The 72,089-nt window shown below is 35.1% G+C and overlaps 1 protein-coding gene across 3 annotated transcripts; it reads right to left on the reverse strand.

Moving 5' to 3' along the window:
- Window positions 1-5,626: 5,626 nt before the first annotated feature.
- LOC122047440 (protein phosphatase 2C 70-like) lies at window positions 5,627-57,284 on the reverse strand. Of its 3 annotated transcripts, none has more exons than XM_042608747.1 (14): window positions 56,908-57,284; window positions 51,732-51,809; window positions 51,302-51,482; window positions 51,026-51,211; window positions 50,686-50,861; window positions 50,149-50,307; window positions 38,270-38,413; window positions 38,139-38,200; window positions 11,880-12,015; window positions 8,560-8,654; window positions 6,887-7,002; window positions 6,619-6,748; window positions 6,499-6,553; window positions 5,627-6,417 (listed from the first exon to the last, which is right to left on the reverse strand). In XM_042608747.1, exons 1-14 carry the CDS (start codon window positions 57,157-57,159, stop codon window positions 6,262-6,264), a joined length of 1,926 nt encoding a protein of 641 aa, XP_042464681.1. In that variant the 5' UTR covers window positions 57,160-57,284; the 3' UTR covers window positions 5,627-6,261. The 3 variants fall into 3 exon arrangements, with proteins under 3 accessions (XP_042464681.1, XP_042464680.1, XP_042464682.1); XM_042608746.1 differs by having other exon boundaries at window positions 51,026-51,214; XM_042608748.1 differs by lacking the exon at window positions 51,732-51,809 and having other exon boundaries at window positions 51,026-51,214.
- Between the last annotated feature and the right edge of the window lie 14,805 nt (window positions 57,285-72,089).

Raw genomic sequence — 72,089 nt, forward strand, 5'->3', positions numbered from 1 at the left:
ATTTTGGTTTAGTATTTTGTGTTGGGTGATGATTCATTTGGAATTTAATATGTCCACGTTGTGTGCGTGGACACAATGCGAAAAATTGTATAGAGGGCCCTCCATTGATTACTACTCCTCCATTAATAAAATTACCGAATTAGCTGAAATTTAAAAATATCCATATCACATATTTAAATTTTAAAATTATTAAATCATGCACTCCGTACCTATTTTACTATTATAGTAATCGATTAAGAATGATTATGTGACCTTAAACTCTAATTTTTAAAATCTAATTTAGTTTAAAAAATCACCGTTGTTAATATAGTAAGTTAAATTCATGTTCGATATGAAATCGACTGATAAATCTAAAGAACTCAGAATGACAAGAAATCAGATCTTATGTGTTGCTCTAGTTATCCTGATTATATCATGCCCTAAAATATCAATTTGACAAATTGTATTGAGAACAATGATTTTTTTAGCACGAATATATCTGAAAAATCTGATTCGTGTTTAAAAAATCACTAATCTCAAAATATTAGATCAAATTGATGTTGAGGGCATGGATATAATCGGGAGAACTAAACAAATACATATGACGTAGTTACATATCATTTCGAACTCGCTAGGTCCATCAGTCAGTTTTGATCGATTCAGATAAAATCGACTAATGGACCTAAAGAGCTTATAATGACATGAAATTAGATTCTATGTGTTCATCTAATTCTCTTGATTATAACATTGCCCTCAAATATTAATTTTACATACTGTATTGAGAACAATAATTTTTTTTAATATGAATTAGATTTTTTAAACATATTCATATTAAAAAAATTGATACTCTCAATATAGCGTATAGAAATAATGTTTGAGAGTATGAATATTATCAAAAAAAAAAAACTAGATGAATATATAAGATCTGGTTCCATGTCATTCCGAGCTCTCTAGATCCTTCAATCGATTTGGACTAAAATCGATTAATAGACTTAAAGAATTCGGAATGATATAGAACCAAGTTCTATGTGTTCGTCTAATTTTTATAATTATATACATACCCTTAAATATTAATTTGACACTATATTAAAAGTAATGATTTTTTTTAACATAAATTAAATTTTTTAATCGATTACTACATAGTAGTAATTGATTCAGGACCTAATATATTGATGAATAGTATCTCTAACTGTACCAATCCATTACTATATTGGGGGTATGGATTACGTGATTTGATAATTTTAAAAATTACTTATAAAATTTAGGTATTTCAAAATTTTAGCTACGTGGTTTAATTTACTGAATAAGATATGTAGACGAAGTGCAAAATAGATTTGAGTAGAATATATATCAAGCTTTACAGTGTATCTAGGAGATTAGTCAACTTAAAATGTTATCAATTGACAATTATTTATATGTTTTTAAATTTGTAGACGGTCAAATGTCAAAATTTTCAATTAGCAATCGACTGATTTGACCCTCTGCTAGAGAATGCGTGGGCGGTAGGAGCATTTGCGTCAAGCCTGAAGGATACAACTCGATTTTCTACTGAAGCATGTATTGATGGTGAATTTACTAGAACAACCTGTGCTGGGAGGCCCCGATCGAAATATTCACATGTGAAAAAAATTAAGAATTTGCCTCCGAGTGCGTGATTTGACGTTGGACGATTTTACCGAAACAACATGACTGAAGGGATTAGTCATTGATGTAATATTATTGCGTTATCTAACTATTAAATACAAAATTAATAATTAAAATATCCATATTAGTTATCTTATTTAAAAATTTTATTTTAAATTTTAAATAAGACAACTAAAAAATATTTACATCGGCTAATTTATCTATTTCTTAAATTTAGATTTGATAAATAATAATTTTTTAAATTTAGGAATGAATCTCTACCCTAAAAATAAAATAATATTTCTTTTTAATTTCTCTCCTTCCACTCATTCTTTTCAATCTCTTTCCTTTCACACATTTCATAAATATAATAATAATAAAATAGAAGAAAGAGATGAAAATAATAAAAAAAAGTAAGGATAATAAAAATTTTAGGATAGTTGATGTAGTGTGTAATAAAAAGTGATTGTTTAAATTTAATAAAATGAATTATTTATTTTAAATTTTTAGATATAGTGAAAAAAAAAATTATAGAAATACTCTTAGAGCTTACCTATCAACCCACTGACATAATATTTAACTAAAAATGTAATAACAATACGGCAATGAAAAAACTGAGTGATTATGGAAACTGAAGTCTTGAGGTTGAGACACTAGACCTTTGTGTTGGGCCAACTTGACTCAGAGCCCTAGATTAGCACATTGTTGAACTATGCTACAACGATTAAGGTTTATATAATTATGAAAACCAAAGTTTATTTTCCATAAAGACTAAAATCATTTGCAAAACGATTTTTTATTTTTTAAAACATTCAAAAATATTTGTAGATATTCAATGTTGATACAACAATAAATGTGGAACCGTCATATCAACATGCCCCCTAGAGTCGGTCCCACAGATATGGAGGGAGATAAATGCAAGTACACAGTTGAAAGTGCATGATAGAGATATTAACCCCAGGCCGTGATACCCTGAGGATCAAACCTTGGACCTCTCAACCACACGACCATGCACCCACAACTATGCTACGCCCTGGGGGTATCCACATCGCTTAATTAAAGCATTTATTAGTCATGTAAGTACATATTTGTACCATCTTAAACGTGTCTCTCAAAATTTTCTCTCAATAAATTCAACTCTGATTCTCTCTAATGCTCTCATTTTTTTATTTTATCCATCCTCCTCGTATGTCTACACATTCACTTTAACATCTTCATTTTTGCAACTCTCATTTTCTTCTTATATGCTCGAATCAAGCACAACATTCAGCTCATATAATATAACATGTCTAACTGCCATTTTATAGAACTTTTCTTTAAATTTTAGAGATACTTTACGATCACATAAAACATCTGATGCTCTCCTCCATTTTAACCATCTGCTTGTATTTTATATAAGACGTCTCTCTCAATCGCTCAATCATTTTATAAAAATGATCCTAAATACTTAAAGCTCTCAGTTTCAGACAACTCGTCATCTCCTATCTTAACAATTATCTCATTACTTCTAATATTATTAAACTTAAATTTTATATATTTTGTCTTTACTCTACTAAACTTAAAACCTTTCACTTTTAATGTTTCTCGTCAAGATTCTTATTTAACATTTACTCCTTCACATGTCTCATCTGTCAAAATAATATCATATGCAAACAACATGCACCACAATATTATGTCTTGAATGTGTTTAGTAAGTTTATCCATGATTAATATAAAAAGATAGATATTTAGAATTGATCATGATATAACCCTATTTTTATTAGAAATATGTCAATTAATCCACCTGAAGTCTTCACTCTAGTCGCTATATCCTCATACATCTTTTTTTTTTCTAGTCGTTACATTCTCATACATATCCTTAATTAATTCAATATATGTTACACTAACACCTCTCTTTTCTATAATTCTCTATATAATTTCTCTTAGAATTCTATGTTATGCTAACACCTCTCTTTTATAGAATTCTCCATATAATTTCTCTTAAAGTTATATTATAAATTTTTTCTAAGTCAATGAATATCATGTGTAGATCTTATTTTTACTTCCGATACTTTTTAATTAGTTGCCTTAAGAGATATACAACTTCTATTGTCGACCTTCCAAATAACAAATTAATTTTTTATCACTGTGGCCTCCTTCCTTAATCTTTTTTCTATTATTTTTTTTCTCAAAGTTTCATAGTATGACTCGTTAGTTTAATACCCTTCTAGTTTGAACATTTTATACGTCTCTCTTGTTCTTATATAAGGAAACTAGGGTACTTACCCTCCATTAATAAGATATTTTTCATTTTCAATATTATGTCAAATAATTTTGTAAGTCATTCAATATCTTATTTCCTAGACACTTCCATACCTCTATCGAAATATCATCTGGTCCAATGATTTTTTTATTGTATATCTCATTTAAAACTTGTTCTATTTCTGAAGTTTGAATTCTAAAATAAAAATTTAAATTTCTATACTCATTTAACCTACTTAAATTACCTAAGTTAAGTTGATCATCTAAACCTTCATTAAAATGTTGATGAAAATACATCTTCTATCGCTCTTTTATTTTTCCATCGTTTACTAGTACTCTATTGTATTTATCTTTAATATACTTTATTTAGATAAAATATCTTGTGTTCTTTTCTCTCATTTAGTTATTTTATAAATGTCTCTTTTCCCCTTTCTTTGCATCCAATTTTCAATATAATCATTCAAAAATTTTATTTTTTTACTTCATTCACTATTTTCTTAACCATTTCTGGTCAATTGTATGTTTTTTTTAAGTCTTCATCATTCTTACAAATGTATAATTTCTTATAAGTTATACATTTTCCTTCAATTTCTCATTCCACCATCAAGATTCCTTACTTAGTGGTGCATGCCCCTTTGACTCATCGAGTACACTCTTAGCGACTATTTTGAACTTTGATATCATCTTATCCCAAAATCGTATTAGAATCACTATATATTTCACCTAATGCTTATATTCCTACACTCTTCTTAAATATGTTTTCCATCATTTAACTTCCACGATTTAATTTTATAAGTCATATTTTTTTTTCTATTGACACTATCCTTAAAGTGTATATACAACACTAGTAATATATATTGAGTAATTAAGTTTTCTCCAAAGATAACCTTACAATCTTTACAAATCTTTCTATCCCTCTTTCTAACCCTAAGAAAGTTAATTTATAATTTATTATTTCTACTTTTAAACGTGAGTAAATATTTTTCTCTTTTCTTAAAAAAATATATTAGCTAATATAAAGTCATATGTTATCACAAAATCCAATATAATTTTTCTTTCTTCGTTTGTCATTCCAAACTCATAACCCTCATGCACCCTCTCATATTTCTCATTTTTCACTGTGACATGTTCCTTTAAATCACCTCCTATTAAAATCATTTTATTTAATAAAATATTTTATAATACTTCAATTAAATCGTTCCAAAACTTTAATTTAGTTGTTTCATCAAATTCTACTTAAGATGCATATATATCAATTATATTCACAATATCTTTTACCATTATTATTTTAAAAGTTATAATTTTATCTTATTTTTCAACTACTCCTGTAACTTAATCATTTAATGAACTATTTACACCAATATCCATATCATTTCTTATTTTATTCTTTCTTATGTATCATAACTTAAAACTCAAGTTCTCTATTATCTTTACTTTCTCACATACTTATGTTATCTCTTATACATATAAAATATTAATTTTTCTCATAATCATCATATTTATTACCTCTATTATTTTATCAATGAAGATTCTTTTATTCCATATTTTAAATCTTAAATTATTATTATTTTTATAATATTTATTTTTATCCAACTGGTTCAATTTGACAACCGGTGAACAAGGAGAACGAAAATTATTCTAAAACCATAAGCCCTCTGCTAAGCAGTTCACTGTGAAAAAAAAATACAATGGTTGCTTACATATTTAATATTTATTTTCTTAATAAAATGAATGCACATGAGTTTTATATAGTTGAATTTTGAGTACTAAAAATATAATGATATCAGGAAATTAAGCAGTTAATTAATTATGATTGATGTCTGCTAATAATAAAAGCATTGTACCTTTTAAAAATAGGGAAAAATAATAGAAATATGCATTTAAAGTGACAAATAAGAAATGTAATGCCCTCAAAAACTTATATATACAAATACTCCTCTACCCAGTTCTTGTTTAATGGCTTTAAGACTTTGAAACCTATATTAACTCCTAGCTTGGTTGGCTGTAAACTCATAGAATCTTGAACTGCCACTAGAAACCTTTGTGAATCAAAGTCCCTACATGTGCAATCCTTTTGAGAAGAGAAGCACCTTGGACTCTTTTGACCTGCATCTCCCTACTGCCTGTGCATATAAGTGCCCAAGGATACTCTTTTTCGTAAAAAATAACGAACGTTCATCATTGATTCTTGCGTCTGATATACTTCCATCATACACATCCAGAAGGATGCTTTCAATGTGGTCTGAACATGGCAATTTGTAGAGTAGCACACCAATTTAAAAACTGGAAAGCACCTTGTCTGGGGTAATTGTTGCCTAAAACTGACTTTGAAGCAGCTTAACTGATTATCAAAAGCCATGAAACTGTCAACTAGAAAAGAAATGCTGAAGAAATGCCGGAATTGGGGAACTTGTATGATCACACTTCAATGGTACAAGATCCTGTTCTCAAAACATCAAAATCTAAGTAGATGACAGTTGTGTTGTCCTCTGTTCTCAAGGTTCTAGCTTCATTCAACACATTGTTGGCGATTACATCTGCAGAGATTTGATCTTTGTTGACTTCCTGTTTTTCCTGTGGAATTCATATGAAAGTTGTAATGAAGGATCCAAAATGTGTAAAATCTACAGGAAATAAAATTTGAAGTTTACAAACCTGGAGCACAAACCGCGCTGCCTTCTTCATGGTGATTACATCCCATAGTCCATCACTATAGAAGCATACAAAAAAGTTAAATAAAGCTAAAATAGCACCAAGAGCAAGAAAAGTACCTACCTTCCCATCAATGCAAATGCAGTGGATGTTTTCCTAATTGGAACCACCTGGCTTATGTGTGGTTTTGAACTGAAACGGTCATCTTGTTCTTTCAAAAACTTGTCACCAAGCATTCGACAAATATTAAGTCCTGATGAAAACACAGATTATATAGAATGTAGATCTTCGCATTAGATGATTTCTTGGTATCTTTTAGACCCATAAACATCATGTTAACATATAAGAGAACTTTCAGAAATGATGAATCATGGAAGAATGCAAGAATTACCACAAAGCCGTGATTCACCATCTTTCAATGGTTTCCCTGCATTGAAAAAGCGAGCACGTTCAGACGGACTGGTAACTCTATGATCCTCTGTCATAGGAATCAGCTCTCCATCAGCACTGTAAAGAAGATGCCCTTTAGGTAAGAATCTAAGGAATTGTAAAATTGATTGGTCGGAAATTATGCAAGATTACTATAGATCAAAGTGACAGTTACTTTTCCTCTTTCATATTTTTAAGATTAATTGATTAATACAGCACAACCTTTACACTTTATCTCAAATCTAATATTTTAAGGTTAGTTAGTGCAACTCATGTTGCTCATACAATTTATCCAAATATATTTCAAGCATTTACATATATTCATACTAAGAATTCTACAAGAATTTTAACATCTCCATTCTTTGCTTTTGTTTCCAAGTTCATTTATGCTCAAGTAGGTTTTGCTAGATTTTCATGGATTTTTTTTACTAGATAGAGATATATAATTTATTTTATTATGACAACTCTTACACTAATAGTTACTAATTATTTATATCATTGTTACGTGTGTGCCAGAGATGTCTTCCACTTGAAAATTTGACCCTGGATTAAGCATAACATACAATCAATCATCTTGAAGTGGATTGCAAGAGAGTGCAAATGAGAAGATATATTGATTGTGGAAAGAAAAAAAAAATAACAATAGGTTGGGAGAGAAAGCCAAGAATCAAATTCACGACTTATTCCCTGACATTATTTGATAGGATAACACTTATCCAAAAGCTTAAGCCAAAAGTAGGAAAGACCTAAGCTATAGGACTGTGGTTTAACAAGAATATTGAATTATCCACCATCATAAGCAACTACTTATCCAAAACCTTTAGCCCCCGAGGCTATGGTATAGCGGCAGGGCATCCAGATTGTTACCCAGGCACCTACGGTTCGATCCCCGCTATGACGCATTTGTAGGATTTTTCCTCTAAATGGGGCGCGCAACCAAAGGATGTTGGGCTTTTGGCCACCCGCTGCAAGCATTTCCCGATTTACCCTAGTGGCCAATGGGAAAATTTCGTGGAGTTGGGCTGGTCAACTCCAGGGCTAGTCAATGAGGCTATCTGAGTTTATCATTTTTTTTTTTTTACTTATCCAAAACCTTTAGCTATAAGAAAGGCCTACCTATAGGGTTGTGGTTTAACAAGAATATTGAATCATCTGTCATCACAAGCAAGTACCAATAAGATGTTCCTTCTCTAAGTTTTAATCACTAGAAATACCATAGTTCATTCTTTTCATTTTAAAATAGCCTAGCTCTAAGTTACACACATTTGAATCATAGATTAAACAAAAGAAGAGTTTTCCTCACTTTCATTTTCATACATTGCATGAGCATCATTGTTATACAAGGATCAACATGTACACAAATTTCAACTATTTGAAATATACCAAAAAAGTGCATATCAATCGTTATATGCCATTGCCTATCATTGGCAACGGAAAAGCATTGTTTCGTGAAGCAAATGTATAAAGTGAAATCTGCTACAGATGCAAATGTATGTAGTGCTCTGACATAGCATGAACAATGATCATTCAGGCAGATACAATAGGATAATCATAATCATATTAGTGAAGACAAATGTATATATTCAAATTACTACAAACGAGAAACAAACAAAAATATCTGTTAAAAAAAGATACCATATAAGACATGCTGAATCTCCAACGTTAGCACACTGTGCAAAAAGTTCTTTATTATGGTCAAACCAAATCAAGAGAACTGTTGCTGTACAACCCTGAAAAGATTAGACTAGGAGGCTTGGTTACTTATAATAGAAGCATCCTAGCAAGTAATTGTAGATAGTACCTTGTTCAACTATGCATTGTTAAATTGCAAGAAAACAACAGTAGTCTATATTGTATATATAAGGCTAGGTTTGGCATTGCATTTGTGCATTATGTGAAAGTAGTTCTGTATTTGGTAACTTGCATCTAAAAATTGCTTTGTGAACCAAATCTGTAACTACCATGTGCGGTTTATGGAATCGAACTGAAAAGGAATGGTACAGAAAATTACTATAAAATGTAATAGATAAGGAATAGAATAGAAATAACTAGTATTTAGTTTGACTCGTCGAATGAAATGCGATAGAGAATTTGGTTTGTAGAATGTTATATGTAATCGATAGCAAAGAGCTGCAAAAAGACTAAAATATCCTATAACAACAAAGATTTATTAACCACAGGGTGCTGCAAACATTAGATGACATGAGTGAGATACATCAATTGAACTGAAGCATGAGTCATGAGTGCACATCTAAGTAAATGAGTACAATTGTTTTTGGAAATTCTTATTGGTTATTAGTAAGCTGTCAAATGCCTATAGAAAATAATTGAAAAAAATTGATGAAGCAATACAATGCAAACTCATGTACAAGTTTTAATGGGGATAATAAAGGCTCATATATTTATGAACCAAAACTACAGCTAAAAAGGAACCAAATTTTCCATATAATTTCAACAAACAAAAACCTGAAATGTTTTATGGAATTGGTGATTCTCTTAGAAAAAAATTCTGTTTTTGATAAGCAAAAAAATCTAAATAGGAAATAGTTTGATTGTAAAATTATTCATTTTTTACATCAAAAATAGTATCGACATTGAGAGAAATAATATTGGTAGACACAATATTAATATTAAGGACTGGGCAAAATGTTTGTATCAATGTCAAACTTGAAAGAAAAAAAGTCCGATAAAAAATCAAGTTGCAAGTCCATCATCTCTGATCACCCAAAATGCAATCCATCACAACTACACAATTATAACAAAAGGACACAAAGTTCAAATGTAAAATAAATAAATAAAAAGTGTGGAAATTTTCTTAACTCAAAGGCTTCAGTTACCATAGAATTGAAAAGTACACTGAAGCAAGCAACTAAAACCATTGAAGTGACTTCAATTCTAGCATCTATGTTTAGAAATGTCTAACGATGGAATGTAGTAAAAAAAACCACTAGAACAGTAATGGAATTGGGAGAGATTTGGATGCAAGGGCTTAGCCTAAGAGAGCAAGAATAGATAAAAACACCTACCAAGTACTGCAGGGGTCAACACCCAAGAGGAGCTAGTGCTGGAGAGGCATCAGAGGTAGTCGCTAAAGCAGATGGCACAAGAGCAAGAATTAACAAGAGCAGAACTCAACAATGGCAAATGAGTCGCAGGGAGGAGCAAGACAAGGTAGTGCTATAAGGAAGAGCAAGAAATGCCACTAAGAAGGATTGTGTAGGGTTTCAAGAGTCCAAGGAATACAAAGATTTAAAGGGTAATTTTGTCTCAAAGGAATTCTAACAACTTTGAATACTTAATTTGGGATTAGCACAAGGAATAGCTATACAGTAGTGAGGAGAACCAGGATGAATTGCAACATAATCCGTGTTCCTTATTCAATTTAGACCATTGTAATAGCTCTGCCATCATCATAATCCATTAGGAATAGAATAATTATTCACGTAAACAAAATATACTAGTGTTTGATAAAAGTGTACTCATGGTTTGAGATCTCATACCATACCGGGAGACACGGTCAAAACATATCGTTTAGATAAATTCGAAACTACTTGGCTTAGATAATTTATTGTGTATTGTTGTGTCAATCATGTTGATGACCATCGTGTCAGACTAACATTCAACACCCTTTAACATAAGCTGCATCAAAATGAATTAAAAGTGATGTTTGTTTTTTTTGTTTTTTTTGCTTTTGTTCATACAATACAATGTTAAAATTGTACAATTTTATATGAGTTAGGAATATAGATGTCTTCTTTTCTCATTCTTCTTTTTCATCTCCTTCCTCCTCAGTCAAAGTTTGAAACTCCGACACAACTCTAGTATGCAATATTAAAGTATATACTAACATCATTATTTTTACTTATAGTTAATATGCAATATAAAATAATATTTTATTATCACCATTTTAAATGTTAATATTTATTAAATTATATTTTTTAAACATTAATCAATATATAAAATATTTATATAAATTTTCAAAAATAATAATGTAATCATTAATTAAAAAAATAGCTCGGAGCATGAATCTCCCACCAACATGAGGTGAAGGGTCTATTGTACGCAGTCTTACCTTGCATTGCAAAAGGTTTTTATGCCACTTAAACCTGTGACCACCAAGTCATACGGCAACAACTTTACCGTTGCGCTAAGACTCCCCTTCTTAATCATTAATTTTAATGAACTAAAAAATAACTTTAATATTTCTCTATTATTTTAGTTTATTACTTGGTTTAACATATCTCATGTTGGTCGACCCGACACACAACACTTAGTATCTCTTCTACGAGGCTTCTATAATCACCGAGTCTTCTTTAGTAAGCCTTCTTGGTCTCATCTTTTTTTGTGAGTCTTCTACAAGATTCTTAGGTACCGGGAGGACAGAAAGGTCTCAATTTTCTTCCACGGAGACTCTATGAGTGAGAGATTTACTTTTTGAAATTCATAAGTCCCAAATATCCAAAGAAGTCCTCAACATTTGTTTCCAATATTTTACCAAACAAATACATGGACAGATGTTACTGGAAATAAAGGAAATTGCACAAGTTAATCATAAAGCTTAGAACCAAAACAAATTTCATTTTGCATGAAATTCATCTAACAATAGCTAAGAAATCTTTAGCAAACACGTGCATTTTTCTTATAAATAATAATGAAAATTTGGAAAACTGAGATCAGCAATGGGACCTTTGTTACTAGCTATTTAATTATTTGAACTATTAATAAACTTCTAAAGTTGGATTCTGCAAACTATCATTCCCTTTCCCACCAATGTTTTAGATCAACCATAGTTATAGGCTGAAGACAGGTAGGATAAAGCATGAAACGTGGTTAATAATTATTTGAAATTAAAATAGAACTTATCTCTTCCAAATTTTAGACCACACATGGAAATACTAAAAGTGAACAAAACACATTTAGTCATAAATATGAACTTAATAAGAGAGACAGAGAACCTCATACTGATGGTTCATAGCAGCTTCTGTCCATGTAAAAGCATCCTGTAGAATATCTGAAGCATCACAAAGAGATAGAACCTTTGCACTTCTTTTATGATTGGATAAAATGGAAGCCAGGTTCTCTGGCAGCATCCTGTAGGCAAGAAAATAGTTGGGTTACAAAAAAACTAAGATGTTTGCATAATACAGACATGAAGAGGTTGAAAACGTAAGAGTTATCCAATTATAAGTATGACAACACTGTAACACTACCCAAGAAAAGGATATTAGAAAGCATTGCCAAATGGCCATTGGAGGCGGGGAATAGAAGGGATGGCTGCCCCTTAAAATAAAAATAAAAATAAAAATCTATGCACGGTTTAAAATATTGCTCCATGCCAAATCCAAAATATATGGTTTCACTGATCAACCGGTAGACATAACAGACCATCACACAAGACTGGTCTTCAGCTTCCTCCGCGAGTTGTATCTTGCGCCCAAACCCTTTTCATGAATGCCCTCGTTACCCTAAGTCACATCCTCACAAGGAGGCAGAGGCAGAGATTATGAGTCCCTGCAGGCAACAATACACACCCAATGATAGCCTCAAGTTTCTTCTTGATTCCTCCCCTATGGAACAGGTTGTCAAGATATAACAAGGTGAAGACAGAGGTGGGTCACACAGACATTGAGACATGCTCTATAACAAGAAGTTGAAGTGAGTGGAGGATCTATGTGTGTCATGACAAAGGTGACATAATCTTCTTCTTATAACTCTATTGAGACATAAGGTGAACTCAATCTTCTTCCTTCGACTCCATCAAGATATAAGATGAACTTTACCATCAGCATGCGTTAACATGTCAACAAAGTGAAAAAGTTGATGCAAACAAGGAAAATGAGAATTTGAATTTTAAATTTGTAATTCATTTTGGTATTTGTCCTATTGCATAAGTTGAAGGTTGGAACCTCTTAATTTGGCAGATAGCTTTTGATTTTGTAGAAGAGTCTTTATTTGGTAAGAATGGGATTATTGTTCTTCCCAATTAGATATTTCTTTCTTAGTTTAGCTGGTACTGATTATATGGAAGTGTCATGTCTCTATGTAATAATCAACTTTCGATTAATAAAATTATCTTTCATTTCTCCTCTTTGAGGTCCTTTTTCCTTTTGAGTGAGATTACTTTGTTTCATCAATTGTCCCAAATTTCTATGTGATTTGAAGTTGAATTTTGGTATTGCATCAATGGGCATCAGAATTGAATTTGGTTCGATCCTCATATAAGTTCACTCTGCTATGTACTAATAAAACCAAAGCCCCCTCATCAAGAAACTTATCCAAATCCACCAAACAGTTCGACATGGGTCGGTTCTGCTGAGCAGGTTGCGGCAACGTTGGACTCATGGTTTGATCCAGAATTGCAGCGCGTAGCTGCTACATATGACTTCTTCAGGTCGCGGAGTAGCAGGAAGGCATGGGCAGCAATTGTATGAAACCTTACATCATGCCGAAGCACCAGTTCGTCATGTGACAGCTCGCAAACGGCAAAGTGCGCACCAAGGAGAGATTGCCGTATGTAGACTGCAAAAATTATCCGCTGTGCCAGCGGGCGGATAAGACAGCGGACCACCTTTTCTTCATGTGTTCCGTCATTAAACCTCTATGGGGCATGACTCAAAGATGACTACACATTGGGTATAACTTTGGGACAGTGGCAGCCTTGTCGGAGACGTTCCAACAACGATATCGTGAAGGGAGCATGCTCAACAAAGCTCGTCACTTGGGTGTATCAGGTATGATCTATTTGATTTGGCAAACCCATAATCAATGTCAATATGAAGAGGGTATGCCATACATTGAGAGGATATTTAGAAAGGTTCAAACACGCTTCTTTAGATTTTTTAGTGCTCCTCATGTAAGTCCTTGATCGACTTTAATACAATTTACCTTTATCAAAAAAAAAAAAAAACAAAGCCACTACTTTCCATCCCCATTCAGTTGTTCTCATTTACCACTCATTCATGTCTTCGCCTTCTTCTATCATGTATGACAATTTCCTTTGTCACCACCTTCTCTAGTCAATCTTCTCCACTAGACCTACGCATCTTGTGCAGTTTTAGAGTTCTGTCAGCCTATAGAATTCTGCTATTGTTAAACACAGTTATTCCACAAGGATGTGCACTACCCCACCTCAGTTAGCATCATGTGTTGCCCCTTGCCTAGCCCTAGTCCTATGTGGTCGTCTCTAACAACTTGTTGCGCTCATCCTCTAGCTTTCATCATTACTCACAAATTCATCACCATCCCTTGGTGCATCTACTCCTAGCAATTACAAGAAAGAGATAGTGCAAGGAGATCCTAAAATGAAGAAGAATAGTTGCTCTATTCCTGATAAGGTGTGACCCCAACAAAATTAAGAGCCTTAGCCCTGCACCAATGCCTCTCCTACTTCTCAACTCATGTCGCCCAAATCTCGCATGCACTATCACTTCAAAGCAACGTCGCCTCCATCGCATAAAGTGTCAGCAACTAACGGTCTAGAACATCATTACTAACACCAAGTCATGTTAGCCAAGGTTTCTTCCCTCCATGGTCAGTACATTGTGACTTGCTTGCAAATTCATTCCATGATTACCCTAGATCTCGCTGCCAACATAAGTGACTCTCATCTCTTACATTGTCGATTGGAGCTTGCAATGCCCTCGCTTGCCTCTCCCTATGTCATTATCTCTTCAACCGACATTCCTAGCCATGAGCTGGGCACCACCATTGTTGTCGGCGAGCCATCATCACTTTTGAATTGCCAACGACCATAGTGATCACAAGACTAAGTAGGTGACCATCTCTTGGATACCACCCCTCCCCACCATCAATACCTTTCTCCAACCGCATCGAATATGGTGTTCCATCACACAACAAACTGTGTTGCTTCCCATTCCCATGCAGCATCTGAAGCCCCTTTCTCTAGCAACACCCAACATTGCCATCTTCTTTCAGCCTGCATACACAACTTTCACCACCAACCTAACCTATCAAGCAGCCAACGAGAACACTACCTTTGACTTGTTGCATCTGCTATTGTCACCTCCAAGCCACAGTTTGCGAATGCACTAAAGTGACCATACTTTGGCCTCTCATCTAGCTGTGATAGAAGATGGCGAGCAAAGAATCCCACTCACGGACACTATAAAAACTAGGTCCGTAAATTTAGAAAATTCAATAACCTTCAGCTGCTCATTTAAAAAAAGAAAAGAACAATTCAAAGGAGAAAATGTTACTACTGATGAAAAAATATACTAAGTGGTGGGTTCCAACACTTGTAGAGATCTGGTCCAAATTTTGGATCTAATGTACATTCTGAGATCCCATACAACACCTAAAGGAAATGGTTGGCAGCAAAAGGTGATACCGTCACCCCGATGGCCCCTCCAGGGTGGTCCACACTTCCTGGAAGGGAGTAAATCACGGGGGTTAGCCTGACAACAGTAGCGGATGAAAGGAGGGGTGAGGCAACCCACGGAGCATTCCGCAGGAATCAACCTCAGGCCTATAACACCTAAAGCAAATAGTGAGTGCAACAAAAGAGGTTTCCGGGATCTAGTACAAGACACCTTGCAAGATCAAGTATCGTCCATTTATTAATCAAGTTCAAATCAGGTAACGAATTCAACATCAGAGAGGGAAAAATTCCCTTTGGTAGATAGCAACCACTCTCTTGAAAAATGCTTTTCTTTACCTAGTTGGTTAATTTAAATTTCCTATATTTAATTAATTTCTCACAAATTCTCAATATATCATCATTTGTTAATTAAAAAACACAAAGTATCATCTTATAATAGTCTCTTTGTTTACTCCTCGTCATCAAAAAGAAAAAGGGAGGAAAATATCTTCATTAGCATACTCCATTACATTTTAATTTATGTATCATCCATCCTATTTTCCTACATTTATCACATTGCTTTATTTTATATTATCATTACTTTACTTAGATATGCATCACGGATGGAAACACCACAACCACCATTGCATATATGAAAGATCATAGGCATAAACCTAACAACCATATAGAAGGCGATCATAAATTCATGAGAGTTGGAACAAACCATCTAAATAACTTCCTTTTTTACACATAAATCTTAGAATAACATGTGTGCTCATTTGTAATACACTATCCAGTGTTTAGAGAAAGCTCAACCTGGCTTGTTAAAAATAGAAATTGATATAGGCCTAAGCATCACACGATTATCTTGATCAGCAATCAAAACCTAATAGTTTTCTAGATTGAGAGATGACGCTAAAGACTCTTTTGACCAACATAACTTGAACTAAATTGAATCAGCATAATTTGTCAGTAATAAACTAATTGGTGTCGCTAGTAAATTTTGACAGTGTTCAAGACCACAGTACAAAATAATCATTGGTATGAAATGAAACGGAAGTTGCTGGAAAAATATGTTCCTAAGTGATGAAATAAAACAAGACGATCGCTTAATAAATTTTCAAAAGTAAAGTCACCATTCTCAAGTGAAGTGAATTTAAAGATATCCAAGGTCTTTTCCACTCGCGATTAATGAAGTTTTACTTAAAATAAAGGAGTTATGCTTAAACAAATCTTCTAATAACATAGCCATAAGAAAGTTTTTTGTTAACATTTTAGAAGAAACGCTTTGATAACATTTTAAAAGAGTCTTCCAATGACACTTTGAATGCACTCAATTTTAGAAGAACTCTTATTGGCTTAGTTCCTTTCCTTTAGAGAATAATCAACTAGATACTTAATAATGGCCGAAACTTAGGCTTATAGCTTATATTTCATTCATAATATCTAGTGAAAGCTTTTAGGTTTAGTAGAGTAAAGACAAAATATATGAAATTTAAGTTTAGCAATAGTAGACGTAATTAGACAATTATTAAAATAGAAGATGACGAGTTATCTGGAACAGAAAGTTTTTTTAAGTATTTAGGATCATTTTTTAAAATAATGAAGGGATTGAGAGATGTCTCACATAGAATATAAGCAGTATAGTTGAAATGGAAGAAAGAGTCGGATGTTTTATATGATCATAAAATATCTCTAAAACTTAAGGTGAAGTTCTACAAAACGGCGGTTAGACCAGCTATGTTATATGACGCGAAATATTAGGCTAGACTAGAGCACATGAGCAGAAGATGAGAGTCGCAGAGATGAGGATATTAAGGTGGATGTGTGGACATACGAGGATGGATAAAATAAGAAATGAGAACATTTGAGAGAAAATCGAAGTTGCATCTATTGAGGAAAAACTTCGAGAGACACGTTTAAGATGGTATGGACATGTACTTAAGGGGTCAATAAATGCTCTAGTCAGATGATGTGAAACTATGACAAATACGCACATTAAACGAGGAAGAGGAAGATAAAAAAGACTTGGTTAGTAATAATAAAACAAGATAAAATTTATTTAAATATAGATGATGATATAATAGGGAATAGACCTCAATGGCGTAAAAGGATACATATAGCCAACTCCGCCTAGTGGAATAAGGCTTAGTTGTTATTGTATCTAGAGAAGATAAAATAGGAAGTTGAACATAACAAATACATCAACTTAAAAAATAACAAATTAATAAAAACTTTTTAAACCTTTTAAAATAACTTATGATTTTAATGTTCATTAATCCAATGAATTAGTTCCATGTTTGCTTCTATCTACCCAGAGCTACAATTTGTATATAAGCATTATATGTGATCATGCTAAGAACAAAATTGCCCTAAGTGTAATTATTATAAAGTATCTAATTAACCAATATATTCACATATTTCATTTATAAACTCAATTTTTTCATGACATCTATTATAAAAGCATTTATATTTTGCATATCTAATTTATTATTTATATTGTGTGGAAAATTAATTTTAATAATTGCTTATTTAACATGTCAATTTTTTAAACACAAGTTTATTTTTTTAAATTGAAGGATATGCTAATTTGATAAAGAAATTGTCTCCGTCTTTGTATACTAATTTTATGACAATTATAATCTTATAAATTGATCGTCTTCATTGCCATCTCCATGCTCAATGACTACAATGAAATTATAGATGTCACCATTGCCCTATGACAAACTAAGATGTTTTCTCATTCATTGGTGAGTGGAACCAAAAAGGAAAGAAATAAAACCAAAGTTCAAAATAATAACTGTCAATTTTTTGCTCCCTAAAAGGGACATCCAAAGAAGAAAAATAATGGGGAAACAAAGTTGGTGAAGCAATTGTTTCTTGCATTCAGAAATTGAAAAATGAAACCCAAGAAAAAAATGCTCACAACTTGCATGGAGTTGAGTTCTCCTTAATAGGAGAGAATGATGAAAACAGAGAAAAAAAGATATTTAAATTTTAAATTTATAATTGGTTTTGGTAATTATCCTATTTTAGGTGGAAAAAGTTTGGAATTTTTTATTTATAATAAGTTTATTGAGTATTTTGATTTGACTGTAAAGTCTTTTATTTTGATAAGAATTTAATGAGATTATTATCTTTCCTAATTAGAGAAATTTCTTTATATTTAGCTAATATTGAGTTTTTAAATTATCATGTCCCTATGTAATGATTTTCTTTCAGTTAATAAAATTCTTTTCAATTCTCTATGTGAGATTTCTCCTCTATATTAGATTCTTTTCTCTGTGTGAGATAACTATCCCTTTATTCATTAAGTTCATCCTAAGTTTCTATATGATCAAGGGTTCAATTATAATATTGTATCAAAAAAATTCTATTTAAATGATGGGAAGTTAAACAGTGTTCTCCTATACGATCACAACACAAGTTTCTAAAATTTTAGTACATATTTTAAAAGAGATGAGTTATTAATGTTAAGATCTAAGATACATCAAGCTAAGCTTCAAAATATTGAGTTGTGCCGGAGTTTCAATCTTTTGATTAGAATGATATTATTTCAGTATTATACCAATGTTTTGATGTATAAAACCACTGAAAAATTGGTGAAAAGATGGAGATGAAAAAGAAAAGGGAAAAAAAAGACATCTATGTAGTTAACTTCTAACTTTATATTCTATCTAGGATGAAATAGTTTTGGTATTATCGTGTAGACACAAGCTTAAAAAATAAATAACATTATCTCAATCATCTTAACCTATATTGTACCATGCCAAGAGGTGTCGAGGCATGACATAATACCCATCGATATGATTGACATAATAGCACGGGAGGCATTGTCTGTGCCGAATAGCATTGAGTTTTAAAAATGATATATTTCAATTATGCCACCTAGCACAGTACAAGATTTCAAACCATGCATCAAAGTTTATGAAAGGTTAAGTAGAAGGAACATTAAATTCAACGATTTTCAAAACCTTGAGCAAGTAATAAAATATCACATTTGTTGGAATAGAGTAAAACTAAAGTCTTAAGTCACATTAATATAGGTTTCTTTTTCCATTTGTTAGTTATAGTTCAGTAGCTCAAAAATGAGGTTTTACTAATCATAGGTGCCAAGTAAATAGAGAGAACTTGTTAATTGAGAAAGTTCCCTTTACTTATATGTTATCTTATTATCATCTTACATTTACATTCATGTAATTTGTATATTTACAACAAATCATCATCTATTTATAATTAGGTCCCTAACAATGTTGAGATGGGTTAAAATAACAATGACTAAGCATATATCACGTACTAGTAAAGTCAGCACAACCTTTGTTAAACAATATAAGTAACATGCGAGCAAGAGCTAGTAAAGATAACAAAGAAAAAAGAAATTTACTATCACTAAATCACCAACTTCGAGAAAGAAGCTAGATACTTAGTTATAACATCTCTGCGGAGTAAAATCAGTATCCAAAAGTATAAAATCTTAGAGATTTAATTTTTTTTATTATAATACAATTTTTTTCTCGGTTATATAGAATATCAACAATAGTTCATATACGATGGTAGGTTGTGTTCTGAGAGTAGTAAATTTGAATTTAGTATTAACTATTAATAGAAAGTCAAGAAATGAGATTGTGTACCCCCAACAAATTGAGATCACATACACACATTTCTACCATCAACTCAATGCGAAAAAATTTAAGGATTTAAACCAAGATCCATCCAATATATGTGAATTGTCTATAGCATTGTTTGAAATTTCAAAACATACTTTCATAAATTACTTAATCTTGACTTGCAAGAGTAATCTCACCACTGTTGGTCGTGCCAATGAGTATCATATTATGTTGCCACTCGACACGCCTTAGCATGCTATTGCACACATGAAGGATTAATATTTGTTATTTTTTTGTACTTCACTTTCTAAAAATTTAATTCAATTAATTATTTGATTACTATTTATTTATTTTTATAAGTAAATAAGGTAAGCAAAAAAAATTATAAAAGGGTAGCCTAGTAAAGCTCCGGCCAATGTGGGATTCCGGAGAAGTGTCGGACCACATTGAGTCTATTGTACATCGTCTTACCCTGCATTACAAGATGTTGTTTTCGCGACTTGAATTCGTGACCACAAGGTTACACCACAGTAACTTTATCGTTGCATCAAGGCTTCCCTTAAGAAGATTATAAAAGTAAAAAAATTATATAAATTCATTTCAACGTGCATTCAACTAAAAAATAAATAAATTATTTTAAATTTAACCATTAAGTGATAGTCTTATTGAAATTGAAAATTTAAGTAGAAGTTAATTGAATTTAATATGAATATGATATCATATAATGAAATTTAATTATCTAATTAGTATTAATCTTATTTTTCTAAATAAATAAACTAAGTGAAAGTTACCAAAGAAAAAAAAAACATCTAAATTTGTTTTAGAATAGTTTGATATATGTCAAAAAGTTTTGAGCATTAGCACAATATAATTTTGAAATGGTACCATTTTAGCTAGGATTAACTAATACTTTTAACTACCCCCATAGGTATGTAGTTGCCATTTTTTTCTTTTTCTTTTTTTTTTTTCTTTTTTTTTTTGCTTCATCTCATTTATCCCTCCATCTCTAATTCACTATTAACCTTGTGTCATCACATTGGCATGGTACCATATTTACCTTTCCAATCAAAGGCCAAAATTCTAGCAGGAAACAGTTTAAGAATTCAAACCTGTCTATAGTGAAGCTTTTAACATTCTTCTTTCTTCTCCTTTAGTAAACAAGCATATAATTGTTTAGGACATCTAGAAGGTGTATGGGAAGATTTCATGGAAACCTTAAGATATGTAAACACCCAAAGGAGGTTGTTTGGAAAAAAAAGATTTTTTTTTTCAACTGGAAAGAATTATTGAGTTCTGAAATTGTATGGGCAGATATGTTTGTCTTCGAGAGTCTTTAATATTTTCAAGATCTATAGAATTTATATTGTTGGATCTATCCTTTTCAGATATCCTTATCTTTATAAAAGTATAATCTTGTATATGTTTTAGTTGGCATAAATTTGGATTACATTTACTTTGCTCTCAGCATTCCTTCTCTAATATCTCCCTTCTAGTTTTCCTCCTCTCCACTTCCACTTTCTTTCTCCTGTCTAATTTTCCTACTTATTTCCTCTACTAAGTTCAGCATATTCGAAATATGATTTGTCTGTGCAGCAAAAAGACAAAAGCTTTCAATCTTAACAAATGTGGTTCGTGTCATATGCAAGATAAAAGAGTTATTCAAACCATAAACCATCTAGATAAAAATGAAAGAGAAAAGGCAGTCTTGTTATCTTAATACAGCCAATTATTTAGCCAAACTGTACTAAGCTGAATTTTACCTAATAATTTAATATCCCATATGAGAGTAAAAAATCTATCTATATTGCTTGGTCTCTAACATGAGTATCCAACAGGTATAGAACTAGACATTCGGCAGGTGATTTATTAAAAACGAGGGATACAAGGACTCAGCAGAATAAAGGACCAAATCTTGGACATAGCTAAGGGGATAAAAGATTAGTATGAAAACATCAATATGGGAAGGTGAACCTTGAACCTTGGTACAATAGTGTTGCTAGTGTGTGATCTTGTGGTCACGGATTCGAGTCGCGGAACCTGTCTTTTACAATGCAGGATAAAACTGCATACAATAGATCTAAGTTAGGGGCTGACTTAGTGCTAATTAGACTTGATATGGGTCTAAATAGAGAACTTATGGACTCTCAATGTGGAGGATTCGGCTTGGTTGAAACTCAAGTAGTGCCCAACTTGGATCAAACGAGCCAAATCATGTGTTTGTTGGGTCAAGCAAAACCTGAACGAGCAATTTTCTCCAATAAACCAGTACAGTTAAGTGGGAAATAAGAGTCAGATTCATTGATAAAGTAGGGTTTCAAGCAATACACCTCTCATACTTTTGTGCCCTTCAACTATCCCCACCGACAACAACAACACACGCGGACACCACCCTCATTTCTCTCACTCTCTCTCACAACTTTCTGCTTTTCCTTTTCTGTTCACTTGTGAGCCAACCACCTCCAGCATCCTCACACTTGGAGCACCTACTCTCTCCTCTATCAATGAGCACGAGACCTCAAGTGCCTTACCCATCTTCCTTCGAGATGCAGCAATAGAGGTAAGTCTCCTCCACTCCATTTCTTCTTTTTTTTACTTCCTCTCTCTTTTCTTACTATTTTCTCCCCCTCCTGCTCATCTATTGTTCCGCTACTTGATTCATCTAAAGAAACAGACAAGTCAACCTTCTAGGACCCGTTATTCTTATTGTGTCCTATCTTTACACATATATGAGGAAATTTCATCTAGTTTGAGTCATATAATATTTTTTAACAAAGTAGTCAAAAGTGAGATCCCTTGGAACGAAATGAGGTTCATATGTTTCAGAGCATAAGATCATAAGATTCTACAATTTAAATAAAGTATTTTAAACTATATTTGGCATTTATAATTTATTATATGTATTAACTTTTGATATTATAGTATTAATTTTTAATGTTGTCATTTGAATATGATGAAGTGTAAACAAATATATATTCATCTTCACATAGCAAATAATGATAATAATTAAAATTGATTCTTATAATAAGAAGCTTAAAGTATATTATTTAGTTAGGGGTAGTTAGGATTGTTGGGATACAATATAGTTAAGGTTGATGGGATCGAGAGCCTACATAGGAACGGAGCAAGTCTAGGATCATATCATACGCTTGTAAGATTGATGCGGGTTTAACAGAGCAACCTTTCAGAGGTCATAACTTTTGACTTGGGACTCGGAATCAGGCTCTATTAGTGCTCACGCGTGTAGAATTTGAAGATCTACTCATAACCGCCAAGTTTCGGGCCCAAAAAGCATCGATTAAGTCCATTTCGAAGCCTCGAGTATATTTTTATTATTTTTAGTAATTTTTGTATTTTGAATATTTAGGTTATTTTTGGTATCTTTGTCTTGCAATTAGGGTATTTAGTCTATTTAAGCATCATATTTAATGTTTTGAGACAATTTTTTGTTTAATACTATTTTTAGCCGTCGTCTCCTTGAAACGATGAGTTTTCCTTTTTTATGGTACGTGCGCGAATCAACGGAGTCGATAGTTAAGTGCCCAACGGAGTTTTCCTTTTTTGTTTCGGCTTGGTTGAAACTCAAGTAGTGCCCAACTTGGATCAAACGAGCCAAATCATGTGTTTGTTGGGTCAAGCAAAACCTGAACGAGCAATTTTCTCCAATAAACCAGTACAGTTAAGTGGGAAATAAGAGTCAGATTCATTGATAAAGTAGGGTTTCAAGCAATACACCTCTCATACTTTTGTGCCCTTCAACTATCCCCACCGACAACAACAACACACGCGGACACCACCCTCATTTCTCTCACTCTCTCTCACAACTTTCTGCTTTTCCTTTTCTGTTCACTTGTGAGCCAACCACCTCCAGCATCCTCACACTTGGAGCACCTACTCTCTCCTCTATCAATGAGCACGAGACCTCAAGTGCCTTACCCATCTTCCTTCGAGATGCAGCAATAGAGGTAAGTCTCCTCCACTCCATTTCTTCTTTTTTTTACTTCCTCTCTCTTTTCTTACTATTTTCTCCCCCTCCTGCTCATCTATTGTTCCGCTACTTGATTCATCTAAAGAAACAGACAAGTCAACCTTCTAGGACCCGTTATTCTTATTGTGTCCTATCTTTACACATATATGAGGAAATTTCATCTAGTTTGAGTCATATAATATTTTTTAACAAAGTAGTCAAAAGTGAGATCCCTTGGAACGAAATGAGGTTCATATGTTTCAGAGCATAAGATCATAAGATTCTACAATTTAAATAAAGTATTTTAAACTATATTTGGCATTTATAATTTATTATATGTATTAACTTTTGATATTATAGTATTAATTTTTAATGTTGTCATTTGAATATGATGAAGTGTAAACAAATATATATTCATCTTCACATAGCAAATAATGATAATAATTAAAATTGATTCTTATAATAAGAAGCTTAAAGTATATTATTTAGTTAGGGGTAGTTAGGATTGTTGGGATACAATATAGTTAAGGTTGATGGGATCGAGAGCCTACATAGGAACGGAGCAAGTCTAGGATCATATCATACGCTTGTAAGATTGATGCGGGTTTAACAGAGCAACCTTTCAGAGGTCATAACTTTTGACTTGGGACTCGGAATCAGGCTCTATTAGTGCTCACGCGTGTAGAATTTGAAGATCTACTCATAACCGCCAAGTTTCGGGCCCAAAAAGCATCGATTAAGTCCATTTCGAAGCCTCGAGTATATTTTTATTATTTTTAGTAATTTTTGTATTTTGAATATTTAGGTTATTTTTGGTATCTTTGTCTTGCAATTAGGGTATTTAGTCTATTTAAGCATCATATTTAATGTTTTGAGACAATTTTTTGTTTAATACTATTTTTAGCCGTCGTCTCCTTGAAACGATGAGTTTTCCTTTTTTATGGTACGTGCGCGAATCAACGGAGTCGATAGTTAAGAGCCCAACGGAGTTTTCCTTTTTTGTTTCGGCTTGGTTGAAACTCAAGTAGTGCCCAACTTGGATCAAACGAGCCAAATCATGTGTTTGTTGGGTCAAGCAAAACCTGAACGAGCAATTTTCTCCAATAAACCAGTACAGTTAAGTGGGAAATAAGAGTCAGATTCATTGATAAAGTAGGGTTTCAAGCAATACACCTCTCATACTTTTGTGCCCTTCAACTATCCCCACCGACAACAACAACACACGCGGACACCACCCTCATTTCTCTCACTCTCTCTCACAACTTTCTGCTTTTCCTTTTCTGTTCACTTGTGAGCCAACCACCTCCAGCATCCTCACACTTGGAGCACCTACTCTCTCCTCTATCAATGAGCACGAGACCTCAAGTGCCTTACCCATCTTCCTTCGAGATGCAGCAATAGAGGTAAGTCTCCTCCACTCCATTTCTTCTTTTTTTTACTTCCTCTCTCTTTTCTTACTATTTTCTCCCCCTCCTGCTCATCTATTGTTCCGCTACTTGATTCATCTAAAGAAACAGACAAGTCAACCTTCTAGGACCCGTTATTCTTATTGTGTCCTATCTTTACACATATATGAGGAAATTTCATCTAGTTTGAGTCATATAATATTTTTTAACAAAGTAGTCAAAAGTGAGATCCCTTGGAACGAAATGAGGTTCATATGTTTCAGAGCATAAGATCATAAGATTCTACAATTTAAATAAAGTATTTTAAACTATATTTGGCATTTATAATTTATTATATGTATTAACTTTTGATATTATAGTATTAATTTTTAATGTTGTCATTTGAATATGATGAAGTGTAAACAAATATATATTCATCTTCACATAGCAAATAATGATAATAATTAAAATTGATTCTTATAATAAGAAGCTTAAAGTATATTATTTAGTTAGGGGTAGTTAGGATTGTTGGGATACAATATAGTTAAGGTTGATGGGATCGAGAGCCTACATAGGAACGGAGCAAGTCTAGGATCATATCATACGCTTGTAAGATTGATGCGGGTTTAACAGAGCAACCTTTCAGAGGTCATAACTTTTGACTTGGGACTCGGAATCAGGCTCTATTAGTGCTCACGCGTGTAGAATTTGAAGATCTACTCATAACCGCCAAGTTTCGGGCCCAAAAAGCATCGATTAAGTCCATTTCGAAGCCTCGAGTATATTTTTATTATTTTTAGTAATTTTTGTATTTTGAATATTTAGGTTATTTTTGGTATCTTTGTCTTGCAATTAGGGTATTTAGTCTATTTAAGCATCATATTTAATGTTTTGAGACAATTTTTTGTTTAATACTATTTTTAGCCGTCGTCTCCTTGAAACGATGAGTTTTCCTTTTTACGTGCGCGAATCAACAGAGTCGATAGTTATTCGCTGCATCAGTTGGTATCATAGCCGAAACTGATCTTGCGAAGTCATGCCGCCAAGGAGGCAACAACGTGTTCAGAACGTCAACAACATGTATCGATCGTGATATGGATCAACGGGTTCGAGTTATGGATGACCAAATGGAACGGATGGAAGGGGCTATGGAAAGGATGGCGGTAATGTTTGAAAATCTAAATAGAAGAAATCCGATCCAACGCCATCATCGGGTAAATTTGGACATGGAAGTGGGTGATGAGGATAAGGATGTTTCTGAAGAGGAGATTTCCTAGAGGCGACGCAAAGCAATAGTAGAGGACAATCGCAGGCTCTGGGAGGTGGGGATGAGAACGAAAATTCCTGAGTTTTATAGCAGCCTATAACCTGAGTTATTCCTGGATTGGCTAGCCTATGTGGAGGAAATCCTGGATTTTAAAGAAGTGCCTAAAGACAAGCATGTGTCCTTGATCGCAACCAGATTGCACGGAAGAGCGACAGTACAATGGCAACAACTAAAACTAACCCGAACCAAATTAAGGCAAAAATTATCAATCGGAAAAGATGAAACTCATGCGGGAGACGTTTTGTCATACAACTTCTAGCGACTAATGTATCAAAAGCTGCAGAATCTGAAGCAAGGCATCCAATCAGTGGATGAATATACCTCTGAATTTTTTTTTAATTTGCGAGGAATGAAATACACGAGACGGAAGATCAGTTGGTGGCACGATATATCAAGGGATGGAAATATCATATTCAAGACATGGTTAACATGTTTGACACTATTTTCGTATTTGCTGCACATCAGAGGGCATTTGTGGTAGAAAAACATGCACGTCGTAGTAGTGTTTTTTCCCTACAAACATTGCGAGCGGAGGGCCTAGTGGGGTGATGCTGGGGTTGGTAACAAGGGGCCGGACAAATTAATAGAGGAAGTGACGGCAGAATAAAGTGTTTTAACTATGGAGAGATTCAGCAAAGAAAACACTAGCTACAGACGAAGTGTTGTTGGAAGGAAATGTCGAGACAGTCTTAGTGGTTCAACATTCCTATTTGACGCCGAAATCAGTTGACGATGACCGTCCATGGAGTAATATTTTCCAATCGACATATATCATTCTGGGCAGAATGTGTCATTTTGTGATCGATGCTGGAAGTTGTGAAAAAATCATATCTGCATAGAAAATCATCTCAAACCATATAAATTAGAATGACTTAAGAAGGGAGGTGAAGTATCGATTTCACGAAGGGCTCTTATTTCTTTTTCTATTGATCTAAAATATAAAGATATTGTTTGGTTTGATGTAGTAGCGATGGATTCTTGTCACCTATTGTTAGGCAGAACTTGGCAGTATGATAGACAAGTGCATCATGATGGATGAGCTAATACTTATAGTTTTGTGTTTGAGGGAGCCAAAATTGTGCTACTACTGGGTCGACAGATGGTGGAGCAACCGAAGCCTGCAAGTGAAGTGTCGGCTTTATTATCCATGGCTCAGTTGGACAAGGAGTTGCAGAAAGCAAAAAGGGGGTTTATGTTGATGGGCAAGGAAGTGCCTAAACCTAGCACTATTCCAGATTTAGTGGCTCCATTAATTGCAAACTTTGGTGATATTTACCTCCTCAACAAGATATTCAGCATCATATTGATTTGGAGTGGAGGGCACCTCTACCTCACAAATCGTCAGTGTTCGAAAACACGGCCTAGGAGGCACCGCCTAGGCACTGTGCGGCAACAGACCTTGCCGGAAACCCCCCAGGCAAGTGGCCTAGGCGGCCCAACCGCCTAGGCGGCGCTCGGCGGCCCTCGGTGGCCCTCAACGGCTTTTGGCAGGCCTCGGCGCAGATATTTAAGTTTTATTTTGAACCTAATTTGCTCGTTTGCGTGCGTGCTTACGTCTTCGCCGTCTCTCATCACCGCTTTGTCTTCTCTCATCGTCGCTATAAGGCTTCGTCGCTCCGTGGCTTCGGTAAGTTTTTAGGTTTTTTTTCTTACTTTCTGTTTTCGAACACTGCTTGCTTTCTGTTAATTTTTTTGTTTTTCTCCTGTTGAGTTATCGTCACGGCACATCTCCGATGGTGTCGAACGCGTCCGCAGCCGCCGAAAACGTCCGCAACCGTCGAAAGCATCGCAGGATGCGTCCGACGCCATCTCATGATGCTTCCAACGGCACTGGAAGCCACCGGAAGCGACGCCAGACTTTCCCGGACATTACGGATGCGTCCGGCGAGGCTTTCGGCAGCGTCGGCGTGTTTACCGTACAAAATTTATTTTAGGATTTAATAAAATCAAATAACTCCTAACCGAGATAATTTCAATAATAGGATTTCATAAAGCCTAATTAAATTACTCCAATTATATATATTTAAAATTTAATTTGTTTAATAAATATTATTAATTTATATAAAACAGATTTAAATATATAAATAATTTAATTTAATTTTTTAAATAAATATTAAAAAATTAAATTTTAATAAATATTATTAATTTATATAAATCAGATTTAAAAATATATTTAAAATTTATTTTTTTATGAATAGCTAATAAATTTTATTAATTAAATTAAGATATATAAAAAAATATTCTAAGACTTGTTAATGCTATATTTTGTATCGTATAATTAAATTTTATAATGTTATATATAATTTTCAAGTTATCCGTTATTATAATGGCAAGCAATCATATTCGACAGCATCCGTCACTCAACCCGAATATAGAATTCTTAGAAGAAAGTCAAATGACATCGGATGGGAGTTTGGAATGTTGATTGATCCTAAGAACCTTGACAAAATTAAATGCAATTTATGTGGAAAAACAATGTTAGGGGGAGTTTATAGGATCAAGGAGCACATTGGAAATATACTTGGAAATGTATCTGGTTGTCGAAAAGCATCTCAAGAAGACAAAAATAAGTACAAACAGACTATTTTAGAAGGGAGGAACAGAAAGAAGAACAAAATAATAGAAGAGCAAAGTTATAAAGCAGAGGTGGCTATTTCTCTAGACGAAGAAGAAGGTCTTGAAATTGAAGGGATTGATGGAATTAAAAAACCTCTTCCACTTGGCCCCATGGATAGATATGCATTAATAATTGCTCCAGAAAATGTAAGTTCAAGTGGGAGTAAAGTGCTTCGTCAAAAAAATATAAATGAAGCTCTTTTCAAAGAGAGAACTCAACAAGTTCAACAATATGTTGGGAGATGGGTTTATGAAAATGGAATCTCATTCAATGTTGTTGATAATGATAGCTTCAAGCAACTAATGGAGGCAGCGGGTCAATTTGGACCAGGATTCAAGCCTCCAACTCAATATCAACTTAGGGAGTCACTGTTGAAAGCCGAAGTTAGAAGAACAAAACAATTGCTGAAGAAACATAAAGAAGAATGGGCAAAGAATGGGTGCTCAATCATGACAGATGCATGGAGTGATAGAAAAAGAAGAAGCATCTTAAATTTGTGTATTAATTGCAAGGAGGGTACTACATTTTTAGAGTCTAAGGAGTCTTCAGACGAGGCGCATACAACTGAACTTATTTTTGAGTATGTTGACAAGTGCATTGAACAAGTAGGAGCTCAGAATATTGTTCAGATTATAACAGATAATGCCACCAACAATATGGCTGTAGCTAAATTGATGAAAGAAAAATGACCTGAGATCTTTTGGAGTTTATGTGCAACTCACACCGTTAATCTCATACTTGAAAGTATTGGCAAACTTCCACAATATAAAAAGGTGATTGCGCAATCTAAGGCTTTTACCATTTTCATCTATGCTCACTATAAGACTTTATCATTGATGAGAAGTTTCACAAAGAAGAGAAGTCCGACCAGGAGTTACCAGGTTTGCATCAAATTTCCTCACATTGCAAAGTTTGATTGAAAAAAAAACAAGTTTAAGGGCCATGTTTACAAGTGATATGTGGGAGAAATGTAAATGGTCAAAAACAAACAAAGAAAAATTGGCTTACTCTACAGTGATGAGCATAAATTTTTGGAATGGTGTAACACTTTGTTTGAAAATATTTGCTCCTTTGGTAAGAGTTCTTCGATTGGTAGATGGAGATAGAAAGCCATCGATGGGGTTTCTACATAGGGAGCTTCTTCAAGCTAAAGAAGATATCAAGGTGGCTCTGAGAAACATGGAATCAAATTATCAACCTATCATAGTCATTATTGAGTCAAAAATGAAGGATAGACTTGATACATCATTGCATACCACTACTTTTTTGTTGAATCCTTATTTTTTACTATAAAGATAGTTCTATTGCTCTTTATGAGGAAGTCGCGACGGGGATTTTTGAATGCATGGAAACTTTGCATGCCAATGAGTTAGATCTACAAGATACAATTATAAACAAGAAATTTCCAAAATATAGAGATAAGACTAGGTTATTTGGAAAAACATTGGCAGCAAAAGCATGTGAAAAAATGGATGATACATTTGATCCATGTGCATGGTAGAGTACATACGGTGGTCACACACCTAACTTGCTAAGGGTGGTATTGAGGATACTTTCATTAACTACAAGTTCATCTGGGTGTGAAAGAAATTGGAGTTCATTTGAAGGAGTAAGTTTTAAACTTTCAGTCTTTAATTAAATTAGCTATAATTTTTAACATCTATACTCTATATTCAAGTACTAACTATAATATTTACTTTCTCTGTTTTTTTAGATTCATACAAAGGAAAGAAATAGGTTGGATATCAACAGGTTGAACAATCTAGTATTTGTCCAATTTAATGCTAGATTGTTGAATAAACAAAAAAGAGAAAAAGCAAGGAATGTCGATGCCCTTCTTGCAAAAGATGCTTCAAATGCACAAGGTTGGATTGTAGATGGTGGGGAAGATGATGAAATTGAACTAGGTTCCGGACTCACTTGGCAAATGGTTGATGAAGCAAGTGGAGCATATGAAAATCTACAACCCTGAAGAAGCTCTAGAGTGAGAGAACTTCATGAAGATGATTTTGCATCCGAAGAAGAAGAGGAGGATCACAATAATGATATTGAGTTTGTGTCCGATAAAGAACAAGTTATTGAAAATTATGGAGAAGAAGAAGTAGAATAAATATGAGTCTATGAGATATTATTAGTTGTGTAATTTTGAACTCATTTTGTTAAGACATGATTTATGTTATTCAACAATTATATTTTGCTTAGTGGTTACTGGTTCACAATGATGTAATCTTGAATTGAAGTATTGCTACTATTTTCTAATGTTTTCCACCACTAAAGTTGTTTTAGCTTATAGCAAGGTTTTAAAATTCGCATTGGATATATATTCTACTGTTTACTACATGATTATGATAACTAACTGCATGTTCTACTGTTCAACTGTTTCTTTTACTCGTATTTATTGAGTCTAGTATATTTCCTTTACACAAACTATTAGTTTTCTTTTATAATTTTTCATTTTTTGGTATTAGAAAGTATACATTTATTTCAGCATACATAGTTAGATCTCCATTGCTATGAAATTGTTTAAGACAACATTTAGATTTGCATATGACATTGTCCACAGTCCACAACTCCACACCAAAACAAGGGATACCGAGATATCTGCCTAGCGACGCCTAGTCCCCGCCTAGGCGGCCTAGGCGCTAGGCGCTGGTCTACCGCCCGACTAGCGCCTAGCGAATTTTAGAACCTTGCAAATCGCATTATCGGATGAGCCCTCTAGAGCATGAAGAATTGTGACGACAGGTTGAAGATTTACTAGTTAAGGATCATATAAGGGAAAGCATGAGTCCTTATGTTGTACCTGCTCTTTTGGTGCTTAAAAAATAATGGATCTTGGCATATGTGCATGGGCAGCAAGACCATCAATAAAATCACAATTAGGTACCGCTTTCCCATTCTCATCTAGATGATTTACTTGACCAGATTAGTGGACCAGTTGTGTTCACCAAATTGGATTTGAAGAGTGGATCTTATCAGATTCGCATTAGGCCGGGGGATGAGTGAAAACAACTTTTAAGACTAGGGAAGGGTTGTATGAATGGCTTGTGATGCCTTTTGGTTTATCCAATACCCCTAGTACTTTCATGTGTGTAATGAATTAGTTGTTGCGATCGTTCATTGGTAGATTTGTTATGGTGTATTTTGATATATAATGTGACTCCAGAGCAACATCTACAACACGTGAGGGAGGTTTTTAATGTGTTGCGTACGGAAAAGTTCTATGTTGTTATGAAGAAATGCGTGTTTTGGGTGGACTGAGGATGCAGAGTCAGCCTTTCGATTGATTCAAGAACGACTCACAATGGCGTCCATCTTAATACTTCCAAATTTTTCTCGGCCTTTTGAGTTACACACAGATGCTTCTAAAGTTGTTATTGGTGCGGTATTCAGTGAGAACGGCAAACCCGTGGCATTTTCCAGCAAAAACTTTCTAGAGCAAAACTTAATTACAATACTTATGACATTGGAGTTTTATGTCGTTGTGCAAGCAATGAGATATTAGTGTCACTATTTGTTTCCCAGATAATTTGTTCACCCTGCCATGCGAGATGAGTCGCTTATTTGGAGCAGTTCACTTATGTGGTTAAACATAAAGCAGGGATCGCTAATCATGTGGCAGATGTGTTGAGTCTCAGGAGCAACTTTCTAGTTACTATGTGGGTTGAGGTTTCAGGGTTTGACTCTCTTCGTGATTTGCTTGATACTAATCCTTATTTCTCAGTGATATTGCAAAATGTATTGGCTAGGAAGAAGACGGATTTTTTATTGCATGGGTTTCTATTTAGAGGTAATCAATTATGCATTCAGCTGGTAGTCACCGTTTGCAAATAATCAAGGAATTGCACGGTGAAGGTATTGGGACTGAAAATTGCCTTTGATTCAAGCTTCCTACTTTTGCCCTACATTGGATAAGTAGAGAAATATGTGCAAAGCTGCAAAATTTGTCAAATCTCTAAGGGGGCAGCCACTAATGCATGTTTATACATGCCTTTGTCGATCCATTCTCGACCTTGGGTTGATATTAGCATGGATTTTGTGCTAGGTTTGCCATGTACCCAATGGGGTAGTAACTCCATCTTTATTGTCGTTGATAGATTTCCTAAGATGGTTCACTTTATTCCTTGCAAGAAAACTATTGATGTTGTTAATGTGGCACAACTGTTCTTTCGAGATGAGTACCGTCTTCATGGCCTTCCGGTGTCCATTGTTTCAAGATCAGGACACTTGTTTCCTTAGTCATTTTTGGCGCAGCTTGTGGAAGATGGTCAATACACAGTTAAATTTCAGTAATACTTATCATCCTCAAAAGATTGTGATTCGAATCAATCACTTGACAATTTATTGTGTTGTTTAGTGGGAGATAAGTTGTCAGGCGGAATTTGCTCACAACTATGCTTTGAATCAAAGTACGAATTTCAGTTCATTCCATAAGGCAGGTGACTTCGTGAATTGTTTGCAGGAGATCCATAAAATGGTACACGATCGTTTATCCATCTCTAACTCAAAGTACAAATATACAACAAACCAAAAGCGTCGACACTTGGAGTTTGATGTGGGGGATTTTGCGTGGGCAGTCTTAACCAAAGATCGTTTTGCTATTGGGGATTACAACAAATTATCAGCCAAGAAGATTGGCCCGGTCGAGATCATTGAGAAGATAAACTCAATGCATAATGTCTGAAGTTGCCTACTCATATTCGTACTACCGATGTTTTTAATGTGAAGCATTTGATTCGCTTCATGGTGATTCTTCTGATGATTAAGTGGCCGGCAATTCGAGGACGAATTTTCTCCATCATAGGGAGAATGATGCGAGTTTGATAGAGTGCAGAACTTGAAGATCTACATTTATTACTAGAACCATAACCGCCAAGTTTCGGGCCAAAAAAAGCATCGTTTAGGCCGGAGCCTCCGAGTATATTTTTAGTAATTTCCATATTTTGGGTATTTAGGTTATTTTTGGTATCTTTGTCTTGCAATTAAGGTATTCGGTCTATTTAGGCATCATGTTTAATGTTTTGAGATCATTTTTGGTTTAATACTATTTTTAGCCACCGTCTCCTTCTTGGAAGGACGGGTTTTCCTCTTTTCTAGTATTATTCTTTGAATCAACAGGGATTAGAAGTATTGATTATGGTATTAATGCGCAAATCAACGGAGTTGATAGTTATCCGCTGCGTCAAAGATCCTACCCAATTTAGTTTGTGATCTAAATTGTTTTGGTCAATTTGGTGGATGACAAGATCCTAAGGCCCACAACACAACCCATTAGATTGAAATTGGATGGCAAGATCCTAAAATAACAAAGCAGTAACATTAATATGGTGGCCTTGACAACACGACCCTTTAGATTGAAATTGGATGACAAGATCCTAAAATAACAAAGCAGTAACATTAATATGGTGGCCTTGACAACACAACCCTTTAGATTGAAATTGGATGACAAGATCCTAAAATAACAAAGCAGTAACATTAATATGGTGGCCTTGACAACACAACCCTTTAGATTGAAATTGACGAGTTGATATGCTCTATTGTCATTTTCTTTTCACAGAATATACTGCTCTCCCTTTTAAAAAATGCCTTTTAGTCACATAGCTGGTCATCGACTCTAGATTTGGCTGACCTGAGTCACTTACGCATTCTTTTGGAATCTATTGAGCTTCTATATTTGGGCCTTATCTAGGCACTACAACTACTCGTTTTGGACGGCCTGTTAAACATGCACTTAGGTCTTTGTTAAATTCCTCGACTAGATGTAGCCTAGGTAGCAAATTTTGGAGTTGTGAAGAAGGAAACAGCCACTTGAGGCTACTGGCAAGTCAAGGTGAAACTACAATATCTTACCATTATTAGAGGACATTTACATCTCTAAAAAGGGCTAAAGTGACAAATCATGATAGGCTCTCAAGGAAGTTGAAAGGGATTAACTTCCGATATTGCTCAAGGATGACCCCATCAGTAGTAAAGGTTCGCAAGTTCACATAATCTTCGAATAGGGTGTCATCTGGAAAAGGGTCAAGAGAATCTAGTAACTCCAAGAAATGAGCAATCCTCGTCCAAATGTGGATATGGGAAGAGGTGGCTTGCTTCAAATTTTAATGAAAAAGCAAGTAATGCTCTAAAAGAGGCATGCTTAGTGTTGAAGATGTGTAGGATGTTGTTGATGGCAACGGATTGTAGCTGTTTGGGGACATAGATGAGGTGGTAGAAAAACATCATAACTAAAAGACAAGAAGATATAATTGAACATCTTTCATTCATCAGCATTAACTGGGTACAGCAGCAGCTTTCCCTATCCATAGAGATGGTGAGGGGGCAATAGAGAGATTAAGGAGCTATCTACGGAAAAGATAACTAGACGGTGATAAAAGAGGATCTTTTAAGGGAGAAGAGAGAAGAGAAGTAGGGAGGGGGAAAGGAATGTTGAAGGGAAGGGAGAGGTAAGTTGCTAACACGTAACCTAAAATAGAAACACAAAATTCACTCTCTAATACCAGATTGAATGTAATAGAGGAATGTAATTTTTTACCAAAAAGAGAAATTGCATGCCTATACATATAACAATCTAATAACTATGACGATGATGATAACGACGACAATTTAATACCGTATGAGAATAAATTTACATGTTTCAAAATTTGAAAATGCATAAATTCATACTAAAGTTGCAAAATAAAGAGAAACTATAATTGTTTATTCAATTTATTAGAAAAGTGTGATATAACATAGTGCACATACCCAAGGTTTAAAGTATCATTCCATACCGACACTTTAATCTCCAAGTAAAATGGAGTCATACCAATACATGTTGAGGTCAACTCAAATGAGTTTAATCCTAAATCATATTTCACTTAGCTTGTTTACCTTTTATGGTAATTAAATAGAATAGAATTATGTGACAAGTTACACAAATATAATAAGCATCTCAAGTAACAAATATCAAAATATTTACCAAAATGAATGTCTTTCATCAAATTAGTTCTTGTAGCATCCTAATAAAATCTGTGTCCATTTTCCAATATCCAAATTAAATTATACTCCTACGTCATCTAGTATTGGAACTAACCTCTCCATGTCTATAAATATATCTTAACTAAAAAACAATGGTAATATATCTCAATTAAACACACAACATAAAATTAAATTGAATTGAGACAATTAGAATTTAAATATACACAAGTATAAGATTAGGATATATTTTTGTTTCTCTAACTATGAATCACTCTTAATCATAGTTTAAAATTTCATACCATGTCAAGCCAACATTTGACACCCTTTGACATGTTACAACATAGGTCAAGACAAATTGAGATAGTACTGTTATTGTTCATGTTGGAAGAATCGGTGTGAGCCTAGGTTTTGATATTTGGACAAAGGTTTAAGTTAGGTTTATCGTTGAATTTGATATGCACTAATGAGTATGCAGGATGCAGGTACAACAAGGAAAGTCCAAGTGGGATTTTGGCAACGGCAAAGTCCAAGGGTGAGTCTTAGCGGTGTAAGTCCAAGTGTGTAGTCTTGGCAATGTAAGTCCAAGTATGGCTTGGCAAGGATGAAAATCGAGGTCGAAGGAAGCTCTTGAAAGCAAGTTGTGAAGGATGGGGAAGCATCCGAGGGACGCAAGGCTGATGGAAGATGACTAGAAGGTAAGGTCGAGGTTATGTGGGCGAGGACGAATGCATGAGAGATTGTACTCGGGGTAAAACCCTACGACTAGCATTTGGACCCATGACTAGGTTATGGCACAGAATGTTTTTGTGCCCGACAGTAGTGAAAACCAGTCTACTGGTATGTAGCCAGTCTACTGGTATGTAGCCAGTCTACTGGTACACTGTAGACTGATAAAGAGTCATTGGCAGAATCGCAGATTTTGTGGAGTGTCGTTGGCCAACACCAATCGACTCATGCAAGGACTAGTCGACTGGTAACGGTAAAATCAGCTTGCTAATTTCCCCAAGCTCTATATAATGGAGCTTGGGTGGTTGGCTTTGGTGACGAAATTAGACATTGTTAACCCTTAATTAGAGTCTCCCAAGCCCTTAAGTGCAATCCAAGTGTGATCAAGTTTGTGGCGAGATTTCTCCACTAAGAAGGAGAATTGTGCTAGTCGGAGTTTGACGGGGAATCATCCATCAACGAATACGGATCGTCCACCTTACGGACAGGCGTAGAGTAGGAGCATCATCTCCAAACCATGTTAAACGAAACGTGTCGTTAGGTTTTGTTCTTCTTGTTTATTGTCTTCTAGGGTTAGTTTTCATTTTATACTTGTTATTTTGTATTTTCGCTACGCTAACAAGTGCAAGAAGCAAACGTAAAGGGTGACCGTCTATTCACCCCCCGCCCCCCCTAGCCGGTGTCAAAGGTCCCAACAGTTTATAGTCTGAACATATAATTATCTTCTTTTTCTTCTTCATCTCCTTGCTCCTTCCATCCATAATTTACTACTAGCACCATATATTGAAACATAGCACTCTACCAAAACAATATTGTTCCAAACAGAAACTGAAACTCTTACACAGTCCTAGCGCGGCTTGAGTTTTTAACCCTGGTATTTACTACTATAGATTCTTTGGTTGGTGCTATTGGTGCTTCCCCTCTTTTCCACCCTCTTATTTTGTAATATTTCACCTTCTCCCCGTGACTCACAAATAGAATCAAAGGATAAGAGAATCAGCATATCCCAACCAATTTTGAACAATACAATTTGCCTCGATGGGTATCATCGAAATTGTGTCAGCATAGGTAGCATAGGTGGCACAATGACTTTTATCTATGTTGACACAATACCGATATTGGTTGACAGACGAAACAATTCAACCAATATGTTTCGACCATGCAGATAAGTACTGATGGAGAACTTAAAACCATGCACATATCGTAAATTAACTACAATCTAACAGGTTGCTAGATGTACATTGAGTATGGAACTAGGATCTTCAAATGCTTTAAGGTCTGTTCAACTACTGTTAATTAAGTTAGACAACATACTGGCTTGCAGTTATAGCAGCTCCAGCTCCACCATGTCCATCGAATATACCAAAGAGGCCAAACTGCAAATGAAATGATCAATTAAATTTTCTAGAGCAAATGCATGGTTTTCCATTTTGGTGCACAAGAACCTGCTCAACACCATTAAGTGGACAATGGCAGCAACACATGTCTTCCATAGGAAGCTTTTTACCACCTCGTCGTGCAAACATTGGATCACGTGCAATTCCCACACCATCTGGTTTATGATGTTCAACAAACTGGGAAATCTTGACCTGCCACAGATAAATTTGTAAGCACAGCACATTGCATAAGAATTTATAAGCAATCATTCCACTCAGTAACTAGTACATGATCAAGAGGACCCTCGTATAGCTTGCAAAAACAGTTGATATCTGATAAAGCACGGTTATAATTTTCACAAAGCTACCAACAGTTTGGATCAGTACATCATCATCTAAGAGAAAATAAATAATACTAATGTCAGAGAACAATCAGGTGAAGGTAAAATAAAGGGCAGTAATATCCAAGAACAATTAGGTGAAGACCAATTAGAATCAGATGATAAAATGAAAAAATAAATAAATAAATTGAGATTGTACAAACATATTCACAGGAAACTAATACACTATAGTTTATAATTAGAAGAATTGAATGGATTTATGGTAAAAATATGAGGGAGACTCAAAGAAAATATTAAGCAATGTAAGAAAAGAATAATTTAGTATTACTAATGATAGAGACTTACATAAAGTTCGATGGAAGGTAAACTAAATAGCTTGGGCATACACAGCTTGATAATGGTGGTGACAGAATCAAAAAGAGTTCAATGGCATGCCTACCTGGGCTACTCAGAAACACACTGACCTACCAAATAAATCGGCCAAACAACCTTGGGTATTTATAAGGCACAATTAAGATGAGGCTGTAAACAATGAGCACGTGACTGCATGGTTCGTTTCCATGTTCATCTTGGCCACTGAGTTTATGGTTTCCTACACAGGAAGGATTATTCCTTGCCTATTGGTGTTGAATTTCCCGACACAGTTTGCTTCATAGAATTTGAACGATCTAGAGGTGGAACGGAATCCACACACAATATCCCACCTCATATCTGAGAATGCAATCCCTCCCTCCAACTTCAGAATTGAGTCATTAAGTTGTTAGAGGTTACAGTCATTAGGATAGCACATTAGGTGTCTAATAGAGTATTATGTTGAGTCCTACATACATAATGGTTACCTCTTGAAATCAATCATACAAATTTCATTCCGCTCAATTTGATATCAAAGGGAAACTCTCCTAGGATTAGAAATTTCCTGTTCAATCATGTTAGGGAGAGGGGCACAAGTTTGATATGGCAGCTTGCCTCCCCCCCTACCAAAGTAAACTGTAATTTTCTTCCCTTTCTCTGCCATTCTAAAAGCCTTTTCTGCTCACAATTCACAACTCAACACCTGTTAAATACAATAGCCCAGCATTTTTCTGTTTCAACCTGCAGCTATCTGTGCAAAAAACAACTCAGGTTTCTCCAAGTTTTCTTATACAAGAAGAACAAAGAGGATTGCACGAGTTCTTCAAGTGAGGGACAACTTCTAGATACCCAGCTCCTCCAATCAGAAGAGGAAAAATGCTTCCTCTCTCAGGTGCATCAAGCGACCGCATCAAACAGTGCCTCGCCTCAAGAAGGCCAACTCGGTTGTCAATGAAGTTGCACATCCACTACCGCAGCCATGCTAAGCCATTTCCTTCTTGACTTCCTGTTGATTTGTTGTCCGCTTTTAACTCTTCTCCTCAGGGCAACATCAACAGAGCAGAAGACCTCACCAACCTCTCCTCCTGCTAGAAGACCTATTCTCACAATAACCACCAAAAATCCCTCACATTCTCCTCAACCCTCAATCTCATTGGCAAACCTCCTTCCATGCCACTTCTCCAAACATCTTTGATGATCTGCTAATCCAGCCCGTATTCTCCTTCACACCAACACATGCTTTGTCTCTTCATTATCACGCACCAAATTCTTCAAGACCTTGACTCCATGCCCCCACCTCCTCACTTCCTCACATGCAAGAAGTTGCACCTGCCCTCCTACATGGACTTTGTTGGTACAACAAAAAGCAACCTTCCCTTCAAGAGTGAAGTTCTCTTTTTCCCATCCCAGTTCCCTGGAAAAGATTCCAAGCTGATTTCTCCTTGTTGCCATTCTATGCAAGGGAGGCTAAGATTTGACAACTTGGTCTAGGGCGAAGAAAATAAAATGAAAAAGGCAGATTCAGTAAAAAGGAGGGGGGAGATGCAAAAAAATGTAATGAAAGGCAGTATCATATTTTTTTAAAAAAAACGAGGTCCATATAAATCGAAAGAAGTGGTTGCTAAAAAGAGTGTGGAAGAGAGAATTAGGTCTTTAAAAAATTATATAAAAAGATGGCAATGATTAATCAAAAGGGAGAAAAGCATTTTAAAATTAACAAGATCAAAGCATTTATTTTTCATATTATTCATCTTAAGTTTTTCATTTTTTTTCCTTCCCCCTCTTTGTTTCAAGAATTGTCACCAAATAATCTTTTACATTTTTGTGTGCATGATTTAACATGAGCTTAGCTATTGATAGTGACTTCCACACTACTCTTTTTTTTTTGCAATCAGTGTTAGATTTTAGTTGTCTGTCCTAACACCTCCCTCTCTTAGAGTTAAATGATCAAAACCAATCTCCAAATACTTCTCCCCTGTCAAAGCAAATGATTGAAATTATAATCTCACTTAGAATTGCAAAAATTATCAATCTCCTATTAAATGAGTTTTTATCGTATTTGAATTTTTGCATCTTAAGTTATTTATTTTAAAACTTTAAATGACGAAATAAGTTGAACTAAACCAACAAAACAGATTTGGGGCTTTGGGTGAAGTCGAATTGGTTATAGAAGGAACTCATCCGATTGCCATGATGACTAGGATCACGTGAGTTCAAATCATGATCAAATGGAAGGAACTCATCAGATAGCCTGGTTTAGTCATGCTAGAATGAATTAGTGAAATTTTTATTTTTAGAAGTTGGGCTACATAATCTCTTCTCTCTGTCCCACTCGTCCTCACACAACATACTACCAATTGACCTATCCTTCATGATCTTTCCTCTCCATCTTCATGAGATGCCACCACCAGATCTTCCTCACAATAGATGCCTAATGTTGGCCACCTCTTCTCCTTCGACAGTTCTCTCTCCTTCTTACTCTTCTCATTTTCCTCTCTCTTTCTTGTTTCCTTCTTTCTCACTCTACATATGTGTGGTGTATGATTGTCACCCCTCAAACTCAATTACCCATCACCGCTAAAGTTAAAAGAGGTTATTGTCAATTATCTCAGCCAACCTTTTGTCTCTCTCTCCTTGTCCTGCTCCCTAGGCCCATAGCCCACTACTGAGCCACACAAAGCCCTACAAAGAGGCACTAGACCACCATCTACCCTCTCCACTCTCTTTCTCCCGTGTCATGTGCCTGAAACCTCAACATCTAGCCGCTCAAAGCCAAGGCATGATCAAGAGGTAGGGCAAGTTGCTACCCCTGTGTCCTTGGGTAAAATCGCCCTTGTGGTGGTTGCATTGCATATAAGGCATCATTGTGACCAAGTCTCTCCTTGCACATTAGTTGTTAAATTGAAGGTAAGAATTCCATGACTAATATTTTACAGATATTGTGTAAGATTCCTATTTTGGATTAAAAATTACGTTTTGTTTCAAGTTCAATTGGCTTGATGTACCCACTTTGTTATGTAGTGAAAACTGTTTGGTAAACATTCGATTTTATTATATTTCTGTTATAGGTTGGTGTATTTGAATTAGAATGGAAAATAAATGATTGTTTGTTAATAATAAGTTGAATTTTTAACTTAAAGTTGTATCAAGTTGTTGGATTAAAATTGGATCCATCCAATTAATTTGTAAATTTGGTGTTACTATCAAAATTATCTCAAGTTTTTCTAAGTTATTTATATATTTGTATTTATAAATACTCATTCAAGGATAGCACTCATAATTTTTAGATCTTCAAATCCCTATTTGTTGTATATTTGAGGTGGTTAAATATATCCGTTCTCATTTACATATTCCTTATGCATAAATTAATGTATAAAAATAAATTATACATATCCTTCTATAACTATTTTGAAAAAAAAAATATTAACACAACATTAAATTAGTGAAATGAATTTTAAAAAAAAATCATTAGTGTTAAATAATTCTTATTCTTTTTTTCGTGTTATATATCTAGGAGGGTGATCATATGGAGATTAAATGGAAAGGCTAGTTTTCAAAAATTAAAAATTGATGCTCTAATTATTCCTTAATTTCAATTATTTTTCCAGTTACTTATTTATTTATGTATTAATACTTGTGTATTTTTTTTATTATACACCCTGCATTGATACAATATAATAATAAATAGTTAAATTATCGAATCCTTTATCAAAAAGGTGATTTAGGTTAGCACCTCAGACTTACAGATAAGATATAAACAAAAATAAAATAGTTAATGAAAAAAATAAATATTAAAAAGTGAAACTTTGAACCTAGAGAACCTAACCGCTCACACGCTCAGATGATGTTATACTAGTATTTATTTGTGTGATGCCGCTATATAATTATATATCACCACTGAGAGTTTTAGCGTATACATCATAACATGTTATTTACACTATGAGGACTTGGCTCTAGTGATTTATTTCTTAATGGATTTATTGAAGATAAATTTATTGATGATGACTAAAGATAATTAAAAGCATATTAAATTGTGATAAAAAGGATGATAAATAAAACAAATGGCTGGTGACTTTAATTAGTGACAAATAAATAAAACGAAAATATAAGCTAGACTATATATTAAAACTAAAGACCTCAAATAACAATTTTAAAAATGTAATGTAAATTGTGACTTATCTGGTTTGATCACTCAATAAAAATATTGATGCATATATTTTATTATTTACCCACTTAACAAATTGTACTCACTTTGTGTTTTGCTTAGCCTCTAGTTTTGTAGGCAAAGGTTAATTTTGGAGTTATAGTTGATTTCAACTAGCATATAAAGTTGCTCAAAAATCCTTGACATGTTGATTTCAAGTTTGACTTTATTCATTGTACTTTTTATTTTAGTCATATAAGTTATTGGTTCTACATGGTTTAACTATATTTACTTAAAAATAAATAAATAAATATATGTTATATCAAACACCTCTTGCTCATATTTAGTCATTTATCACTGAAATGGATTTTGGTTATTATTACATTGTCAACAAGTGAGCTACCTCCTTATAAGTGGAACTACATCTCAAACCATGACAACCCAGGGGATAAAATTCATTAGAATAGATGAGGATATAATAAGGAATCGAGTCCAATGGTGTAGGAGGATCTATATAATCGACCCCACTTACTAAGATAAAAACTTGGTTGTTGTTGTTTGTACTATAGTATTCAAATATACACATACAACAATCAAGCCTTATCCCACTAGGTAAGGTGGCTAGTATTCAAATATACACATCAAATATAATATTTTAAAATTTTATATTTTTTCATTTTGATCTTTTCTTATTTTTTATTTTTAAAATTTTTTAGATCAATTCTGATGGTCGCTATTTAACTCTATGGATTTTCAATAGTGATATCAATAATGTCACTCATGTTGCAACTCATGTAATCTAGGATCCTAACACTGATCTAGACCACCTCATTTCTTAAGAAAAGCATGCTCGCAAATAGACCACCTTATATCCTCTTTCGCTTTACATCTCTGATGCAGGAGAGGATCCAAAATTAGATTTTTTTTTAGTTATCTATTAATTAAGTTTAGTTTATTTTTTTTATATTTAATTTTGTCCTAAATCTTAGGAACCAAATTTTGATAGTTAATTTCTCCTAGCTCTTAGGGAATAAGTCTAATTAGTTATTTTTCTGTTTAGATTTTTTTGAAAGTTTTGAGAGCTATATAAACCTATGCTTAGATGATGTTTAGGGATAAGTTATTTTGATATTGAATCAATTGATTTCGCTTAAGCCACGTTACGGCTGCATCTCTTTTGTTCTTTATTTCCCGCTCTTATTTTCTCAAGAAGGTTTTTTTTTAAAACCTATCTTGAGCTACTTCTTATTTCGTTATTTCTCTCTTGTTTCTTCTTAATCCCTCTGTAACTTCACGCCCCAGAATAATCTATATTCTGCCCGGCGTCAATTGGTATCAGAGCTCATTAAGATCCAATGGAGGGTCATCGTGGACGTGGTCATGATCGTGAAAGGCAGGTTCCGGCTGAGGAAGCCTCACACCGTAGTCGTAGCACCCAAGACAAGATTCAGTATCTACAGAGATAAGTCACAAAGTTATCTCGACGTCTAGTGGCACGAGAACGTAAAGATCGTAAGTTCCTTTATTCCCCTTTTGAAAAATCTCTAATTTCCAATCAAGAAGAGTTGTCTAAGCACAAGTTTGGTTTCAAGAAATACGGGTTCAACCACCCCACCACCTACAACTTCGAGAGAACACCAACTCCCCAGCGCCTCTACGTTCCCCCTTCCTCTCACGGCAGCAAAGACAACCATGAGGATGTGGACTTCGACAACATCGATTACGACCAATCCTACTCTCTCAATCATCCAATCGGAGGAGGCACCGAAGGCGACAACAAGATCGAATTATTCGGTGATCTAATTTACGACGAAGACGAGATCGAAGGACTAGGTGAACCGATATTTGATGATGAAGTTAACGAGGTACTTTATGGTGATGACCATGAGATTTTGGTCTTATTTGAAGATGCAGCTCATGCCGTATCGGAAGACAATGCTAAGAAAATGGAGACTACGGATGTTGAAGACGTTATTTTGAACTCGAGGACGAGTTCTTTTCAACCTGGGGCGTCTGATACAGGAGCATCTAGTGACACAATCATCTCGTACCATCCAACATGGCTATATTCCCCTTGGAACTATTGGGAGAAGAAAATAAAGCTACCAACTTTCCTTTTGAATCTAGAAGGACGATCGAGGCTACTTACAAGGAAGATGATGAGTTTGTGGTCTCCTGACATGGTTGCACTCTATTCGGAGTCTGGACAGATGGAATCCCTTCAGATTTGGTAACCAATAACTCTACACTACTTTCTATGTCCAGATTTTTGAACAAAATGAAGCACGAAGACATGGTCTATACTTTGCTTCCTTACAAAAGCGATACAATAGACCTAGACTTGGATCTATTAGCTGAGGTGCAACAACTCCTATCCGACTTTGCTGATTTGATGGCTGAAGACCTTCCTCCGGGATTTTCCTCTAGGAGAGACATTCAACACCAGATTGACCTCGTTCCGAGGTCAAGCTTACCTAACCAGCCGGCATACCGTCTTAGCCCTAAGGATGTCCTACTTGTGCCAAAGAAAGACGGTTCGTGGTGCACGTTTATTGATAGCAGAGCCATTACCACAATCACGGTGAAGTACATATTTCCGATTCCTCGCTTAGAAGACATGTTGGATCAACTTTCCAGTTCAAAGATCTTCTCCAAGATTGATCTTAGGAGTGGATACCACCAGATTCAAATCGAGCTCGGAGATAAATGGAAGACCGCCTTCAAGACACAACATGGTTTGTACGAGTAGATGGTCATGCCTTTCGGACTATCCAATGCACCTAGGACGTTCATGAGATTCATGCATCAAGTCTTACGACCTTTCATGGGAAGATTCGTAGTTATATACTTTGATGACATCCTCATCTATAGCCCGACACGAGCTTTGCACCTTGATCACCTTTGCATTATTTTTGAGAAACTAAAGGCGGAACACTTGTTCATCAACACCAGGAAGTGTTCTTTCTTCACAATCTCAGTTTTGTTTCTTGGATTTATAGTGTCTACCGATGGTGTTCGTGTAGATCCATCAATGATAGATGCAGTTTTAGAGTGGTCGCAGCCAAAAACCATTCACGACATCCGAAATTTTCATGGATTAGCCTCTTTCTATCGTTGATTCATCCAGAATTTCAACACCTTAATTGCTCTTATTATTGAGTGACTCAAGGGGCATAAGTTCAAGTGGACTGAAGCGGCTACAACTAGTTTTCAACTGGTGAAGGAAAAGATGATCGAAGCACCCGTTCTAGCACTTCCAGAGTTCACCTTCACGCTGAAGCATCAATCCGGGAGTCTCAATCGTGTTGCAGATGCTCTAAGCTGTCATTCTTCCCTACTTACTACCATTAAGGTTATCGGCTTTGGATCTTTCTTAGATATACAGCACATTATCAATGAATTGCATAACGAAGGACACTTTGACCGAGATAAAACATTAGCCCTCATCTCTTCCGACTTCTATTGGACCAAGCTAACCAGTGACGTAGCTTATTTCGTGGATAGTTGCCTTGTTTGTCAGCAATCTAAGGGAACCCTCACCAATGCTGATTCTATTCTAGTTGTGGTGGACTCATTCTCCAAGATAGCTCACTTTGTGGCGTGCAGAAAAACCATGGATACTGTTCGAATTGCCACCCTCTTCTTCAAAGAGATTGTACGTTTACACGGCATTCCTCGAACTATTACTTCGGATCGTGATACTAAATTTGTCAGTCAATTTTGAAAGATTTTATGGGAAAAGCTAGGGACGAAGCTAAACTTCAGCAGCGCCTATCACCCTCAGACGAATAGTTAGACCGAAGTAGTGAATCGGAGCTTAGGAAATCTTTTAAGATGTCTCACATGAACCAAACCGAAGCAATGGGATCTGGTTTTACCACAAGCAGAATTCGCATACAACATATCAAAGAAACTCATCTGGGGTACTGGATTTAGTCCCTATTTCGCGTCCCAGACAAACTAACCCCAAGGTTGAGGAGATGGCCGAGCATCTTCGGGTTATTCATGAGCAGGTTAAGCAAGCTATTCAAGAAAGCAACACAAAATACAAGATCAGGGCAGATCGGCATCGACGTCAGGTTCTTTTTGACATTGGTGATATGGTTTGGGCTATATTAACTCGTGACCGTTTCCCTGTTGGTGAATATAACAAGCTCAAAGATCGAAAAATTAGACCTTGCGAGATACTAGAAAAGATTAATGACAATGCCTACAGGTTGCGACTTCCTAGTCATTTAAAAACTTCTGATGTTTTTAATGTAAAACACCTAAGTCATTGTGCTCTGGAGCCAGATACACCCACCCTAAACTCGAGGACAAGTTCTGTTCAACTCCAGGCAACTGATGCAGGAGAGGATCCAAAATTGGGTTTTTTAGTTATCCGTTAATTAAGTTTAGTTTATTATTTTATATTTAATTTTGTCCTAAATCTTAGGAACCAAGTCTTGATAGTTAATTTCTCCTAGCTCTTAGGGAATAAGTCTAATTAGTTATTTTTCTGTTTAGATTTTTTTTGAGAGTTTTGAGAGCTATATAAACCTATACTTAGATGATGTTTAGGGACAAGTTATTTTGATAGTGAATCAATTAGTTTCGCTTAAGCCACGTTACGGCTACATCTCTTTTGTTCTTTATTTCCCACTCTTATTTTCTCAAGAAGGTTTTTTTTTTAAAAAAAAACCTATCTTGAGCTACTTCGTATTTCGTTATTTCTCTCTTGTTTCTTCTTAATCCCTCTGTAACTTCACGCCCCAGAATAATCTATATTTTGCCCGGCGTCAATCTCGTACAATTCCTTATTGCCCCAATACACTGCCTTTAATTTATTCTTTTCCTTCACTTAGAAATTATAAAAACCATCTTAGGGGCATTCTAATGAAACAAAATATAGTAGATGAAATGGCAATTTTGCACTACAACAATATTTAAGTCTTAGTTCCTCTTCCTTATTATTAGCAAATTTATAGTTAATTGTCAGTGGGTATTCACTATTTGATATCTTTTTGACTAGGATTGCTTTAAATTGATTATTTCTTAGTTTACTAGAAATGTTCCTAGCCACTTTTATCGGCTAGATATTTCCTTCATTGTGATCTAATTAAAGAAGCATACAACAAGCAAATTCAACTGGTTTATACCAAGAGTTTGCCTTGTGTTTTAAGAAAGTGCAAAAGCAATTTCGTAAAATTTGGTAAATTTAGGTATGTTCTCCAATTTGAGATGGTCGGGGCCATATCACATCTCTCAAAGTATTATCTTTATCTAAGTCTATGAAATGTATCTTTCTTATTTTTTATGTATATGATATTACAATTAATGATACTATTGCTAGAATCATAAGCTTGAAGTATACCTCATCTTCAAAGTTCAAACTAATGATTCATGCAATCTTAACTACTCTCATGGCAAAGAGATTGCCTATTCAGACGGATACAGATATAGATATATCTCCCTCAAAGGGAAATGTGGTTTATATTCTTAAGAAAACTAATCCAGTAGGACCCAAGGTTTAAAATCTCATTTTGAGTCGAGATTTTGGAACAAAATGTACCAAGGGGGTGTCAAGTGTCGGTAAGTGTGCCAACCCTTTGAAAAGGAGAAGAGGGAAAGAGAAGTTCCACATGGAGGAGAGGCGTCGATTGTGGAAGCTTAGTTTTGCAAAGGGCAGATGCAACCTTGCAACCTCTGAGGAAGCTTTGAGCCTTCACGGAAGCTTCGCCATAGCTTTGTCAATCTCACAAAAGTTTTGCCATAGCTTTGTGGACCTCACAGAAGCTTCATCGTAGCTTTTTTGACGTCGCATAAGCTTCATTGAAGCTTCACCAATCTCATGAAAACTTTGTTGACCTCTGAGTAAGACTACATTTACATAAGTGTGATGTTCTATCTTAAAAAACTTATTGAACTGACAGATCTAAAACACCTTGCGACCTTGCAACCTCCTAGAACACCTCATGACCTCAACGAAAGCTTCACCGACCTTTGTGAAAGCTCTGATTGTGTTTCAGTTGTCTTGGGTTGTTCTATGTGTCAATCGCCGACAAAACAAGAAATTTTTTACCATGTTGATAGATCTGAAACAAGATTTTTTTAATCGCTTGTAGGACATGGATCCAACTGTAGATGTATATCAAGGCAATAAGAGTTATTATCTAATTCAAGTATTGGAGATTATTTGGTAAATTGAATTATCTATCATTAAGAGACCTACTATCTCATTTTCTAAGTGATATCAGTCATTTTCTTGAGTCCTCATTTCATGATGACTGGGTGATAGCTTTAAGGCTTCTTGAGTACTACAGGAAAGAGTCTTCTATACGATGGCTACAGCCATCTGCATATTATAGTGCAGTAGTGCACAAATGCAAACTGGGTTAGTTCTCCCACAGTCCTACTAATAAGTGAACCACATTAGGTCATTGTGTTCGTCTAAGAAGCAATCAAGGTTGTAAATACAAGGCAGTGAAAAGAAGAAAACAGACTATAGTGGCCAAGTTAAATGCAAAAGTAGAATACAAGGTTGTGAATCTCTCCACATGGGAGTTTAGTTAGCTCAAATAGTAGATAGTGAAGTTGGGTAGTCCTACTATTTAACTGATATCTATTGTGACAATCAAACTACCATGCTCATTGCTTTTAATTTAGTCTTTCATATCAGGGTAAACCATAAAGAGACAAATTGCCACTTTATAGGGGGAAAAATCCAATAAAAAAAGTTATGGCTTCATTGTTAGTTCAAATGATCAATTAGAAAATTTGCAAAGTCTTCAAGAGGTCCTAAAATCAACTATATTCATAACAAATTAAGGTATTTTATCTTTGAACTAGGTTGAGGTTGAGGTGGTTGCTAAGGACCTAACTGATATTTTGTAAATAGAAGGGTGTAAGTGTAAAATTGCAACCAGGCAACATGTGAAAAGATACAAGGGACTATCTAGTATCAAGGGTTGGATAACATAGAACAATTTCCAGATTAATATATATGTTTGGTAGAGTTAAGTTTCATCAAGGAAAACAATACATCTAGATCCATAAAGAAAAGACTATAAAAATAAGTTTTCTTTAACTCCTCAGGCAACAGAGATAACAAAAATAAGAGATATGGGGCTCACTGCAATTTTAGAAGAAGTGCCTAGAGTAATAACGTCTCCATCTGCAAGTTCAATAGGATCACTGAAGTTTCTTGATCCAGAATTTGAGTGGTGAATAGCTTGAGAATTCAAGAAAGTTCCGTTCAAGCTACCCTTGTCCACAAGCTCCCATCTTAGACTCTGTATCAAGAATTTAAGGAGTTAGACCTGAAAGAAGTAACATTTAGGACATATACCATAAACTATACCATAAACAATGGAGAGAACATGAGAAGGAACAATGAGAAATAAGTTAGTGAATATGAAATGCATGTGTTATTCATGTTGATCGTACAAAACTTCACAAGTTCAATAATTCTATAAAAAGTTTTATTAGAAAGACACCTAATAAAAGCAAAAATAGCAGAAACAATCATTGAATGGTGGGAGTTTAAAATAAGAAACATGATACCTAAAATGAGAACTTCAACTGTCCAATGCATGCACAGGGTTTAATGGAATAGCAACAAACAAACAAATTTATAGGGATAAATGGAAATTTTCATGTGAATGGTTTACTTTTGAGTTCCAACTTATATATGCATGCTTCCCTGAGACCTCAGAATCCTTCAGTAACAAATCATTTGGAGAAACCCTTCCAAGTGTCAGAGGAAGCATAGATGAGTCTACTGACTCCTTGGAACAGCAAAGACCACATGAAGGGCCAGCTATGACTTCCAAGGTCAGGCTGCTTCCTGCACTTTTAAATGAAATATATAATTTAGATTTCTAGAAAACTGTGATAGAAAGAAACTTGTACACCTACAACAACAACAACCAAGTCTTATCCCACTAGGTGGGATTGGCTAATAGAAACTTATACACCTAAGAATAGAAAATAGAGTAGGCAAAACTGTACGCAGAATTTTTGGATTTGTGAAAGCAGAAACTAGACTTCTGTGCTTCTCAGTATCATAGCTAAAATCTCCTTGGATCAGATTCCTCTCATCTAAAGAGCAACTTGGTATCACTGAATGCCTAAGTGTACTGCCAATTTGTTGAAAGTCTTGCAAAACTTCATCAGAAATGTCCAGTGACAAACTATCTGCTGTAGCAATTAAAAATGTGAAGGTATATTAAGCAAAAAAGAAGTTCATGTTAAAATAGTGACCATACATGAAAATAATGTAATTACCTTGATAAGTGTCAATTGGTTGAAACTGACTTCCTCTAACAAATCCATGAACTTTGGTGGAGGCCATGTCTCCATCAATTTGAATTCTTGACGCCTCAGGAAAACTTCCAGGCATATCATAGCTTTCTCCCAAGTGATGATCGACATTTTCATAGAGTAGTGGTCTTTCAAGATTATCAGTCTGAAAAGGGAAAACCAGTAACTAAGCTACAGTGTCTAGAAAACACAAACAGAAATCACAGAAATAGATAGATAACAGTAAGAGTCTTAAGAACAAAATGATTGCTTACTCAATTGGAAACTACTAAAATTCTCATAAATACTCAACGCAGTTTACAAGGAGGTTTGAAAAGTCTTCACAAACTCTTTGGATTTCAAAGCACTCCTAGGATAAAAAATAAGGTGATTGGAAAATGCAAGACTAATGTACCTTAGCCCAATGCACCAGCTTCTGTACCCATATTCCAAATTTCTTTAACCAGAAAAACCAACCCTTGAAATAGGATATCTAAAGATTTGGCAAAGTGTAAAGTTAAACAAAATTGAAGAAGATATTATCAAATAACATATAAGAACTAAAGAAAAAAGGGACCATGAGAAACAAACCACTTGGTATTGGCCAAAGGTGGAAATAGAAAGTGGAAATATGAACCTAACCAAGGACAAGTCATTGGTCTACCCTATGTAGGAACAGATAATTTAACATAAGATGCAGGCTTGCTGTTACAACTAGCCTCTTTGATCATATCAGAGTGTGTATAGTCAACATGCCTCTAACTTAATCGCCCACACATATCTGTCTTTTTTTGTGAAGAGCAAGGAGGTGACAATCAAGTATATTAATTATAAAATTTATGATAGTAGGGGCAATTCGGAGAGAGAATGAATATACCAAGCAAGAAATGCAACAACTGAGAAAAAAAAAAGAGAAAATTGAGCTGCCACTCAGTTCACAAAGACATCAATAAACCAAATGAAAGACCACATCAAATCACTCAATCTGCATTTGAATTGAATCGCCCATGTCTGTACAAGAATAAGCCCATGGATATGTTGGTTTGTCAACTATGTTGTAAATCAAACAGCGCCAATGGTATTCCTTGAAGATATTTTTCAAATTCTGCTACTGAAAAGTATGAAGAAGAGTATGATTTCAGGGTGAGAGCAGGAAGGTCAAGTATGCCGATGTGGCAATGATCTAGGTAGTTCTTGATGAGTGGATTATGGAGAATAACAAATTAATGAAATTTGATCCGACCATAGAACAAGTTCTTTCAAATCAGGTGTAAACTAGTGAACCCAAAGTCCATTTGTGATGATGTTGTAAGATGATTAGTTAGAGTGTGGTCATTTAGTGAGAGGTCTCATATGATGCATCATTGGAATTGATGAGATGAGAGTTTTAAAAGGATTTGTATAGGTAAGGGGCTTAGGACAAGTTGTTGCTGTCAAAATTTTAAGAGCCCCAGAAGTTTAATGGGGCAGTTATTCTAATTGTAAATATGAGGAGGATGAACATGTAGCATTTTGGTCTATCTTTAATCTGCTAAAACATTTAGCATGTTCTCCAATAAATCCAGATCAAAACATCTGCATACAGCAAAAATTAGCTGCATAAGACACATTGGCATAGACAGAAGTATTCAAGTGATATCACACAACCAATTTAGCTTGTTTTTCCTCTTATCTTGCTCAAGTGAGCTTGAACCATGGATTTGAAATGTTTCCAATATCAGTGATACATGCCAAGGTTCAAAATCTCAAACCGTTCTAGTGTTTCGACCTTTGACAGGAACGAGAAGTATGGTGCCGGTAGCAAATTGAAAGTACAAGGAGAAAAGGGATGACGAAGAAAAAGAAAAAGACAAGACAAGTCTATTGTTTGCTTTCCATCAAGAATACTGTGATTTTGACAATATCTTGTATGGAGACACAATACAAAAAAAATAATAATATTGTCACAATTTTAGCATGCCAATGGGTGTTGAGTGTTGACATGAAATGATACTCCTCGATATAATTGACATAACAACACAAGAGACAATGTTTTGGTATCGAGTAGATTGAGTAGAACGTCGAGTTTCAGTATTTATTGGAATGATACCTTTCGACCATTTCGTCCAGCACAGTACCAAATTTCAAATCATGATACATATTGACAAAGAATGGTGATAACAGATACTGCAGAACAGAGCAGTTAATCTGGTTCCAGGTTGTGCGGAAGTCACTTTTCCTTTTTGCTGGCAATTACTTCAAGAAGTGTTTGACCACAACTTTAACCCTTGGGTAGGAGGGTACTTTCCCATTCCACTTTTTGCTGGTGTGATGCTAAGAAGAATATGGATGCCTAGTTTTGCATTACATTAAACTATTTTGCCTAGCATCAAATCCTATCTTACCCAACAATAACAATCTGAAATCCTTGTTCCCTTGCTCATACTTATCATGTCTAAAAACGCAAGTTTAACTTACAATCAGAATGTGATACACAAAAGTTGCCATACTTAAACATATTTTTTTCCTTTTCTTTACATATTCGATTACAAGGTTTTTGTATAGCTTAGTGGTCTCTAGTACTACCGTGTCCATATGCCTTCCATCTATTTATTTTGTCATTTAATTTTCTAAAGAAATTAAAATAAAGTACGGTTATTTCATAATGCTGAATTGTAGCTCAAATATGCTAAACTAAAGTTCTTAAACACCCTTATTCAGGTCCTAGTTCATATATGTCAAGTCAGAAATCTGGAATCTAATAGTGTAAAATTAAATTCCATTCTCAACTAACACTAATCTATATGCTTATCCAAAAAAAGGTTGCAACATACAGTATAATTCCATAATAAATACACAAATTTATTGGCTAAAAGAAGAAAGTAAATGGTTTTATGTTATTTAGTGCATTGTCATCCCATAAGTTTTGACCTCAAGGAAGCCAAAAAAAAACCATACCATTCATCCCACTCATAGTATCAAGCTATTTATTTTGATTACCGCTCCATGTACCTGTCGCATCGTGTTTGACACAAATACATGTCAAATAGACACATGTCAATCAGTATTGGGAGGAGACCAAGAGGTTGAACCTTGACTCACCCTACAATGGGTTAAAATATAAAGTCGTGTTGATTGTCATAGCCAAGTTGTGTCGATTGACATGGCTGATATTTTTTGTTCAGGTCCCACACCAAGACATGGAACAACATCAATACATGTGATCCATCTTCTACAAGACTGATCACCTCACAATCTCCTCTACCTCATGATCCACCCTCCACCCAACTGATCTCCTTGATCTCCTATCCTCAACCTCGCAATTTGTCTCCACATTACCAATCTTGACTCCTCAACCATGCAACCTTCCTCCTAGCAACTCCACAAGTCCAAAGCTTGCTCACAAACACCTCAATCTCGTAGCCATCCTCCTTGCAGTTCCATGTGACTGAAGCCTATTCACTCCACAACAGAGAAACCTTGATTCCGCATCCATGTTGATGTTAGGCAAAAACCCCTTGACAATCAAAGGCCTCTAGGTAAGCTCCATTTCCTCATCTCCTCTTCTTCTTCCTTTCCCTCCTCTTTATCTTCTTTCTCCTCCTCTTCCTCATTAGAACAACTGCCACCTACTATCAAATGGCACAACACTATCCATTTCGGCTAGAGATCAAAATCTAGGCTCGGAATGAAATTTTAAACATTGCCCTACTGTAAAATTGTTTATCCCCATGTAAATGAAAAGATACTCTAAATAGATAAAATGCTCCATGAGTGCTCAATACTATGTGATTTTGTTAAATATACTATTGCTACTGACTTGAGTAATACCATTGACCTAGTAACTATAAGAAACTATAATTAAGGAGATAAAAAAAATCTTCCTGTTATGTGATATTATTCTTGTCATGGTTCTCCTATAAACATCACGTAATGAAATAAGGTTGGAGTAGAAAAGTTATTTAACAGCACTATCAGGCATATTTCTATTAGTACCATCTGGAATGGTTAGCTAGAGGATGTTATGATGTTGGAAGTCATAGTAAAGGATGTAGGATCCATTGTCTATTCAACCCAGGTCATGATCTGATTGAGAGTCAAACAGAAGCAAACCAAGTCAACATTATATGCTTCTATCCTCTATAAAAACACAGATATCAAGCATTCCTTATATATCTATCCTATTATAGCTCTATGTTTTTCCACTTTCGAATACTAGACAACAGTCACCAGCAATTATTGGTCATTTCTAGTCATCCGTGTTCTCCAATTGTGCGTCTACTTTCTCATATGTCCTTGTATTCTTCTTCCTCCTTTGTTGTACCACTTATCTCCACTTCTTATCACCCCCAATCTCCTTTCATTTAGAGAATTCCCTACCTTCATTTCTTTTCTCCCAGCATTTCACCTCTCTAGTATCTCTCCCTATCCCTTCTACCTCTTGTACTTCTTTATAAATCACTTATTTCCCCTCCCTAATTCTCCTCATCTCCTATTTTCCTTCCTATCTTTATAACTCACTTATTTCTCTCCCCTATTTTCCTTTCTTTTTTTCTTATTTCTCTTGTGTCTTTTCTCCTTTTTCATTCAATATTAAATTATTTTAATTTAATTGTTTTCAGATATTGAGTTTTGATGATGGTTTCATAATGTAGCATACTAATAGTACCTCTAGGAATTCGCCTCAATGATTGTTGATGAAATTATGGAAACAACAAATTTCATTGATTTCTTCATTTACATCATATTGTAAAACGAAGAGTTTAATTGATTTCTTGTAGTGTACTTACTAAATTAAGCTCACAAATAAGTTTAGGTTCTTTCTAATACAAAAGTTAGTAGCATGAACCAGAGCTGACTATCCTCCTTCCCAAGTTAAAAGCTTTACTTCCATTTATTTAAACAATTTACTTGAGTTTTAGCTACAATTTGCATGATTCATGCTGATTTCAGCTCCAAGGTTTTAATGGTTGTTGGAACTTCTACACCTCAGACTGGTAGTATTTCCCAAAATAACAATTGGAGGCTCCATCTCAGATTTGATGTAGAAATTTAGTCCAATCATCTAACTTAACCATTACTCAGTAGATAATGTGGGGGGCTGTCAGGAAGCAGAAGGATAAAACTTGCATATGTTGGCTACATGAAGTTCAATCTTGCTCACAAATTTCTGTCCTATTTCCTATTCCTAAGAAGAGAGACAATGTTGCCAAGAAAAACCGCTAAATGCATAACCATCTAACCTGCAAATACTCAATTTGTAATTATAAAAAGCCAAAAGCAAATCGATAAAAATATTCCTCCAAATGCAGATTTAGTTGTCGTGTCGAATCTGTTATCATTTATCAAATCCTTCAAAAGCTGACAAAGATGAATAAGAAATACATACAAAACAACTTTATTACACAATAAATCAGAACTTTTTTTCTAGCACGCATGACAATGCAACCAAGAAAGGGCAATCAGATCATCAGCAAGATCGGAGATCAGAGTTATTCGATCAATAAACACACGAAACTAAACGGCGAGGAATAAACTAGAGCACCAGAGAAGACCCTAAACCGAACTCCACAAGGGCAGGAAGAGCAAAGGAAGGACAAACGTAAACAAACCTTGACGGAGGAGGAAGAGGATGCGGCGAGGAAGAAGCGCCAAGGGCGGCAGGCCAAGAGGAAAATGAGGAGGAGGAGGAGGAGGAGGATAATCATAACAACGAAGACGCCCTTGAGGCTTGAGTGCATCTCCGATGAGGTGGTGGCGTTGGTGGTGGTGGTGGCGAACAGGGTCAGCGATTGCATTGACTCCTCATCGGCTCCCGAGAAGGAGGGAGATGGGGCGAGAAAGGCGCTTTGAAATGGTCGCATCGCTCCCTGTTCCGCCGTGTCGCTGCTCCGTGCCGCTCGGGTCGGGTTGCCCGTCGCCGTCCACCCCTCGATTTTAGTTCGGCCTTTTCTCTTTGTTCACGAGTCACGACTCTCCTTGGCCTTTGTTTGGTGTCGTTGCGCTCCTTCCACTGTCCGACTCATGCATCAATTCGTGCGAGTGCGCCGCACGTGCGCGCTCCTCTGCTTGCACCAGCGCACCTCCAAATCCAGAGGACGCAAAGTCGATAGCCAATTATTAAAAAAAAAACATTTTTTCAATTGACACATTTAGATTTAAAAATAAAAAATAAAGGACATTGTTCTAATCTAATACTAGACGAAGAGAGACTTGTAACCTTTATTTCTATCAAATACTCATATTTATAAGATAAGTAAAGTAATATAAAAATAAAAAAATATAATGACTCATCCACCAATAATTTATTATAACACTCTTTCTTAGATAATTAATGGAGAATTCAACATTATCTCATTAAAACCACGCCCTAAAATCAGTGGAAAAAAATTTGAACAAAAGAAAATAAAAAGTACAACTGTAGATATTTCCCCTAATTTTAATCATTGAAGATCTTTTAATTGATACATTCCTATCTTATGCATTAATTTTAATCATTGAAGATTTTTTAATTTATATATTCCTATCTTATGCACTAATTTCTTGAATATCGACATCGACAATACTTTTGTGAATAAATCAACTACATTATCACTAGAACGAATTTGTTAGACATCAATACCATCATTCTTCTGAAGTTCATGAGTGTAGAAGAATTTTTGTGAAATATGTTTTGTTCTATCCACTTTAATATAATCTCTCTTTAATTGTGCAATGCAAGTAACATTATCTTCAAATATATCGTCGGACTATCTTTAGCTGTTGTTAATCCACATGATTCTTAAATATGTAGTGTCATGGATCTCAACCATATATATTCTCGACTTGCTTCATGTATTACAATAATTTTAGAGTGATTTGACGATGTCACTGTTAAAATTTATTTTGTTGACTTCTATGATACAACAATACATCCTCATGTAAACACATAGCCTGTTTACGATCTAACTTTATGTGTATCTGAAAAATAACCTGCATCTACATATTCTACTAAAGATGAATTTATTCTTATCAAATAAAATAACCTCATGTATGTTGTACCACGGAAGTAATGAAATATGTGTTTTATACCATTTCAATGTCTTTGAGTTATAGATGAGTTATATCTTGCTACAAGGTTAACAAAAATGTAATATTTGATCATGTCCGAACGCTGAGTCGACGGACGCTGGGGACATGGTGCTCTCCTCTATCTCTGACCAGCTGAACGGATCTCTGGCGAACCTGCAAGGAAGTCGAGTCGGGAAGGGGTTCCCGGCGACAACCCTCCGACGCTCAAGTCAGGCAAGAGGAAAACGGCGAAGTGGCTCCAAGAATGAGAGATTGCGTACCTCCGGTGAAGTTTGTGGGCTCTTATATAGAGCTCTAGGGAGGCTTGTGCACACCTGTCGAGGCGTACACGTGTCCTTTACCATACCTCAGTATGGGCTTACCAGAGGAGCATGTCTGACACCCTACTGCTACAGTCCGAGTACCTCTCTGATGGGACAGCAGAACTTTCCATCGTATGATTCTGCGTATGGCTTGGTCGTCGAACATGCCTGTTGTCAGAAGATGTTCCCCAATGTCCCCTTGTCCTTGTCTCCTTTTTCCCCGAGCCGAGCGTCCATCCGCTCGGCAGGCATCGGTCCGACCGGGCGTAGGTATCGGTCCGACTGGGAAGATTTCACTCCATCGCGTGCTCGGCTGAGACTGTTTATTCACAGCATTGCTACTTTACGCCTCAGCCGAGCGGGCTACCCGCTCGGCCCGCCGACCCTGTTCGCCATGAGCGTCGGAAACCCGACTCCCCGTCGGGTTGTCTTTGATTCTGCCCGGACTCGTTCGGCCGATCGACCCAACCCTTCTCCACTCGGATGGACCTCATGTTGACCCTTTTGGCTTCTGACACGTAGGCTCCCCACAAAGGGGGTCCCCCGTCCTTACTGCCGGATCAATCTGGATGAGTGCAATTAGCGAGGTATGATAATCACTAATTGCACTAAGATATGGTACTTCTGGACCAAGAATGTTTTCACCATATTTAAGTGGACGAAAAGGATCTTTCTTAGTATCAACGGCTTTGGAATGAAGGTAGGATAAGTTTTTATCCACTTTTGGGGGCATGGATTTATCCGGGCGCACAGACCGTTGCTCACGTGGACTCGAGAGTGATCCACAGCAACGACTCTGTGACGAGGCGCCTGGCTGGCGCTGAGGTGGTCCAAGCGCCCGGACGATCACTGGCTTCTTCTTCAGTCGCTGATCCTCCGGCCTTCTAGAGTTGGGTGCACCCAAACCCAACTCTAGCCTTCTCCTTAATCAATCTTCCGCTCTGGCTTCTCGTCCTTTAGAAGCGTCGCGCCCATCCTTCTCGTTCTACCAGTGTACTCTTCTGTAACTTCTCGTCCCTCAGATGCATCGAGCCTGTCGACTAGATTCCCATGTCATTATTCTCATCCGCATTCCGCTTGACTTCTTGCATTCCTAAGTCCCCGCACACTTAAACACACAACATCAAATGCGCAGAGTCTAACTTAACATGGTTTACCACATTTAAACCAACACGGGATACTTATAATTTCTCCCTTTTTAATGTGAACTAATCCAAGTTAGGTTAGGATTTAACCAACACAGTAGACTAAATGAATATGCAATTTTAGTGTATTTAATTTGCAAATTAAAGTAATTGATACAAAAAAAAAATTGTATCTTTCCTAGACTTAATCTTATTTCTTATCATTTAATCACAATAAAAATAGGGCCAAACATTGAAAAAAATTGGAAGAAAAATCTTAAGGGTTACATAAATAGTGACTAATTTTTAGAAAAATTATGAAAATTATTTTCTAAAAATCTAAATTTTTACGATTTAAAACCTAATTTTTATACAAATAATTTTAAAATTATTTTATTTTAAAAAAAAAATCTTAAAAAAATTGTAATGGTTAAACACAATAATCAAAAATAGTATTAAATTTTTCATGATTAACCAAAATAAATATTAGCAATGATAAATTATTTTATACAGAGAGATATATTTTTTTAAAAAATAAAAAATATAATTTGATCTTAAAAAATTTTACAAATTTTTCAGAGTATGTAAATAGAATGTATATCTTTAAAAAAAATAGAAGATTGATTTTTTGAGAATTTCTAATATTCAAAATTTATATTTTAAAAAATATATAGAAAATTCATTAACAGGAAAAAAAATTTTAAAAAAAAATTATTCTAACAGAGGATTTATTCTCTTATCTCTGTAAAAATTTTGAACAAAAAATTATAATAGAAAGTTCACATGAAAAAATATTTTTCTAAATAAATCAATTCTAACCTAGCAAATTAATTAAATTTTAAAAAATAAACTATAAATGATTTTAGAACTCAATATAGGTTCCTACCTATTAAATTAACAAGATATTGTCTAAAAATGTATTTTTATGATATTTTTAAAATTTGACCCTTGTGAAATCTAAAATACCAATTTAGTTCTTAAAATTTTCTAAGTTTATGTGAACATGCATCACCCTTTTCTAATTGTTTTAATTTTTCTTTTAACTTGGCATTTTTCAATTTTTAATTTGTTAAAATCCTCTAATAAATAGGATTTTGCTAAGATTATTTTTATTTCTTTCCTTTTTCAATTGCTCATTTTTCATTTTAAGTTTATATAGTTACTTAGACATATATTTTATTCCTAAATATAATTGATCAAGAAGTAAGAGACATACCTCACTTATCATATCAGATCTGAAATTATATTCTCCCTCTTCATCATTGAATTCTTCTGATGTGGACATCAGTGACAGTCCAACATACGCTTCTATTTTGGATTCGAATGAAAAACTTTCATCTCAAGTGGCCTTGAGATTCTTGGTCCTGGATTGCATTGGTCCTTTATCTTTATTCTTCTTGAACTTTGGGCAACTATCTTTGATGTGTCCTTCTTCATGACAATCGTAGCATCAAACTTTTCTTTTACTCCTTGATTTTTTTCTTGGCCTACATCTCATTCAACTTGTTAGATTATTTTTTTTAAACTTTCTTACATTATATGCTTCTTGATCTTCGTTAAGGGATGAGTTTGACTCGAGTTCGTCCTTCTTGTTGGCTCTTAGTGCTAGGTTCTAACTTGACTTTTTTTTTGTACCTTCACATCTAGATTTATGTAATTCTAATGTTGAAAAGAGATCTTCTAGCGTACTTACCTCTAGATCCTTTGATATATAATACGCTTCTATAATCAAGGTCCGCTCTAGAGTTTTGGAAAAGACGTTAAGTGTGTAGTGGATTGAGTCCCAATTGGTTACTGTTTCATCGAGATTGATCAATCCGGTGATTAGCTCCTTGATCTTTGCATGTAGTTGAGCTATTGTCTAACCTTTTCCAAATGGAGGTTTGTTAGTTGACTTCGAACAAGCTTTACTTCAGACGTGCCTTCAAAGAGTTCCAAGAATTTCTCCCAAAGTTCTTTGGCTGAGGTGTAGCATCCGATACAGTTAACCTCTTGAGGTGGCAGAACACTGAGCAGGTGGAACTCTACTTTTCCATTGACCACGAATGTTGCATGTTCCTTCTTGGTCCAGTGATTTTCTTTTACATCGTTGTTGTTATCACGAGATTCCACAAAACTATACTTTATTGTTAGCAATATATCAAAGTCGGTTTTAAAAAATACCACCCTTTTTCTTTTCCACTGAGCGAAGTCCCCCTCGAACTTAGGTGGGTGAATGCAAGCTCCGATTATCTTCTTCTTTGCTTCAATCGGTGGTTAGTCTTTCTAAATCTCCCTCGCTACCACTTGTCGGTCCCTTAGCGACCGGCTAGAGGGGGTTATTAGCCCTGCAATCACAATCAAAATACCTTTCTCTTTCTTTCGGTGTTAACTTTGACAATAAAAATAAATGCAATAACTGAAAGAAATATGAGGCAAAAAGGTTACTTGGTTGGCAACTAGAGAAGTTGTTAATCAAATGCAAATGAAACTCTTTAAGTCGACTCCTTCGACACAAGTCAGAGGTAGAGAAACCTCGTACAAGACATTAGCAACTCAAACAATGAAGAACATAATAGAAAATTCGAGTATAGAGAAAGTGTTGTGCAAAATTAGGTGAACCAGGGCCCCATTTATAGTCCGTTGGTCAAATTTATCCGTTGCTGATGTGGAGGACTTTGGGCGCCTGGATGGTAGTTTGGGCGCCTCCGACGTGGCAAACTCTATCTCTACGCAATGGTGCTAGGATAAGTTTTTATCCGCTTTCGGGCGCTTGAACTTATTCGGCACCCGGACCGTTGCTCAAGTGGACTCAATAATGATCCACAGCAACGACTCTGTGACAAGGTTCCTAGCTGGTGCCAAGATGGTCCGAGCACCCAGATTAGATGGTTCGAGCGCTCGAATGGTCAAGGCGCTCGAACTAGTTGGTTGGTGCACCTAGACCAGTCAGCCAACTGTAGGATCGAAAAGAATTTAGATATCTCCACAATAGCATGATATTGTCCACTTTGGGCCTACACCCTCATGGTTTTGCTCTTGGGCTCTCCCCAAAAGGCCTCAAGCCAATGGAGATATCTTTTCTCTTATAAACCCATAATCTTTCCCATGTGTTTCCAATATGGGACTATGTTTGCAACCTTGCAAACCCAACAATCCCCCCCTCAAACAAAGGACCATAGGCTTCCCACGTCCGATCCTCGACCCACCAGGTCTTCCTGCCCCTCGGTCTACCCGACCTACTAGGACTTTCCTTGCCTAGCCGCAACTAGGACTTCCTGCCTGGTGTCTGGTCCTCTTGATCCGAACATAGGAGCCCCCACTTTCTTTGTTCGAGGTCAATATTGTACTCACATGGTTCAATCAGACCATAGCTCTTGTGCACAGTCGGTGGTTAAACCTTCTGGCAGTCCGGGCTCTGATACCAATTGTAGGATCGAAAAGAATTTAGATATCTCCACAATGACATGATATTGTCCACTTTGGGCCTAAGCCCTCATGGTTTTGCTCTTGGGCTCTACCCAAAAGGCCTCAAGCCAATGGAGATATCTTTTCTCTTATAAACCCATAATCTTTCCCATGTGTTTCCAATATGGGACTATGTTTGCAACCTTGCAAACCCAACACCAACTACTTACTAGTCCGGTGTTTTCTCCAGTCGTTGACTTCTTCTCCGATCGCTTAAGTAATCCTCCAACCTCCAAAGTTTAGCTCACTCGAACCCAACTCTGGCCTTCTCCCCAAGCAGTCTTCCACTCTGGTTTCTCGTCGCTCGGAAGTAGCACGCGCATTCTTCTCTCTCTGTCGGTGTACTTTTACATAACTTCTCATCACTCAGATGCACCGAATCCGTCGACTCAATTCCCATGCCATCCTTCTCGTCCATCACATATTCCACTCGACTTCTTGTGTTCCTAAGTCCTTGCATACTCAGACGCAATGCATCAAATATGTAGAGCCAAACTTAACTTGGTTGACCATATCAAAACCAATACGAGGTACTTATAGATGGTGAATCATATCCCACGTAAATCCCAAATCTATATCGTAGACCCATTTTAGTTCTTTATATAGGTGGGATAGAGTTCTCTGTATTGTACAACCAAATACTCAAAGGTGAGAAACATTAGGTTCTCAACCATAGTAAGTTGTAACAGTGAGTATTGGTGATAATTAGTTAGTCTTACACGAGACAATGATGTAGCGTGTATAATGAATGACATGACCCTAAATAGAAGATAGAAGTTTTATTTTCATGAATAGTGGTCTAACAATTAATTGCAACCATTTAATAAATGATTTTGCTAGTCCATTTTGTGTATGAACATGGGCAACTAAATGCTCAACTGACATTTCAATTGACATACAATAATCATCAAATGCTTGTGACTTAAAATCAGCAGCATTATCAAGACAAATTGCCTTGATTGAGTAATCAAGGAATTGAGCTCGTAGTTTAATAATTTGCCCAAGTAGTTTAGCAAAGGCTATATATCGAGATGAAAGCAAATTAACATGTGACCATCTAGTTGAAGCATTAACCAATACCATGAAATATCAAAATGATCCACATAATGGTGTATAGATTCATAAATATCCCCATGAATCTGTTAGAATTTGAGGGATGTCCTAAGAACCTTACATTTTTTCTATTTATTTAATAAGTATAGATTCACTAGTTGAGTATATATTATATGTTTGATTGTCTTAAACTCATTTACTGAATGTTTGTAATATAATTAATAGCATGAGAGAATTTGTGATTGGATCGCAACTGGTGGTTATCTCTATATGTGAAATTATGAATATATTAAAATTTTCCTAGTCGTCAAATTGTTGTATTCGGACATCATTAATTCTGTAAGACTAGCACAAGTTATACTCCTTGGTTCGGCCAAGCAACTGTTTTCTCACTGGTTGGAGACATTGGGATGTTGAGAGTTAAACGTGGATGCTGGTTATGGTAACTAGTTCATTGGAGTGACTCACTGTAAGACTTCATATGACTCTCTACATATATATAAATATGTCTGTGAAGTTCTTACTGTAGCACGAGTACAAGTTTCCTTCGAGTTGAGGTATACAAGTCATCTTAGTCATGGAGATTTATACTTTAACATTTTAAGCAAGCATCTCATTGAGATATGGACCCACGATGATTGGGTATAAATTGACGTGTCTGAAAGTGTTTGGATAGCTCACAGAGGATTCACCGCTCCTTGAGAGGAGACATATACCCTATGACCACGCGATAGAATTATTACTCAAAGTCTTTGGCCAAAACATCATATGTTAAGAGTGCGAGACTCTTGTACACATGTACGAGTAATTTGAATCCACAGAATGAGTAAGTATTACTTGGGCTAGGTGTGACGTAGTTAGCCTATTGGGGACAAGGCACATAGACCATGTCCTAAACTAAGTGGGTATAAGACAAGTGAAAGGAATTAGGCACGACTCACTATAGCTGCTGAAAGGTTTAGAATTAATTCTAAGATCAACTATGATTTTCTGGCTAATTATATATCACGATGTACTACTAAGTGTCACTCATGGTCGTTTTATAATTAAATAGTTAATTATGGATGACCAAAATAAACCGAAAACCTATTGGGTCACACGCACTAACGAGTCTCTAAAAGACGTAAAACAAATTAAAGAATAGGATTCTTAGATCAAGAGATAAATGTTTGGTTGGACCATACATAAGACAAATATGCAAATATTTGTCGCAATAGAAGCGTGGATGTGCCACATCTGTTATGGAAGAGTTGGATCATATTTGGTTTAATCATGAATTAGTCATGAACTAACTTGATTTAGTTGTGAATCAAATCAAGGGGTTAATGGACTAATTTTTTATTAAGGGATAATGGGTTGGGATTTAGGCTTTCTAATCCAACTCATTAATGAGGGTTATATATTGATATGGTTAAGAGAAAAATTATACACATGAGATTATTAATTGGCTTGTAAGGTTTTTGAAAAACTTTAAACCAATTTCTCTTCTCCTCTCCCTCTCCCCTCTCTCTTTACCGCCACCAACATTTCCCCTTGTTGTCGTGACCATAGAAGGGACAAAACTCTCCCTTGTGTGCTTCTCTTCATCTTCCTCTTGATCCTTCTTCTTCGCTCGTGACTAGTAACTTTCGAATGAGAGGCTTGTACTCAAGGAGTTGTCTTAAGGAGCTCGGCGTGGATACAAATAGAGACGTGATTTGACAATGTCGCTACAGTTGATGCCCTTCTCATTACAGGTCATCCGTAAGGTACACCTAGCATAAATTTACTTTCCGTAAAAATTTAATTATGTGATCATGTTTAACATGTTGTATCCTTGTATGCGTATAGTGTGTGTGATATAATAATTTAGGAATTATTATTATTTTATTTTCCGCTGCACATCTTTACGAAACGTGTTTAAGCATACACCGCATTGGCCATATCCCAACAGAATCCTCTCCAAAAAAGTTGGAGTTAAGCATCAACCTTAGTAGGGGAAGGTCTTATAATTAGTTTGTCTTGTGAACAAGCTACAAATGAAAAAATATTATGTAAAAGAATCTTCTAATTCTTTAATGGATGTCCACATAAATTATTTATTATTATTCGCATCATTGTTGCCTCATGATTACCTAGTTAGTCGTGCCCTAATATGAAACCATATTTGTCAATAAATTTCTAGTTTGTTATTATGTTTATTTCAACTGCTTTCATCGTTGTATAATACATTCTAAAAGGAAGTGCACACAATCTTTTTTTAAATTCTTTTAAAGCTCTTGTGGTTCTTTTATAGTGAGATACTCAACTTTAATCCATCACCAAGATGATGACGAAAGAAAATAAGTGCTTTTATTGTATCTCTTAAGCTCTTAGCGACAAAGTGAATCTCGGCATTCAAAATTCATGACAAATAATTTTTTTCCAATTAGGTGAAGCACTTCAAATTCAAGTTTTGTAATATTTGTTATAGCAACCAGCCAACCACTATATAAAAGTAAATTTTAAAAAATAATTAGAATAATATTATTTATATAACACAATATGTTACTATTTGAAACAATGAAATATTTATGTTCATACAAAAATATTATAGCAACAAAAATTAAAAATAAATAAATATTAAATAAGTGTGTCATACTAGGATCAAAATGTATTATGTTATCATAGTTGCGAAGCAATCAAATATTTATGTCCACACAAAAATATTATAGTAATAAAAATTAAAAGAAAACAAAAGTATGTTGTAATATGATCGAATTGAATATATATTTCAATATTATTTAGGAATATTGACAAATATTATATCTTTAATCAAAATTCTTCAAGAATATTGATATGTGTTGATTGTAAATAAATACTTTTTCGAGGAACATTGATAAAACTTATATGTTAGATTTAAAAATATTAATAAATCTTATATTTTTATATTTTAAATCGTAGATCTATCAATATATCAACATAAGTTCATATTATGTTACTTCAAGAGTATTAACATAGAATTAAAAGTTGCTATTCTTTAGCAGCATCAATATAAAATTAAAAATCATGCTTTTTCAAGAGTATCAATATAAATTTAGGATTTATTCTACTTTAAGAGTATCAAATATCAATAATAAATGTAAATATGGTGCTACTTCAAGAGCATTAATATAAAATTAAAGACATAAACATAAAACTAAAAGTTTATATTATTTCAAAAGTTTCAAAAAAAACTAAGAATAAGAATGTTTATTAGATTATACCTTAAAGAGTGGTCATGCTAGTCTTCAGCACCTCCGCCAAACATTCTTGGTGGTAAAAGATGATTCACTCGCCTAACGCCTCCGTCAGCCTATCTCTAAACCAACATGAAAGAGATAAATACTAATGACTATTAGTCTTGGACAATTGAACAGTGCATGGGGAAGGACAGACACCCGACTACTAGTGAGGATTTGACCCCAGACTTCATGGTGGAAACATCAACCTGCGCTAGCTAACTGTCCGTCCTGAGAGAACTTCTATCAAACACTCCTATTTATAAGATAAACTGATTGGTGTAAAAATGAAAGAATACCATGATTCCTTAATGAACAAGGCGACTAGAAGTGCAAATGAATTAAGCCGCTCGCGAGCAAGGTTCTAAAATTCGCTAGGCGTTAGTCGGGCGGCGGACCAGCGCCTAGGCCGCCTAGGCGGGGACTAGGTGGCGCTAGGCGGATTCCTCGGTATTCCTTGTTTCATGTGGACTGTGGATAATGTCATATACAAATCTAAATGTTGTCTTAAACAATTTCATAGCAATGGAGATCTAACTACGTATGTTGAAATAAATACATACTTTCCAATACCAAAAAATGAAAAACTATAAAAGAAAATTAATAGTTTTGTGCAAAGGAAATATACTAGACTTAGTAAATATGAGTTAAAAAAAACAGTTAAACAATAGAACATGCAGTAAGTTATCATAATCATATAGCAAACAGTAGAACATTGGAAAATAGTATCTCATAAACTCATAATATCTCATGCAGTAACAAAATGAGTTCAAAATTACACAACTAATAATATCTCATAAACTCGTATTTATTCTGCTTCCTCTTCTCCATAATTTTCAATAACTTGTTCTTCATCGGACACAAACTCAATATCATTATTGTGATCCTCGTCTTCTTCTTCAGATTCAAAATCATCTTCATGAAGTTCTCTCACTCTAGAGCTTCTTCGGGGTTGTAGATTTTCATCCGCTCCACTTGCTTCATCAACCATTTGCCAAGTGAGCCCAGAACCTAGTTCAACTTCATCATCTTCCCCACCGTCCACAATCCAACCTTGTGCATTTGAAGCATCTTTTGCAAGAAGGACATTAACATTTCTTTCTTTTTCTCTTTTTTGTTTGTTCAACAATCTAGCATTAAATTGAACAAATACTAGATTGTTCAACCTGTTGGCATCCAACCTATTTCTTTTCTTTGTATGAATCTAAAAAAAAATAGAGAAAGTAAATATTATAGTTAGTACCTGAATATAGAGTAAACATTAAAAATTATAACTAATTTAATTAAAGAGTAGACTGAAAGTTTAAAACTTACTCCTTCAAATGTACTCCAATTTTTTTCACACTCAAATGAACTTGTAGTTAATGAAAGTATCCTCAATGCCACCCTTAGCAAGTTAGGTGTGTGAGCACCGTATGTACTCCACCATGCACATGGATCAAATGTATCATCATTTTTTTCACATGCTTTTGCTGCCAATGTTTTTCCAAACAACCCAGTCTTATTTCTATATTTTGGAAATTCCTTGTTAATAATTGTATCTTGTAGATCTAACTCATTGGCATGCAAAGTTTCCATGCATTCAAAAATCCCCATTGCGACCTCCTCATAAAGAGCAATAGAACTATCTTTGTAGTAAAAATAAGGATTCAACAAAAAAACAGTGGTATGCAATGATGTATCAAGTCTATCCTTCATTTTTGACTCAATAATGACTATGATAGGCTGATAATTTGATTCCACGTTATTCAGAGCCACCTTGATATCTTCTTTAGCTTGAAGAAGCTCTCCATATAGAAACCCCATCGATGGCTTTCTATCTCCATCTACCAATCGAAGAACTCTTACCAAAGGAGCAAATATTTTCAAACAAAGTGTCACACCATTCCAAAAACTCATGCTCATCACTGTAGAGTAAGCCAATTTTCCTTTGTTTGTTTTTGACCATTTACATTTCTCCCATATATCACTTGTAAACATGGCTCTTAAACTAGCTTTTTTTTCAATCAAACTTTGCAATGTGAGAAAATTTGATGCAAACCTGGTAACTCCTGGTCGGACTATGTCTCTCTTTTTCGTGAAACTTCTCATCAATGATAAAGTCTTATGGTGAGCATAGATGAAAATGGTAAAAGCCTTGGATTGCTCAATCACCTTTTTATATCGTGGAAGTTTGCCAATACTTTCAAGCATGAGATTAATAGTGTGAGTTGCACATGAACTCCAAAAGATCCCGGGTCGTTTTTCTCTCATCAATTTAGCTGCAGCCATATTGTTGGTGGCATTGTCTGTTACAATCTGAACAATATTCTGAGCTCCTACTTGTTCAACACACTTGTCAACATACTCAAAAATAAGTTCAGCTGTATGCGCCTCCTCTGAAGACTCCTTAGACTCTAAAAATGTAGTACCCTCCTTGCAATTAACACATAAATTTAAGATGCTTCTTCTTTTTCTATCACTCCATGCATATGTCATAATTGAGCACCAATTCTTTGCCCATTCTTCTTCATGTTTCTTCAGCAATTATTTTGTTCTTTCAACTTCGGCTTTCAATAGTGGCTCCCTAAGTTGATATTGAGTTGGAGGCTTGAATCCTGGTCCAAATTGACCCACTGCCTCCATTAGTTGCTTGAAGCTATCATTATCAACAGCATTGAATGAGATTCCATTTTCATAAACCCATCTCCCAACATATTGTTGAACTTGTTGAGTTCTCTCTTTGAAAAGAGCATCATTTATATTTTTTTGGCGAAGTACTTTACTTCCACTGGAGCATGCATTTTCTAGAGCAATTGCCGATGCATATCTATCCATGGGGCCAAGTGGAAGAGGTTTTTTAACTCCATCCATCCCTTCAATTTCAAGACCTTCTTCTTCATCTACGGAAATAGCCACCTCTGCTCTACAACTTTGTTCTTCCATTATTTTGTTCTTCTTTCTGTTCCTCCCTTCTAAAATAGCCTGTTTGCACTTATTTTTGTCTTCTTGAGATGCTTTTCGACAACCAGATACATTTCCAGGTATATTTCCAATGTGCTCCTTTATCCTATACACTCCCCCTGACATTGCTTTTCCACATAACTTACATTTAATTTTGTCGAGGTTCTTAGGATCAATCAATATCCCAAACTCCCATCCGATGTTATTTGACTTTCTTCTAAGAATCCCGGATTCGGGTTGAGTGACAGATGCTGTCGAAGATGGATTACTTGTCATTGATAACAGATATAATATGAAAAAATTATATATATTAATAACTAACAAGACATAACATGATAATAAAATTTAAATATTTAATTATACTATACAGATACAGGCATACAATACAAAATATTTTAATAACATTAAGTCATTAACCAGTCTGAGAATATTTTTTTATATATCTTAATCTAATTAATAAAATTTATTAGATATGTGTTTAAATAAATTAAATTTTAAATATATTTTTTTTTATATTTTTAAATCTGTTTTATACTGTTATATATAATTATAAATTAATAATATTTATTATTTATTGGAATATTTAAAATTTTAATTTAATTTTCATATTTTTAAAATTGATTTATATAAATTAATAATATTTATTATAATTTTAATATTTATAAATTCGATTAATATAAATTAATAATATATAAAATTTATAAATATGATTGATTTATATAAATTAATAATATGTATTATATTTTTTAAAAATTTAAATTTTTTTTATTTTTTAAATCTGAATATCTGATAAATGATAATATTTATTATAATTTTTAAATCTGTTAATATATATATTAATATTTAATATTATTTATTAAAAAAGTTAAATATATTATTTATATATATTAAAATCTGATTAGTGATTATATAAATAATAAATTATAAAATTAATAATGGAATTTTATATATTTAAATTTGTTTTATATAAATTAATAAAATTTATTAAAAAAATAAATTTTAAATATATTTAAATTATAAAGGAATTGTTTGAATTTATTAAATTAAAAAAAAACAAAAAACACCGTCTCACGACGCGACACTGTCGCGAGACTCGCGACTCGCGCGACAGCGCGGACGCCACCGGCGCCTCGCGGGAGGCCTCCGGCGCCGCCGGAAGCTCAGCTGGACGTGTCTGGCGCGTCCGGCGGCTGCGGACGCGTCCGGCGGCTGCGGACGCGTCCGGCGGCTGCGGACGCGTCCGGCGTCGCCGGAGACGTGCCGCGACGATGACTCAACACTGTTATTTTGTTGATGTATCAAGTCTAAACGTAAAAACTTAAAAACGTAAAAACTTACCGGAGCGACGAAGCCTTCGACGCAACGATGCAGCTACGCAACAACGATGAGAAGACGAAGCGGCGCTGAGAGACGACGAAGGCGTAAACAGGAAATTTCGAACAAAATACCAAAACAGTGAAACCTAAATAACGTGTCGCGGAGACCCGACGAGGCCCGCCGAGGGCCGCCTAGGGTCGCCGAGAGCCGCCTAGGCGGCTGGGCCGCCGAGGTCACCCGCCTGGGGGTTTTCCGGCGCGGCTTGCTGCCGCACAGCGACTAGGCGGCCGCCTAGCCC

This window comes from Zingiber officinale, chromosome 2B (genome assembly GCF_018446385.1).
Source record: "Zingiber officinale cultivar Zhangliang chromosome 2B, Zo_v1.1, whole genome shotgun sequence".
NCBI classification, from domain to species: domain Eukaryota; kingdom Viridiplantae; phylum Streptophyta; class Magnoliopsida; order Zingiberales; family Zingiberaceae; genus Zingiber; species Zingiber officinale.

Bases quoted from the DNA above. Each gene is read 5' to 3' on its own strand.
- LOC122047440 (XM_042608746.1), bottom strand. From the start codon at position 57,159: ATGCGACCATTTCAAAGCGCCTTTCTCGCCCCATCTCCCTCCTTCTCG. The intron at 51,483-51,731 runs GTACATTAGTCT...TTCCCTTTTCAG, and splicing joins AGCTGGTGCATTGGGCTAAG to ACTGATAATCTTGAAAGACC. The intron at 6,554-6,618 runs GTAGGTACTTTT...ATGCTTCTATAG, and splicing joins GCATTTGCATTGATGGGAAG to TGATGGACTATGGGATGTAA.